This window comes from Azolla caroliniana, unplaced genomic scaffold (assembly GCF_043228905.1).
Source record: "Azolla caroliniana isolate FFs.n. ecotype wild unplaced genomic scaffold, voAzoCaro1.0.p SCAF_11, whole genome shotgun sequence".
NCBI lineage: Eukaryota > Viridiplantae > Streptophyta > Polypodiopsida > Salviniales > Salviniaceae > Azolla > Azolla caroliniana.
The window spans coordinates 17,294,273-17,355,365 of NW_028230446.1; the positions used below are offsets into that span (position 1 = coordinate 17,294,273).

At 39.2% G+C, this 61,093-nt stretch overlaps 5 protein-coding genes across 5 annotated transcripts in view; 3 read left to right on the forward strand and 2 right to left on the reverse strand.

Moving 5' to 3' along the window:
* LOC147858148 (laccase-4-like) overlaps window positions 1–945 on the forward strand; it is a 3,754-nt gene extending 2,809 nt beyond the window's left edge. Inside the window, exons 5-6 of the mRNA XM_087326884.1 lie at window positions 1–106; window positions 660–945. The exon at window positions 1–106 is cut by the window's left edge and continues 839 nt beyond it. Of these exons, the coding sequence (XP_087183010.1) occupies window positions 1–106; window positions 660–790 (237 nt within the window). The 3' untranslated portion in view covers window positions 791–945. The remainder of the gene's footprint in view (window positions 107–659) is intronic.
* A 2,174-nt stretch (window positions 946–3,119) lies between these two features.
* HL (HAL2-like protein) lies at window positions 3,120–6,179 on the reverse strand. Its single transcript, XM_087327340.1, has 3 exons — window positions 5,508–6,179; window positions 4,186–4,873; window positions 3,120–3,993 (listed from the first exon to the last, which is right to left on the reverse strand). Exons 1-3 carry the CDS (start codon window positions 6,133–6,135, stop codon window positions 3,690–3,692), a joined length of 1,620 nt encoding a protein of 539 aa, XP_087183466.1. The 5' UTR covers window positions 6,136–6,179; the 3' UTR covers window positions 3,120–3,689.
* A 23,457-nt stretch (window positions 6,180–29,636) lies between these two features.
* Window positions 29,637–41,860, forward strand: LOC147858150 (ABC transporter G family member 29-like). Its single transcript, XM_087327402.1, has 16 exons — window positions 29,637–30,623; window positions 32,054–32,131; window positions 32,246–32,357; window positions 32,908–33,562; window positions 33,927–34,125; window positions 34,739–35,041; window positions 35,159–35,290; window positions 35,495–35,749; window positions 36,417–36,591; window positions 36,681–37,412; window positions 38,035–38,246; window positions 39,068–39,262; window positions 39,469–39,615; window positions 39,844–40,383; window positions 40,498–40,671; window positions 40,997–41,860. The coding sequence occupies exons 1-16, from the start codon at window positions 29,742–29,744 to the stop codon at window positions 41,417–41,419; spliced, it is 5,214 nt and encodes a 1,737-aa protein (XP_087183528.1). The 5' UTR covers window positions 29,637–29,741; the 3' UTR covers window positions 41,420–41,860.
* Window positions 41,861–46,004: 4,144 nt separating this feature from the next.
* LOC147858151 (5'-3' exoribonuclease 3-like) lies at window positions 46,005–53,844 on the forward strand. The gene is made up of 23 exons (XM_087326734.1): window positions 46,005–46,310; window positions 46,684–46,786; window positions 47,708–47,784; window positions 47,878–48,069; window positions 48,147–48,266; window positions 48,359–48,421; window positions 48,506–48,652; window positions 48,798–48,962; window positions 49,030–49,107; window positions 49,252–49,338; window positions 49,534–49,815; window positions 49,915–50,016; window positions 50,360–50,455; window positions 50,544–50,614; window positions 50,722–50,850; window positions 50,939–51,015; window positions 51,095–51,135; window positions 51,334–51,408; window positions 51,503–51,660; window positions 51,736–51,840; window positions 51,956–52,031; window positions 52,153–52,232; window positions 52,420–53,844. Exons 1-23 carry the CDS (start codon window positions 46,107–46,109, stop codon window positions 53,096–53,098), a joined length of 3,207 nt encoding a protein of 1,068 aa, XP_087182860.1. The 5' UTR covers window positions 46,005–46,106; the 3' UTR covers window positions 53,099–53,844.
* Window positions 53,845–55,506: 1,662 nt separating this feature from the next.
* RFC2 (replication factor C 2) lies at window positions 55,507–59,951 on the reverse strand. Its single transcript, XM_087327982.1, has 7 exons — window positions 59,732–59,951; window positions 59,386–59,492; window positions 58,749–58,850; window positions 58,459–58,654; window positions 56,262–56,390; window positions 55,993–56,187; window positions 55,507–55,874 (listed from the first exon to the last, which is right to left on the reverse strand). The coding sequence occupies exons 1-7, from the start codon at window positions 59,900–59,902 to the stop codon at window positions 55,764–55,766; spliced, it is 1,011 nt and encodes a 336-aa protein (XP_087184108.1). The 5' UTR covers window positions 59,903–59,951; the 3' UTR covers window positions 55,507–55,763.
* Between the last annotated feature and the right edge of the window lie 1,142 nt (window positions 59,952–61,093).

The window sequence follows — 61,093 nt, forward strand, 5'->3', positions numbered from 1 at the left end:
TTAACGGATCCAGCGTCTTTTAACCTAGTCGACCCTCCGTCCGTCAACACTGTCTCTGTTCCTTTCGGTGGTTGGACCGCAATCCGCTTCCAAGCTCTCAACCCAGGTAAGGCCAAAGTCCCTTTTAAGTATATTTCGTAGTAATTTTACTAACACAAGGTATATGGAGTGAAACCTACTCGCAAAACATAGTTTGATGGATAGTATGCTCCAAAAGAAAAGATTGGGACATTGTCCATGAATAGTATTTAAATTCAAACATACAAAATTGTGTGTGACTACTAACTAGTAAAAAACATGAATTCATGAAGGCTTGGTTTATGAATTGTGGGTGTGTCTTCTTCTACACCTGCCAATGCCCCATGTTTGTATGGCCAAACATGGCAGACCATGCTGATTACATGTGCACCCTTCCCAATGACCGACTGACTATATTGGACCCAAGTGTGCTTAACTATTCTGTTGACTTCAAAGGGCCAATTATGGCAACTTTTAAGATTTATATGACATCACATTAATCATCTTATCTAAAACTTCAATCAAAGAGCTTGGCAATTGGCCATGTGCTATTCTAATGATGTTCACTTATAAATTTTCTCCTAAGCATTCATCTTCATGTGCAATTCTGGCTAAACATGGTGTTTGTTTATCATGTACAGGTGCATGGTTTTTCCATTGCCACATAGAAATACATGTGTCCCTTGGCATGTCCATGGCATTCATCACAAAGAATGGGAATCAACCAGGGCAAATCTTGGGCCCTCCTCCTCTGGATCTTCCAGTTTGTTGAGTTCTTCACTAAAAAAAAGCATTGCGCAATGAAAGGATCCAATATATGTTAGCAATAAACATGTAAATGAAGACAATGATCTTATGAGCACTAAGTGACTTCAACATTCATGATATCGATCTATTGTTTGGGAATTGTCAATTTTAGCATTTATAAATGGAAGAAAAGTCTAAATGGCATTTTTTAAAAAGGGTTTGAGCTAGATCATGTATGACTATCATTATCAAGGAGTTAGATCATGTACGACTATCATAACAAGATGTTAACAAATACTTTGTTCATGGAAAATTTGAATAGATTAGATATTAATTTCTACAAATTTTAAAGAATAATAATATCATATAGCAAAATGTGTCAATTATTTCCATCATGCAATAGCCCTATGTGGGATAAATGAAAGCACATAATAAGCTAGGAATTCAAGCATTAGATAATTTTAAACCAATGACATAACTTACTACAAAACAAGCTAGATATTCCATTGGTCACTATTGGGTAAAAATGAAGATTATGTTTCATCCTTGGTTTAATTTATATGAATTATCCATTGTTCTTTCATCAAAACAATACTTTGGTATAGCGTGGTTTCCTATTCTCATTGTCACGTGAAGCCACTATTAAATATCAATATATGCTTGAAAATGTTCATCAAGGAGTACATTTATTGCTTTCCATGTTGAAGACGTTTTTGTGAGTCAGAACATAGAATTATAAAATATGAATGCAAATTAATTTCATAGGGAAATTTGAATTGCTAGAAATAAACCAAATTGTACATTGACTCTCCTAAAGGTTAGCTATTCAAAAATCACATGGCTTGGCCCCATTCACATGGCAACTATTCTAGTTTTACATCTTTGTCATTGCTATATCATTGTCTAGACGAAAGTTTTTAACCATTTGTAACAATATCACATTTCGATGCTATCTTGACCCTTGAATTAGACTTCACGATGAACGAGCCTTCAAAGTGACTACATGTCACACTTTATGGCTATTCTATTCTATATTATGTGATTGAGACAATCTTTCGCCAAATGTAATATCCATAACCTATTGCAAGATTAATTTCTATAGCATGATCTTTATGTATACTAGTACAAATCCGTAATTTTTTTACTTTCTTTTAGTTTTTGTCTGCATACATCACAAGTTAGTGCAAGAAATAAAAACGTAAACTGGAGGTTATAATGAACATCGTGGTTCCTCTGATGTCCCACGCTATAAAACACTAAGAACAAAATGTTTTCAAATAGAAAGCCCACTAAATTAATATTTCTAATAAGAAGTAATTACCTCTAAATGAAGGTTTACCTCTCATTGAAGTGAACTATTCCACTTTGTGCATCAATCCATATAAAACATATGACGATTCTATGTGGATAATGGTATGTATTGGAGTATATAATTGAATGTCATTGATGAATACGCTAAAATAATTATAATACATCAAATTGAGTAATCATCTAATCTCGTGGCTAACATTCACATAGTCAAATCTTAGTAACCAATGGGTTTAAGCCCATGCCTCAAAGCCAATAAGATGTTTATAAGCAAAATATAAAGTGGTAATAAATGGTAGACCTTGCATGACTTGGAGAGAGTGTTTATGGGAAAGTAGAGACCTAAATTTGTTATGGCCATGGTTTAATTGTAATAACAAGATATTCCTTATCAACCGACAATATTTTCTAAATTTAGTGTATTAAACCTTCTCTAAATTTAGTGTACTAAACCTAAATAAAGAAAAACCACAAAAGGGTCATGTGAATACTATGTAGGTTACCTAGAAAATGATCATCCCTGCAAACCTAGGTATGAGAAGATGAAATGATTTACAAAACAATCAATCACTTTGAGGGTGAGTATATGTGGCCAAGTGTTTATCTTCATTGAAATTGATGTACTCATATGGGGTCCATATAAAGTAGTAACAAGTGATGTTACAAATACAAACACCCTAGGTTAAGGCAAAAGGACATCCCCAAGATGACTATCTACTTATAGATTTAAAATTGTTTGTTGGAGAACATTGTGTGTGTGTTCATTGTTGTACATTCCTTTGTATCATGTAGCAATTGTTTGAGTTCTTATGAGCTGCCCATTATTGGGGAGCATCCTTGTAATATATGGTCATTGAAATACAAACACTCATCTTATTGTATTTTGTATTTCTATCATGTTCTTTAGTCGCTTTTCATTGAATAGGTTATGTGGATATTTTTAACATACCCTAGAGAAAATATCGGGGTTCAATATTCCACGCTTATAGAGTCTAATACATACACTAGACAAAATATTGACGAACAATTCACAAATGAGCACATGGTGGGAGCAAGAGCCTCCATAAATAATATTCAAGAACATGCAATCATAAATATATCGCTTCCTCTAACGAGATCAATTTTTTGTTATTAATTTGTTTAGATGGAATTATCTTTTCAAGCATATTTAATTCCTTGCTCAAAAGCCTACATGTGTTATATAAGTATATTTCATGTTATCGTTAACCAAACAATCAAAACCAAATTAATATACAAAATTACATGCTATCCGGACTCTGATATAATAATGCAAAGACAATACTTCCGACATAGAAGGATTGAACTTCAAAAAGTGGTGTGAGCAAAGGACTCTGTTTAGGGCTTTTTTCTGCGGTCGACAATCCTACCAATGGAATTTCTCCAAGACCAAGAAGCTTGGAAATGTTCTCATCTTACTAGTCTGGATCTGTTCTCATTTGAGTAGTCGCTACTACCACCAAGCTCTATACTGAAGATCATTTTACACCCATGCCCTCCTCAACCATTTGATGCTCTATAAGTCGTTGAAGTTAAGATTCTCACTAATAGGTATGCTTTACATTATCATCATATTTGAAAATAGAATCAAACTTAACTTATAATCGGGATGAATTCCAACTTGCATCCACAGCTTCAATCAATATATTGTGTAGAGCCTTTCCCGAGCACACAATTATGCCCCTATCTAAATCCTCTAAAAATCTTCCTTGAGAAAAATCAAGCGGCTTGCCTCCAGCATCAGTCACAACCCCTCCGGCTTCTTCCACTATAATCACTCCTGCAGCATGATCCCAAATCTTTTCTTTATAACCTGACCTTGCAAACTTCATGAAGATCTCTACATCACCACGTGCAATCGCACCATATTTTGCCATGCTATACACCCTTAGGGGTTGTTTTCTAGAAACAAAACAGACAAACATATGATAGAATAAACATAAGTGACAAGAAACATCAACTGCAAATCTATGAAAAAGATACCTTTGGAAAAAACACTACCATGGTTATAACTTATGACAGGTGGACCTTTTGAATGAAAAAACTATTTATGGCCACATAATAGAACAGAACAAACTTTAGTTCTGGACTTACTTTAACCCGATGCTCGATGCAAGCCCTGCAGTGATAGACTGGCTCGAGTTTGCCTTTTCAACAGGTTCACAAAATGTGGCCTCACTTGGATCCTCAATCAACGAAACCGAAACACGTCTCACTAGTTTCATCATTTCAGGGTTTGATACATTCCATATTAAAGGTTGCATCCACGATCCTTTTCCCCTTTGTGCCATGAACACACAACCTTTGTCCCACACATTAGCCCTAAGTGGGGCTGACAGGTTGCTAAGGAATCGATAATATTTGTGGTGATACCTGAGCCACTCTTTTCGCATAGGGAGGTTAGGGCAACCTAGAACGCCAAGGACTACTTCTCCATCTTCTATAAGAGAAAGAGCAACAGCATATTGATCACACCTAACAAACCCCAGTGTTCCATCTACAGGGTCGAGAACCCAGTATCTCCCTTTAGGTCCACCAATCAATGAACCTTTGTTGATCGCCTTAAGGACATCAACTGATGCCAGAGGATGACTAGGTGGATTTAACCCTACAATAGCACATGAATTGAGGCATTCATTAACAGTATCGACAACCCTTTGTAGCATATGGATGCCATCCATCCCTTTGAGTGCATTGCTATCTTCTTCGGCTATTAGGTTCACTTCTTCATTTTTGAAGGATGCTGAGAGAACCCAGCTTATCACTGCTTGGACTCCCCAATCTGATTCATATAACACGCATTGAATTATACATGGTATGGCCTACAGCAACTACAATGTATATATAGATAGCATCATAATTAATCATGAAAATTTATCAAATACATATCTATAAGGTGTTGTATACATCCAATTACTTATTTAAGTACCATCATAATGAATCATGGAAATAATCAAAGACCATAACTAATCGTCAACGGCCACCTGAAGACCTAAATACACTACATATACCTGAACTCGTTACTAATCACCAAAAGAACATGCCATAATACAACTATAAAATCATAAATAGCTACTACAATCACAAAACAGGCTGGCCCATAACTAATCATCAACGGCCTCCTGAAGACCTAAATACACTACATATACCTGAACTCGTTACTAAACATCAAAAGAACATGCCTTAATACAACTATTAAATCATAATAGCTACTCCAATCACAAAACAGGCTAGCCCATAGTAAATTATTACCAACATAATAGCAATATGCATAAAGACAGAACAACAATCATAGCTCTCGTGTTGTTCTAAGGATCATGATTACAAAATGCATAATTGAAAGAAAAGGAAAAAAGGCAATAATTGTGTATCAAGATTCACAATCCAACAAACTTATAACTGCAGAAGAAACTAACCCGCTACAGTGACGAGAGACCTATCCGTTTTTGATCCTGCTTTCTCTTCTTTCCTTAGAATTCTTTCTTGAACTTGTTGAGTTAAGTAACAAGATAGCTGCACAGCTCTGACAGCCACATCAATCTCTCTGGCATATCTTCCTTGCAATGCTTCCTCAGGGAGCGTCATACCACGGTTTAAAACCTCATCTTTTCTATCCACAGAAGAAGAAGAAGAGCCAGAGACAGTTGGAATACCTAATCCTAACTCTTCATGAGTTAATTCCACATTTTTTTCTCCCTCTCCTCTTCTCCTTCTTATTTCTTCTTCTTCTTCTTCTCCCTTTCCTACTTTTTCTTCTTCCTCCTCTTCTTTGGAGGCCACATTTCTCTGCATAACCTCCATATCCATCCATTTAGAGGTACCTATGCTGGCGGAGGGCTCTGGTAATCTCACATATCTCTCGCCGATTCTTGTGTGCAGGAGAAGATACGGCTTGCTCTTGCGGCGATAGTGCTTCGTCCGGCTGGAAAGAAATACAGAATGGAATCGTAACTGTGACCTTAACCCCGACCCCAACCCCAACCCTGAATCCAAGTTAGGGTTGGGGTTAGGGTTTGGGGAGAGGCTGTGCAGTGCCATGGCCATAGCCACGCAGCAACTACTTCCAGCAGCAATCTTCTTCTTCTTTATTCTATTTTTAATTATTGTTCTCTTGTTTTTACATATTTCTTTATTTTTTTGATTAATTTCCTTTTGTTCTTTCGGTTTGCTTTTCTGGCCCCCTTATTCTCTATTAATCTTTTTTTGTGTACTTACTCTCCTTTGAGATTTTTTTTGTTTGTGTTCTTCTTCTTCTTCTTCTTCTTCTTCTTCTTCTTCTTCTTCTTCTTCTTAAGCTTTGTGAGAGATGAGTCTTAAGGTGCTAGAACTACCTAATCAAATTCTCCTTTGAGAGAGCGCGCAGGACCTCTATCAAAACCATCGGACCCAATTGCCCACACAATTGCCCATTGAGTATTGCAGCATGTAACTGACACATTCATCACCAACTAAGTGTGTTACATGTTTGGAATAGCTAGCTATAACGTCAGAGGTCCGACATATCCTTACAATAGTAACATTTACTATAGTTTCAAGTTGTTATGGGAGTAGCTAAGTTAGTCGTTATTATCGATAAGTCATTAAGTCTCATCCATTCCTTAATATACCAGTCACGTTGGTGTTACTCGCTTCTAGGATGTTTCTGTCCACCCCATTTATGGGGTAGGCCCTTGTGGGAACCGTGTCGGATGACCATGATCCAAATGATAAAAACAAAGACGAAGAAGAATATGATAGTGATATCACTGGTTGTGGATGTCCGCAATATGTATTTATGACCATATTGGCCTCCACTACCACTAGCTTTTGCCAAAGTCGAGTCTTGTTCATTTTCATGCACATTGGACCAATTAAAATAGATGGAAGCCATATTCCTTACTATGGTTGAATGCATGTGATTTATTTCAAGATAAGTGTATATACTTTGTAGGTGACTCTATTGAGTCACAAGTGGGTATTCTAACTCAATTGCATCAATTCTGACTCGATGAGTCACAATAATCTTTAACTCAATTGAGTCACTCCTAAGTTGATTCAACCATAGATGAATAGGTGAGTTAATTGAGTCATATTTGGGTTTATTTGAAGGCCCTTTAATGCTCCCAGATTTTGTGATAAAGAGCTCCTTGAGGGTTCTTTCCAACTAAGTGCTTCTTATACACTTATGAGGATTCCTTTACCACAAGATGTAACTATGGGAACTCAATAGTTGGCTTCAAGCACTCCTATAGTCTCTGACAATGGTGCCAATACGGGTATGTTTTGGACTTGCCACATGGTCTTTTAGATAGTCTTCCTAACTAATCTATAACCAATATCTACTATATTGTCAATTAGATGAGTAAAATCAGTGTGACTCAATCCAATCCTAAGCCTACTAACTAATATCGATAAACAGGCAAACAAGCTCTAAAATAAATGCTTGATCACGCACTCAAGAGGTAAAGATTTAACCCAACATGCTTAATCATTAAACTATAGATGTTTATATACTTAACACAATAGACGAGGAAGGCAAAAAAGGAAGTGATACAAACTTTATTGAGAGACAATAGATGCTCTTCAAGAGCTACAACCATTGGCCCAAACATAACACTAAGACTTAAGATTTGGATCTCGACATGAGGTTAAGTTAAATGAAAATTCAAACTACATCTAAGTATAAAATATTAAGTATGTTAAGAGAGGATTAAGATTAACTTAAGGTTCACGAGATATTAATAAGAAGCTTTAAATAAGTATATGAAATTCATTTATAACTTTTACAATACCCATGGACCTTTTCAAATACAGCTAAAGCCTCTTTATGATCTTGTCCTTTTCCTAATTCCTTCATATATTTCCTTAAGAAAGATGCACCTTAGTATATTACTTGAAAACTCTACATAGAAAAAATAGGAGACATTTCATCTCATTTCTTATTGTTAGATACAAAAGCTAGTACATATGATCAAACCAATTATGTCATATATGAAACAAGTAGAACAGTACTATCAACTATCCAACATAAAAGGTGGTATGGCATAATTCCACCTCAAACCAATAGTTGTATCCGAAAATAAGTGAAGTTCTTGCCATCAGTTCTTAAAGGCCACTTGCCGTTGCCACAGACCATCATTTGAACCCTACACATCATCATATTGACCACGTAGTGTGTGAACAAATAACATCCAGAATTCAATAAGCATAGTGTTGAGATGTATGTGGACATTGTTAAAATCATAATCACATCTCGCTTTCCATATTATCCAAAGAGCCAATGACGTAATATACGCCAAATGACCAGATTTTTAATTCTGAACCGTGGAATAGAAGAAGGAAACAAGGTGAGAGAAAGGTGTCCATAAGAAAAACAAAAAGCATGAGAAGCATGCATACTTTCATACCTCACAACCTCTCCATGAAGGACACCCCACAATACTGCACCCCAAGAGAATATTGAACGAGAGTAGTGTTGTCTCAACAATAAAAACAACTTACTCCAAAATTTCTTGATCTTGGGACATAACCAAAGCACATGCAAAATCGATTCAGTAGGTGTGCCACAATGCAATCCACAAGCATATTGTTGATGTTGTCTCAACCAATCACCAAAAGGAAGAGCATAATGAATCAACAACCAACGAAAGCAAATAACCTTTTCCGGCAGCTGCATGCTCCACAACCATTTCCAAAATTTTGCAAGTTGTAATTCTTGCACACTATTCTCAAACTAGTGCTTCATGCAGCAGGGCATTGTTGTATCAAATTGGTTAACAATGGTATCTATGATTATGTATCACAGGTTCTAGGAAAGAGACAATGTGGTGGATCTTGACAAATCTAGATAAGGGATTATGGAAGTATGGAAGTATGAAAATAGAGTGAGAGAGACTTACATTGTAATGGAATATAAATGCAGTATCAACAACCTCTATACCCTCTTAAGTGGCGTAAATAACTTGAGAGTGATTGACACTCAATCCTCAATTACTTCATGGTAGATCCATAGCAGTCCAAACCTTGCGATCAACATTGGGGAGCACACATCTCGTAAATAACCTAACAAATGTCCAAGATGCAAATCGACACCTTTACCTCCCATTGCGAAGTCCATGGGCATAGCACCTTCGCTTTAATAAACATAAGTGTTAGTATCACCTCCTTCTCATTGGTTATGTATGGCTTCACCACCCTTACCAAAATCCATTGATTTACTCACGATAACGCGTGCACATGCTACTTGAGTGGGACCGCGAGGTTCTTGGACTAGGGAGGTCACAAGGGCTGAAAGGGGTGCGAATGACAAAACCTAGACTTAGAGAAGGATCCTCAAACTCAAATGGAGGGCGATGTCATAGACATGACAACAATTATGTCAAAATTTGAACTCTTGACCTCGTGTATTATAATCAAGTGTTATATTGTAACCAACACATCCAAGTACACAATCGTGTTATATACATTTTCATACATTATTTCACGTTCTAGGAGTTTTTTCTAGAACTAGAAGGTTCTAGAGGGTTCTAGAATATTCTCCAAAATATTCTAATGCATGTACTTCAACTCACAATATAAATACTTGTAACCTCCTTGGTCCCTTTCAAGGGATTCAACACCAGTCATTGACACATCAATCTAGTATTCTCGTTTCGCCTCATCTTTGTCTCCTTGATCTTTATTTTTGTCTTCATGCCCTCATGTCGCTCACAACATCTAGAGTTCCTAGCCTCGTCACATCTAGCCCCAAGTTCATCCATTGCTCGTAGCCCCATCATCTGTGCTCCGTCCTAGTTCGCGCTTGGCATGTCCATGACAGTTTGAATTCCATCCAACTGGAAGCACCACGCGTCTTCGTCGTCGCCTTTGCTTCTAGAGTTACCATCATCACCGTCCTTGCTTCCAGAGTTACTGTCATCAACATCCTTATCTTCGACATCATCATTTTCAGCACCTCTTCACCCAACCATCGTCGTCATCAACACTACTTGTCATCATTTTTAGGTATCATTTTGCATCACGGTTTTGGTGAGGACTGCTTTCGATCGCTCACCTTCCCAGTTCCGGTGGGGGTCACAACCACGCACTTTCCTGGTGGGGATCAGATCATTGCTCGCTTGCATTGCATTTTCATTATAGATAAACTCTCGCGCCATGTTCTATTTGTGAGGACCGATTTTGATTGCTCACCTTCTAGTTTTAGTGGGGGTCACAACAACTCACTTTCCTGGTGGGGATTGTGTGGGTTTCTCGCTAGCGCTACCATTTGTGTCGTGCCTTGGGTCAACCTCGACTATTTACCCTCTCATAATAGAAGAAGTCGAGTCAACCTCTTCACTTGCACACCTTCGCCCGTTGTTGTTCCAGTTCTCGGTGAGGGCCGCATGGTCACTCCCGTCCATTCGTGTTCAGTTCTCGGTGAGGGACACATCATGGTCACTCACATCCGTTTGTGTTTTAGTTCTCGGTGAGGGTCACATGGTCGCTCACGCCCGTTCGTGTTCCAGTTCTCGGTGAGGGTTGCATGGTCGCTCACGCCCATTTGTGTTCCAGTCTCCGTTGAGGACCGCACATGGTCGCTCGCTCCAGCTATTGTTCGTGTTCCAAATCCCGACGAGGACCGACATGGTCACTCTACCCGTTGTTCATGTTCCAATTCCCGGTGAGGACCACACATGGTCGCCCATGCTTGTTGGTGTTCGTGTTCCAACTCTCGGTGAGGACCGACATGGTCTCTCATGCCCGTTGGTGTTTGTGCTCCCTGTGAGGACCACACATTGTTGATTATGCCCATTGGTGTTGAATACCTCGTGTTGTGGAAGGGCCACACATGGTTGCTCATGTCCATTGGTGTTCGTGTTTCCAGTGAGGAGGACAACACATGGTTTCTCACACCCACCACTTCCCGTTCAGCCCTACACCATGCTTTCGAAAAGGCGGTCATAAAGGGGAGGATAATGTCATAGACATGACAATAGTTATGTCAAGATTTGAACTCTTGACCTCGTGTATTATAGTCAAGTGTTATATTGTAACCAACACATCCAAGTACACAATCGTGTTATATACATTTTCATACATTATTTCACGTTCTAGGAGTTTTTTCTAGAACTAGAAGGTTCTAGAGGGTTCTAGAATATTCTCCAAAATATTCTAATGCATGTACTTCAACTCACAATATAAATACTTGTAACCTCCTTGGTCCCTTTCAAGGGATTCAACACCAGTCATTGACACATCAATCTAGTATTCTCGTTTCGCCTCATCTTTTTCTCCTTGATCTTTATTTTTGTCTTCATGCCCTCATGTTGCTCACAACATCTAGAGTTCCTAGCCTCGTTACATCTAGCTCCAACTTCATCCATTGCTCGTAGCCCCATCATCTGTGCTCCATCCTAGTCCGCGCTTGGCATGTCTGTGACAGGCGAACTTGAACGAAGCTCAGAGTCGAATGAAGCCTAGACTCAAATAGAGCTTAGTGTCGAACCCCTCAAAGTTGAGGGGAGCCCAGAGTTGAAGGGAGGAGGAGTCAAAGGGTATAAATTGGTCTGAACCTTCACCTTGGAGGTAAACCGCGATTAGTACCCGAGTTTAGAGTGGGGTAGGCAATTAACAAAATGATCAAAATATGGGGCAAACGAATAACACAATAATCACAATATTAAGAACCGAAAACAAGATTACGACCGAAGATCCTTATTTAGGGTTATAAAACATTCAATTAATTAAGAGAAACCCTTTATATCTTAGGGCATACAACAGTGAAGGCAAACAAATACAACGGTAGCGGTAATGGTAACCACTAATTAAGCAACAAAGAAAGAGATGGTGTCGTGGAGAAAACCGCCCCTAGGAGGAATTAGGGAAATATGTGCATGAATTGGCCCTTACGTGTGGGCAAGTTATTTAATAACTTGTACATACTTAGGAGCATTTCGGTTGGTGTGAGGATACTAGGTAGTACGCATTTATTGTTTAGGAAATCGTAGTGTATCTTTGTCTGAAGTGACAAAAATAAAGAGGATGTAACCAGGTATAACGGTCTGTCCTCAGGGCCTATAAAAGGGAGGGAAGAAGGCTAAGAGAGATATCGCGTTTTGGGCAAGGACGAGGTGTTGTCAGACTGGGAACCGAGCTCTCTCCTCCACTATCTATCGATCATCATTCTCTGCAGGTTTCGGAGTCGGTTGCCTATACTTCGAGGAAAACTGATCGCTCCCGGCAAAGACTCCACTGCGTGTGTCCATGGGCGTGTGATTGTTTGGGCTAGGTCTGTCGCCAACTATCCGGTTGTAATATTGCAAGCACTATAATCGTTAATGATTTTGTAATTGAATCTCCCAATTTGTCTATCTATGTTTCTAGGAGTTTCCCCCCTTTCTCGCTTGTTCAAGTCGGTATACGCATTGGTGGTGTCATTCAGCCGACAAGTGTTGTCGGTTGCAAACAGGTCTAGCAAGCCTTACGCGTGCACGCTTCTCGCTTCCTCTTGTTTCTCTTGCTCCTCAGTTCAGGGCCCCTGTGGTCCCGCCTTATTTCCCACGTGAAAGCGAAACAACACGACATATTTGGTGAACCCAACGTGAATAAGGCGGCAAAGGAGTCGAAGATGAGGGGATCGGAACTCACTGAAGCCATGGCGGCAACAGTCGATCGAACAATAAGTGCTCGCTAGGGCACGAGAGCCCTCGATAGGGCCGTTAAAGCAATTGTCGGCACAATAGGCCGGTTCGATGGGAAGGACACCACGAGTTATTTGGTGGCCTATCGAGCCGAAATGGTGATGAGGGACATCCCAGAGGAAAGGCGTCTAGCTGGGTTCCCTTGGGTGGCAACACTGGGCATCCACTCAGAGGTGCTTCAGGTGCAGGGTGGATGCCGGACTTGGGGAGAATTTGAAGCACGGCTCCTCGAAAGGTATGGGCTTGATGACGCACTTCGTTTATCGAAGCGGGACTTCATGGAGTGGGTGGAGACCCCCGGAAAGGGGAGGAACACATCAGCGTTCCTCCGGGAGTTTGAAGAACACTTCGCACGGCTCTCGGTGCTGGACAGAACCATGCTAGACACAAGTTGTGTCCTATTGTTTGTCAAAGCGGTGGACGTGCGGGATCGGGATCAAGTGGGTCTCCTACTGGAGACAGATGATGGGTTGATGACCAACTGGGCCGCGGTCAAAGGAGTCTGCAACCATTTCAACAAGCGGCGTGAGTGGGGCGATGAGGGATCGTTGGCGGCGAGACCCGTATTGGCAAGGAAGTTCGATGAACCTTCGCCGGCACGAAAAGAGGATCCCCGGGATTGGCTCGAGACGGGCTCAGTATCAACTGATGCAGTCAAGGGACCATCCGGAGGAGCGGCTCTTGAGGAGCTGACACAAATGGTGTGCGATCTGCAGATCGGGTAGGCCCGGAGAGATGGTGGAGGGCAGCCACGCGATCAGAGGCCACCAGCTGGACAACGGTGTATGTGGTGCGACGCGGTCGGACACAGCCAACGAGACTGCATGGAGTTTGTCGAAGCCCTCAGGGGTAATGTGGTGTACCTATGGAATGGACAGGTGCACACTGGTGATACCCGGAGAGCTGTGGAAACGAATTTCGGGCGCGGCGGAATGAAGCGGCTAATGGAAGAAGCGGAGGCGCGCCATGTAGAGGCCAGGCCGTCCATTATTCAGCATCGGCCAGAATCCGGGTGGGAGATAACCAAGCCTGGAAAGTGAAAGACTCGAGCTTCTAGCCCTTGGTGCTAGAAGGCCTCTCCAGCGCACGACTGAAGAAGGAAGAAGTGAACCACGCGAAGCAGCGGGTCCGAGAGGTCACTGGATGGGATGATCCGGTTGAGGAGAAGACCGGTTTCGTGGAAGCCGCGTGCCAGAAATACGAGGTTCTGATAGAAGACAAGCGCACGGGAAAGGCCGAAGGTGTCGGTCCCTCATAACGGTACGAGACCCGGTTCGGGCAGAAGCAAAACGATGCCGGTAACCCCAACGCACCAGACAAAGTGAAGCGAGCCTGTTACCGGCTGAACATGGAGATTGAGAGGTCAATGGACCTGCGAAAGGTCCTCGAAGAGCGGATCCTCGATAGCAAGGTGGAGCTGTCACTAAGGGAGGTGCTCGGAATTGCCAAGAAAGAGTTCCACGATTCCATCGTGGACTTGGTGAAGCGTAAACGGCTCTCGACGGAGAAGCCGGTGGAGGTGTGAAGACATGGCCCTAGAATACGAGTTGGCGGAGAGCCTCTATTCGAGGTCGCACTGGGCCAGAGCCACTACGGAGACCCCTGTTCGGATCGAGGACGTCCAGGAGCCAGTGGTGGCATTGATAGACCACGGCTCGGAGATCAACCTAATGTCCATGGACTTCTATAAGAAGGGGAAGTGTGTCGAATACATGTGTATAATGGACGTATTCACACTATCCCGTTTTGGCCATTTATGTAATTAGCATAAAGGGTAGTTGCCCTAAGTCGGTCACTATATATAGTGACCTTGTAACCTTTTTGTAAGGTTGGGTGTTGTATTATTGCTTTATGGAATAAGGAGTCTCTTTGTGCCTCTCTGTCTCTCTCCCTCTCTCTCTCTCTGTGCAACGACCTACAAACTGTCATACGCAGGTATTCAGAACACAATCAAATGCTACTTGATCTTCCGCAAAGACGACTTTGTCTCCAACATCTGGTATCAGAGCCTGCACAGTAGTCGGTCCTTCAATCCGCTGTCGGCCGTCGTCTCAGCATTCGGTTTCCTGCGTCATTCGAAGAAGAGAGAAGAAGAAGAAAAACGAGGCCTGCATCTCATCGCGTTAGATCATCTTTGCTTGGAGTAAGCCAGCAGGTTGTACTCCGTTCCTTGTGATCGTAACCGCTCGAGGTGAAATCCCCTTGTGCAACTTTGACACGATCGTGCTCCATTCGGTTAAACGGCATCCGAAGAGGTCATCAAACGCTGCTCGCCGCTCATTGTAACCACTCGGTGCAGATCGGTCTCAAGACAACAACCCCAATTCGTGCTTCATCCGGCTGATCGACATTCGAGAGGATCAGTTGGATCCATCTCTCTCGTCGCTGCAGTCACCCGAAGCCGAATCGGTCCAGATAATCGGTTTCAATAATCGGTATTCGGCATATATATCCGAAACGAACCGGGCTCACTCCGACTCGGCAACATTCGGGAAGACCAGTCGGTTCTGTCCCTCAAGCTACCGGAGTCAATTCGAGCAAGTTCCGAAGCCGAACCGACTCGGGTTCAAATCCGACTAGAACGATATCGGGTGAGCCAACCGGCTGCACTCCAACAAGGTTCGTAGTCAACTCCGAACCGAGCTTCGTCAACCGAAACCAAATTTGATGGCGTCAACATCCGGCTCGTCAGAAATGAGTCTACGAAAGTTCGATGGATCGAACTTCAACTTCTGGAAGGAACAAATGCAGGACTATCTCATAGTCAAGGGGCAAATCGACCCCATCGAAAATGAAGAACCTCCAGAAGGATACAAACCAATTGAGTGGCAGAAGCTGGACAGAATCGTCCGCGCCACGATTCGGATGCACCTATCGGAATCGGTATACTTTACGGTGCAATCGTGTACGACAGCATTCGAACTGTGGAAAACACTGTCGGACACTTACGAAAAGAAGGTCGCCGCAACGAAGATGTTTCTGATCCGGCGCCTCTACAACTTGCGGATGAAAGAATCCGATTCGGTCCAAGCACACCTCAATGAGTACGAAAGCATAAGCTCCCAAATCTCGTCACAGGGGACGGCAATCGAGGATGAACTCAGAGCAATGATACTCATGAGCAGCCTTCCCTCATCATGGGAAACTTTCGTCACAACCGTGTGCAACGCGTCAACCACGGCTGTTAAATACTCCGAAGTCACGAGCGCAATCCTGACCGAAGCAGCTCGGAGAAAGTCTTTCGCCAAAGACTCAACAGACGACGCTTACGTAGTACAAGGTTCGACAGACCGATCGAACATACGAGGAAGAGATTCCTCACGGCCGCCGAACAATCAGCGAAGACGGAGCCAATCACGGGATAACCGAATCTGCAACTATTGCAAGAAACCCGGACACATCAAAGCCGACTGCCGCGCACTCAAGAACAAGAACAACAAGAAAAGTGGCCGGCATGAGGAGATCAATTACATCAGCTTCTCAGCGGATGTACTACCGGACGACCCGAATATACTATCAATCGAAAATCCAGTCGGATCAGAAGTTCTACTCACGACTGAAGAATCGAGCACATGGCTCTTAGATTCGGGCGCGTCATTTCACGTGACTCCTCATCGATCCCAATTTCGGCAATATACGATCCGTCACTCCGACTCAGTTCGAGTCGGCAACTCACAACACTGTGACATCATCGGAATCGGCACAGTAGAGCTCAACCTTGCAGGTGGCTCTACACTTGTACTCCACAATGTCCGACATGTACCCGAGCTCTCAAGGCCATTGATCTCAGTCGGACAACTAGATGAAGACGGCATTCGTGCCGGTTTTTCTTCGGGAGGGTGGACACTCCACAGGGGGAACCTCCTGCTTGCTAGAGGACCCAAGATACACTCCCTGTATCCGTTACATGTTACGCTCAGAGAGGGTAACCTGTTTTTGGTGGATATTCCTGTGTCATCACTATGGCACCGAAGATTAGGACACCTCAGCAAGGCCGGCATCACGCATCTATCTAGAGCCGGATACATCCCCAAACTCTCCTTCTCGGACCATCAATTCTGCGAGCATTGCCAGTATGGCAAACAAGCAGCCGCATCACACCCGACATCAGCACCAAGAGAAACGAGACCTCTTGATTTGGTCCACTCGGACGTCTGTGGCCCAATGCCGCATCAGTCTCTCGGCGGTGCCTCTTACTTCGTCACTTTTATTGACGATTCAACTCGAAAGGTGTGGGCTTATCCAATTCGCACCAAAGATCGGGTCTTCTCGATCTTCACCGATTGGCTCGCTATGGTAGAAAATCAAACCGACCGAAAGCTGAAATGCTTTCGGACAGACAATGGGGGAGAGTTTAAATCCGAAGAATTCGTCAAATTCTGCCGACAACGCGGCATCCGACGTGAATTTACGGCACCACACAGTCCGGAGCAAAACGGGATTGCCGAACGCATGAATCGGACAATCCAAGAACGGACAGTTTCCATGCTCCAACACTCCGGACTGTCGGATGGCTTCTGGGCAGAGGCTCTACTCACGGCAGTACACATAATCAATATGTCGCCAAGTAGACCTCTAGGACTTCAAATTCCTCAGGAACTATGGATCGGCAGTAAGCCGAATTACGACAAGCTGAGGATCTTCGGATGCGAGGCGTACGCCCTTATTCCGAAAGATGATCGCCGAAAACTTGCACCTCGGTCCAGGAAATGCATTTTCCTTGGATATGGATCCGACGGCGAAATGGGATACCGACTCTGGGACCCCGAACGCAGACAAATCGTTCGAAGTTCGGACGTTGTGTTCAACGAGTCGGCTATGAATCCATCAGTCGAAAAACCGATCGAAGTCCGAAGGGTAACATTTTCCGATGTGCCGACCCTTCAAGAAGGCCCCGCTCTCAACACACGGTCAGCTTCACGGGTAGCCGAACCTTACACTACCGACTCGGACGACCCCGACTCGGCACAGCAGAACAATCCGCTTTCGGACCATCCGACCTCGATACCCGATGCGACCAGTCCAATCATACCTCGACGATCCGAGAGACTGTCGCAACCTCCGGAGAGGTATTCTCCTGGAATTTTCTTCACCGACGCCGGCGAACCGACGTCTTACGAAGAAGCATCGACATCTGTCGATTCAGCCACCTGGCATCTGGCGATGGAGTCGGAAATGCACTCCATTCGGGCAAACAAGACTTGGGATCTGGTCGAATTACCTAGGAACCGACGTGCTCTTCCTTGCAAGTGGGTTTATCGACTAAAAGAGACGTCTGATTCGACCACCCCAAAGTACAAGGCCAGATTAGTTGCGAAGGGCTTCCGACAAGAATATGGCGTCGACTTCGACGAGATTTTTTCACCAGTGGTGAAAATGACAACCCTCCGTTTTCTACTCGGCGTAGTGGCAGCCGACAACTTGGAGCTAATTCAGCTAGATGTCAAAACAGCCTTCCTCCATGGTGATCTTGACGAGGAAATTTATATGGAGCAGCCAAAAGGCTTTGTGGCAACTGGCCAAGAACATCTAGTCTGCCGACTCAGGAAGAGTCTATATGGCCTCAAACAGGCACCGCGACAATGGTACAAGAAGTTCGACGACTTCATCCAATCGATCGGCTTCTCCAAAAGCGATGAGGACCATTGTCTCTTCACCAACACAGCTCAAGATGGATCACCCATCTTCCTCATCATTTACGTGGACGACATGCTAATTTCTGGACGCCACGCGGGCGAACTTGCCGATCTCATTCGGCAACTGCGATTGAAGTTTGCCATGAAGGACCTCGGTCCGGCACGACACATACTCGGCATGAAGATTAGTCGGCATCGCGACAAACGACATCTTTTTTTGTCTCAGACCGACTACATCGGACGTGTCTTGGAACGCTTCAACATGCAATCAGCCAAATCTGCTTCAACCCCGCTCCCAATGAATCTTCGGCTCTCTCAGCGAGACTGCCCGACATTCGGCCCGGAGGGGGAAGATATGAAGTCGGTACCGTATGCACCGGCAGTCGGCTCCCTTATGTACCTGATGGTCGCGACACGGCCTGATATTTCTCATGTCGTAGGAGTCGTTAGCAGATTTATGCACAATCCTGGCCGATCGCATTGGAACGCAGTCAAGCATGTGTTCAGATATCTGGCTGGCACAAAAGACCATGGCATTCTTTTCGGTCCGAACCGAACCTCAGGCGTAGTCGGTTACACCGACTCGGACTTCGCCGGCTGTATAGACAGTCGGAAATCAACAACCGGATACTGCTTCAAATTCGGCAATGGAGCAATCTCGTGGAAGTCGAAACTTCAGGAGTGCACAGCGACCTCAACGACCGAAGCAGAATATGTAGCTGCGTCCGACGCAGCAAAAGAAGCTTTGTGGCTCGGTCGGCTGGCGCACACGTTTCGACAAGTCGATCATGACTCGGCTCCAGTTGTCTACAGCGACAGTCAAGGTGCTGTTGCCTTGTCGAAAAATCCGGTTCACCACAACGCCTCCAAACATATCGACGTTCGATATCACTTCGTTCGGGACTGCGTCATTTCAGGGAAAATCGGTCTAGAGAAAATATCCACAACCGACAATGTCGCAGATGGAATGACCAAGTGTCTTTCGGCAGACCGTTTTCGGTCTCTTCGGCATCAGATGGGCGTAACGACAAACCAGTCCGGTTAGAGCCGGACACAGAGCAGGATGGTTCCCGACAACCGACATCAGTTCCTTAATGATCGGCTTCAACTGTTCCGACCCGACCAGTTCGGTCTTCTGCCTTCGGACCCTGCCGACTCGAACAAAGCTGATATGTCCGAGAACCTAAGTCTATACCTGTAATCTTAGATAACCCATGTATACGCCCATTACGGGGGAGTGTCGAATACATGTGTATAATGGACGTATTCACACTATCCCGTTTTGGCCATTTATGTAATTAGCATAAAGGGTAGTTGCCCTAAGTCGGTCACTATATATAGTGACCTTGTAACCTTTTTGTAAGGTTGGGTGTTGTATTATTGCTTTATGGAATAAGGAGTCTCTTTGTGCCTCTCTGTCTCTCTCCCTCTCTCTCTCTCTGTGCAACGACCTACAAACTGTCATACGCAGGTATTCAGAACACAATCAAATGCTACTTGATCTTCCGCAAAGACGACTTTGTCTCCAACAGTTGGATGGTTTGCACTAGCATCATTTTTGTTTTCTCCACATTCATTGCTAATCCACCACTATGGCATAAATTCTTCTATTACCCCAAGTAGATGTTGCATACTATCAACATTATATTAGAAGAGTACCACATCATTTGCATATAGAAGTAATAAGGTAACATGTTGCATCAATTTGGGGGCATTCAATCTTTCTTCTATTGCAACCTTATTCACCACTTCTTCTAATTTATCAATACATAAGCCAAAGAGTGTGGGTGATAGTGGACATCCTTGCTTGACCCCGATGTTACTTAAAAAGTGCTTTGAGAATCCACTATCCATCTTTAGTTGGCATTTAACTTGTTCATATAGGCGTGCAACAGCAACTCGGTACTCTAATGGCATGTCAATTTCTATCATTCTATTCCAAAGCTCACTTCGTGGTACGGTATCAAAAGCTTTCTTGAAATCAACAAAACAACAATAAAGTGTTTTTCCTTGTAGTCGACTCTCTTCCATGATTACTCTCAATATGACCAAATGATCCACAATGTGGAGTATTCTGCATTAAATCCCACTTGCCCAAGTGCTCTTTTGCTTGTACTTTTAGCCCATGTACTTATCTTTTGCTCCATAATAGTGCTATATAATTTAGCAATAGTTGAGCTCACCATTATTGTACGATAATTTGATACTTGATCTTATCTCCGGCTTTAAATATTGATTTAATCCTATTCATAAGCCAATCATTTGGAAAACCTTGTTTTATAGGTTGCTCTATAATTGTCATTATCCAATGGCGAGTATATGGCATTGTCCATTTTAAAAGCTCACTTGAGATGTAGGATGCATCTCGCCATCTTCTTTATTCCCTTATTGACGTCATCAATATCGATGCATGTAGTGCATGGTGTTTCAATTTTCTCAACCATAGGAGCCACACCTTCATGCATATATAACCTTTGTACATAGTCTAACATCTCTTCATTTGTAAAGAGAGAGAGAGAGAGAGTTGAGGGGAAGTATTAAGGAATGGGACAACAATAATCCCAAAAATTTGTAATAAACTTTCTCAATCTATTAATAAAAAACATATTGTTTTTTTGAAAATGGTTATTGCAAGTTGAGTGGGATTGAATGGAGAGGAAAACAAAAGGTATGACATATAGAAAGAACCCAACAAAATATAAAATACTTGAAAAACATGAAAACATAGTTGGGGTGAATCAAGTTTTCCCAAAGGGATCAATATGACTCATACCTTGTAATGTCTCACTTTGAAGGATCACAATGGGTTAACCAGAGGGATTGGGGGGCATCACTCCCCAATGGCAGAGACCTCAGACCATGTCATACATCTACACATAAAACCACTTACCTTTCCACTTCATGCAACCGCGAAAGTCTCAAAGGCATCTTAACTTAATTTAAATTAAGTCACGCTTAATCAATACAGTAATATGAAATATATTAGTCTCAATTCAATATAGAATTACTAAATAAGAAACATGAGAGGTGTCTCAATTAAATAAAGAATTACTAAATAAGAAACATGTACATCTCAATAAATTTTGTGGAAAAGCTACATTGGTTCTTGGTGGATGTAAAGGGGAGAGAATGAGGACCAAAACATAGCCCCCAAGTTAGGGCACTCATTGACCCTTTTTATGTTAGGCCCATGCTCACCAAGGAGACATTGCTGACAATAGTTGAATCACCATACTGAATCAGGGATCCACTCACTCAACTATTTCTTACCATAATTTCTTTTCACCATATGTATATGATTTCAAATGTATTGTGTAATTTCATTCATTTTGTCAAATGCCTATTGTAATATGTAAAATTTATAAACATTTTCCTCATTTAATCCACCTAAACCACTTTCGATTTGGCTAGCTACCAATTTTAGTCAGTTAAATTTATTTGTAAGTAATTATGCAATAAAACTACGATAGCAATAAGAACAACAAAAGGGAGATAGTGAATTCCCTTGTGACGCCCATAGGGGAAGTTATCCCAACAAAGGCTCTATAATAAAAAAATTATTGGTAGGACTATCCATAAGAGAACACACTCATTTTTCTTGTGGAATTTAAGACACTCTTTCGTGTAGGTAGGAGCATACCATCCACCACTTACTACATTTTTTCTGACAAAAAATTGCTTCACATTAGTTAGATGAATCACATATACATATCAAGCTATGTACACTCTAAGTATGTATAGATACTCTACTATTTACATGTCGTTTTCGTATGTATTTGGCTATCGTTGTGTAACACCTTAGGTAATAAAAAAGGGGGGCAATCATTGTCCACATAACAACAAATTGTTGCACGATAAAACATGTTATTTTTCAACAAGCATCAAAACACATCTAGTAAGCTTGAACACAACTAGACATTGATATCACCGAAAGCAATATGGGTGATGTGCTAGTCAGGGGGGGTAGAACCACTGAGGCGGCTAGTAGCACCATTTCAGATGTCCTGACGTAAAGTCCACCAATGGTGTGGTTTCCTAAAGTGAGATAAATTGTGCTTGTGCCAACTCTTGAGATTCTGAATCACCCTGTTGTTTTTTCGATTTGTGCATGCAAGGATACCATTAGATCAGTCCACATAGTTGTGATGGAATTTGCAATTGTGTGTGTTTCCACTGAATACCATTTGAGACATCTGAATTTCCAAATGTTCCACAAGTCGATTGATGCCACAGTTGACCATGTTGCTTGTAGATCTCATTATCCCCAAATTCGCGTGCATCCAATCATTGTCCATGACAGTGGGTTATGTGCACTATGAGGGCTAAGGAGGAGTAAGGTGCCCCACATATCCATGCATTCTTTTGTAGATAGTAGATACCACCATATAACATAACCAAATGAAATTGAGCCTTCCATGCCACATGCCACTAATTCTTTCCACCACTTACTACTTATATATGGTGAAACTTACTTCCTATTTTCCCTCCCCTCCATGAATTGGGGAAAAAGTGAGCTTGACTTTAATAAAAAGAAAAACCAAGGTTCAAAGCTAAATTTGGCAAGCAATGAAATTCAAACCTACATCTTTGAATCTCACGTGTTCAACCTCTCATGTTTATCAACATTAACCTCACCAAACTCTAATGGCATGCTCCAAACATGAACTCACTCTCTCGTGAAGAGCCTTTTATGGGGAACTTCTAGTGAGTTCAATATGGGACAACCTTACAAGTTCTCTTTGTGGTCAGCTTCATGCAAGAGAACTTCACATGAGAAATTCAAATATTTCCATCCTGACTATGATTTAAAACTCTAAAGATTTCCTTCATGGGTAGCTTAACATAATATAACTCATTGAGTTCTATCATGTGGGGCTCATCATGATAGAACACATCGAGTTTTATTGTGTTGAGCTTTTACACACAAAGGAACTCCTTGTATAGTTGCACATTGTGTAGTGGTACTACACGTCATGTTGAGCTTTCCATTGTGTGATCAAAGCTTTTATGCAATGTGCAAGCTACAATAACATTGTGCACACATCTTTACAATATTACATGCACAGAAGTGCACACACTCTGTGTCGTAACACCAAGTGCTCTCGCACCTCTCAAAGGAAGAGAACCATCAATGGCAAAATAAGTGCACACACTTAAGGTCATAACATTAAGTTCTCTTGCACATCTCAAAGGAAGAAAATGACCAAGGGCACACTCGCGTATTGACTTACACATTTGGTTCTTGCCAGAATATAAGGGAATCGACACCAAACCCCATCTTCCTTAACCCAAGGCACTCGTGGTCTCACTCACATTTCACACACACACACACAAATGCACGCGCGGTTTTTAATAACATCGCTAACAAAGAAAAAAGACAATAGGGGGGGGTAGAAGACAAGATTTGTGAAAATAAGTATATAGTTCCTTGAGAAATAATGAGGATACAAAGAGTTTCCCTAGGAGGATTTTTGTAGATTAGTGCAAGTTAGAGTATAGAAATTTTCTATTCCTTGGTTGGATTGGCATATTGTTTTCTTTATGGCATATAGGAAATCAGAAGAGAATGTGTGGAGTCATGCAAATTGGGCATTTTGATTTTCCTTGATTCTTGTGAATCATTGGATTGTTTCTTATTTGGGCTCATTTGACTAACATACCCTCAAGTTTTCCTCTACGAAAGTTGTTTCGGGGTAACATAGAGATGATAACCTTCAAACTCATGGAAAGGATACTTTTTTAGAGCTCCTATAGTTTGTTTATTGCTCCACGTGATATATTTGGTCAATCATTAATTATTCATCTTTCTCTTACCAAAACTTCACCATAAAACCACAACATCGTTATTTGTCTTATTTTATCAATCAACTATGAGCTTAAAAAAAGGCATATTCTACAAATTGTTCACGTTTATTCCAAGAGATAAAACCAATATTATATCCTTTTTCCACGTTGTTGATAAGTATGATCCTTCTATTAAAGCAAACGTTTAGATTGTGGTTTGTTATTAATGAAGGATCATACGATATGACACATACTACTTTCTCAATAATTCATCTCAAAATAACTTGTAGTCAAGTTTAATCTGGTGAGGCAGGATCTTGTCGTTGTTTTCCAATTCTATTCCATGTAAAGACTTGGGCAATTTTTATTAAATTCTCTCTCATTGTATCCTCCATATCAATTATCCTCATCACAAGTACATTATATCCTTATGAATCCTTAATAGTCAATGAATGTAAATGACATTTTGGGCAATGGTTCTCGGACCTTTTTTAGACTTAAAACCTATTTGTGTGGGTAAACAAACAACAAAGGTGCTTTATAAATGCCTTGTACATGGGCTTATATTATTCTATAATTAGACTAACCAAGCATCAATCTCCCACTATCTATAACACAATCTCACAAAACATCGTAGTTTAAACTTCACCATATAGTTATATTACCTAATCAAAATAATAAAGCACAATCCCTTACTCATGCACATTTTTGTAAAGTGTAGTACTTATGGTTATCGAGTCAATAATGTTTTGTAACTGTTGATGTATCCATTGCTTTCTGGGGATCTATTTTTGTTTATACAGCCATGTTAACAATATAACGACTATATAATCAAATGAATGAACCTACATTGCAACACAAGGTTTGTCAAGATTTCCATGGGTTTGTTTCTTTCAAACAATTCTAAAATTGATTTTACAATTGTTTTAGAAGAACTTCAAATGAATTCTCAAATGAGGTGCCATCACAATTATCGTTTGGGCATATTTGAATGTGTACATCATCAACGATGTGAAAAGCATAATTCTATCATGAATAGGTCCTACAATAAGTTGTAAAGATAATGTAATAAAACGAAAACATTTTCAAATGTATGTAAGCCTCTTTACATGAAAGCAAAAGCCATTCAATGTTATTCTTCTGTATATTATATTGACATTGTAAAATTTCTTTGATAAGTGTTTCTAAAAATTTGTACTAAAGGTTATTGATCTCAATAACATGTGAGTGGATCCTTGTAAGAGTTTCAATTCATTTTGTTGTTGTCTATACAAAAAAAAACTCAATGCCAACCCTATGCACATGAGTATGATGTCACAAGATTCGTTTTAGCACGTCTCACTCTTGTCCGAACGGTACTGTCTTTTAGTGACGGTAAGAAGATTGTTACTTTAATACATATCTATGCCTTTTATGATGCAACACCATCTTTTCACATTATTGGGTTGTAAATTGACGTTTATGAGAAAATAATACTAATAGTGCATTATTAGACTCCTTGATATAGACTTGAATATGTAAGTTTATAACCCATTTTATCTAATTACAAAGCGTAAATTCTATTAGCATGTCTCACACTCATGTGTTGTCCTTTGTGACTATAATGTCTAATGAAGGTAAAGGAAATGCTTTAATATTGTGATTTGGCACACAATGTATGCAATTTAGTTTAGGATACTATACAATGATCTCCGTTGACAAAGAAAAATCCATCTAGAAGTAGTAATTCCCATACAATCTACTCTCTCTCTCTCTCTCTCGATATGATGATGAAGTTAAATGAATTGATTTAATTAAAAAACAAGCAATGGAAAAATATATACATTAATGTACATTGTTATTCTTTGTTTTTGTGCCGTGAAGACAAGATCCTTTACAAAAAGTAAGAAGATGACGCTTTTCATCCTTTTGTTTTTATTCCCATTGTGCAAGCTTGTGACACATACGGATCTCTAAACATATTATGCTGCATGCTCCAAAAGATCCCATGAAACATGCTTGATCACATGTAGGAAGATTAAAACTTTCTGTGTGTAGATAGATGAAGAAAAAAACTTGGTACTATTTGAATTACTTATGAAACTAGAGATAGCATTTGAAAGTACACAAATGAGACGAATTCAATAAATGTGTGCGGTGTTAATGAAGAAACTCCACACATTACAAATAGAGTCGTGGATGACATGAGGTTGACGGTAATGTGAGATCGCATTGACATAACCAATATTGATGGTGGGTTTGCAAAAGGTGACAAAGTATGTGACACGCGAGGAAGCACGCATATGCATATCAAATATCACATGCGTATAAAACAAGCCTTGCATATAAAGGTTGAGGTAAGGTTTCACACGAAACTTTGCATTTGATCACAACATTTCAATTTTGAAAACAAACTCTTCCAGGTAATATGAATTATTTATACATGATGAACATGCGCACATCGTCGCCTTGAGCATTTATTTGAACAATCCATTCCATTTGTGACACTTTACATCGAAGTTCCAAAACAAGTTTTAGATCTACGCGAGAACTGTGATCTGTGGAACTTGTGCATAACGAGAACTTGACTTGATCGATCGTCTGGAACAAGATTAAAATAGCTCAAATCGAGGTATCTAAGGATTGTGTAAACCGAGTTCCAAGCCAAAACGGGTGTGTAGCATTGTTGGCATTTTGACTCGAGTATTTGGAGAACTTCAATTTCATGAAACGGGCACTCTTGGGGCGGAAACAATGTTCAAAAGCGTTGGATTTGGATGTTGGTTGAGAAAAGCTTGCGTCACATGGATTACCGCAAGAATATTAGGAAGCATCAATGTTGGGTAGGAGGAGACTAATCTATGGGAGGTGTGTGTGTGAGGCCATGCCATGCCATGTTGATGAGAGAGAAAGAAAGAAATATTAATCTCTTTTAAGAGGTTAAAATGGCCTGTAAGGCCAAACGAGAGAGAGAGAGAGAGAGAGAGAGATGGGTGATGGAGATCCTTTTCCTAATTTTGAGGTATTAGGGAATGCATCGTAATTGGGATATGGGGAATGCTTTTGTATTTGATGGTGGGCATGGAGTGAAAGCATATCTATGAAAGTTGAAGGGAGTACTCATGTGACGATTTTAATTATTGGAGCAAGTACAAATTCTTTCTTCAATAGTGGAGTGTTTGTTCATGTTGCCTATTGGTGATTCAACATGTTCTACTACCCATCATGTAGTGTAGTTAGTGGGGTGACCATACTCTATTGTGACACACATTGTAAAGGGTGTTTTTCTCACACATTTATTTTAATATAATTGTGAATTTGTGTGTTTTCACCCGAGAGAGAGAGAGAGAGAGAGAGAGAGAGAGAGAGAGAGAGAGATGGGGGTGTGTGAGTGTGAGGCCAGCAGCTCAGTTGGTAAGGTTGCCCAATGAAGACCAGGTGGTCATGGGTTCAACCCCTACATTCCACAGTGGCATCTAGTGGAATTGAGATGAAGTATATAATAGAGAGGTGAGGAAATTAGGTTTCGAACCCAAGACACAGTCACAGTGTTTGTAGTGTTATCGACTTACCACTAGGGTAAGCTAATTACGATAAAAAGAGAAAGAGAGAGAGTATGTGTGTGTGTGTGTGTGTGTGTAACTCATATAATTGTGTGTGCTTTTACCGAGAGAGAGAGTGTAAATCATACGGGGACAAAGTTCTCATACAACATAATTGTGAAAATTGCCAAATCAACTTTCCTCTTATCCTACATATTTGTTGATATACTCCAGAAAGCCCATCAAATAATAAACCATTCCACAAGTTCCAAATATACCACATGCCCAAGTACCTCAAATAATCAAACACAAACTTATACTCTGGGGATGTTAAAACTCTATCACCTTCAATGAAAACCTTAGAAGGTTGCCCTTTGCCACATCACTACTTTTGAAGTAGTTTTGATAGCAAGGTTTTTTTTGTATTGTCATGATTGTTTTAATATAAACACACATTTACGAAAAAGAAAAGAAGAGAGAGAGAGTGTGTGTGTTTTTTACACACTATTGGGGTGTTCGTCTTGCCTATTGGCAATTCAACATGTTTCACTACCCATGTAGTGTAGTTAGTGAGTGACCATACTCCATTGTCACACCCATTGTAAGCAGTGTTTTTTTACACACATTTATTAATATAATTGTGTGTTTTCACCAAAGAGAGAGAGAGAGAGAGAGAAAGAGAGAGAAAGAGAGAGAGAGATGCCCAGATGGATGTAGCTCAGTTGGTAAGGTTGCCCAATGGGGAGACTAGGACCAGGGTCATGGGTTCAACCCTTACATTCCACAGTGGCATCTAGTGAATTAAAAGAGATATGTATGAAATATATATAATAAAGAGGTGAGGTAACTGGGTTTCGAACCCAAGACACAGTGCTTGTAGTGTAACAACTTACCACTGGGGTAAGGTACTTACGAAAAAGAGAGACACAGAGAGATGGATGCGTGCGTGCGTGTGTGTGTGTGTGCGTGTGTGTGTGTGTCCGAGAGGCCATGGCATGCCAAGCCAAAAAGACATAGACATATGTGTGTGTGTGTGAGAGAGAGAGAGATGCCATGCCATTATTTACCACAAAACGGAGAATCATGTGTATATGTGTCTGAGATTGTGCGTGTGTCCGAGAGGCCATGGCATGCCAAGCCAAAAAGACATAGACAAATATGTGTGTGTGTGAGAGAGAGATGCCATGCCATTATCTACCACAAAATGGAGAATCATGCGTATATGTGTCTGAGATTGTGTGTGTGTGTGAGAGGCCATGCCAGCACCACAATCTGCAGTGCTTGGATTGGGGGGGGGGGGGGGGGGGGATATGGAGACCAGTCTTGAAGGTTGAATGGGTCAAAGAAAAGATGAGGCAGGGCTATTTTGTTAAAGGGGCGAGACAGACAGACAGACAGACAGAAGCAATGGAAAAAAAGAGCAGGCAGGGGAGGCGGTTTGGCTCAGTCAACTCTCCTTACTTAAATGGCCCTCCACATCTCACAAAAGCAACAAATCCTTGTATTTGTTTTTACCAAAGTTCCGTCCTTCCTTCCTTCCTTCCTTCTTCTTCTTCTTCTTGTCGATTTTCATTTTTTTAGATAAGACACAGAAATATTGCTCTGTTTCTCCATCTCTTCACCCATTTCTTGTTTCCTTCTTTGCTCTCTGTATCAAATTATTCATTAACCATACACACCATGCATGTATGTATGTATGTATGTAGTCTATTCAATATTGTGCCTAGTTTGTAAACCCTTCCGAAATTTTGTAAGCTTTTGATCATCTCTCTGTCCCTGTCTGAATGTTACGGTTTTGAAACAGAGCTTTTGCCTTTAGTTTCGCCCATTGATTTCTCTCCTTTTTCATGCGATTTTCTCAGAGAGGGAAGAGAAAAACAAAGAAGGTTATTGAAATTTCCTGAAGAGATAGAGAGAAAGGGGTTAATTGAATCAAGCTTAACTCGGCTTTTATCCCAGTCAGTGATTCTCAACACAAATTCGTGGATCTTTGAGAGATAGATAGATAGATAGAAAGAGGGAGTTCATAGTTCTATCTATTCATCATCATGATGGACGGGTTTGGCCGGAAGAGTTATCGAAAACTTGGTAAAGATAAGGAAGGAGGAGAAGGGCAAAAGAAGTCAGCTTCAGTTCAGCTCGGAAATTCTGCATCTGAACGAACTGGCGGCATATCAGTTGGGGGAGCTGAATCTGCACTCACCCGAAGAACACCCCAGTTTGTATCTGCAAGTGTACGTGCTGGATTAGGCTTAGATCGAGTGGATGAAACAGGGTCATTCGCCTTGGGTAGAGGCCAAGGCCAAGGCCAAGGCCAAAGCCTCAGTTATGGTCATGGTCATGGTTACAGTCATGGACAAAATCAAGGTGGCGATGATGAGATGATGGAGGCAGCATCATTGCTGAATGTAGGGTTGAAAGAATGGCGCGAACGGTCCATAAGCATTGCCATGCAGAGGTCGCGAACAGTTGCAAATTCAGGCCCTGGCGCTGGATTGATGCGGAACCCCACACTTACAAGCCGGAGCCGAGCGGCCGATAAACTTCGTCAGGCAGTCATAGATGCCACGTCTTCAGTCAAGAATCGGACGCAACTTGTTCTAGGTCAAAACGGTCCCGATCAAGTTGGATCTGTGCCTACTACTCCGTCCGTCATAGATTTGTCTCCAAAATACTATTCCAACCTTGCACGTGCCCCCCATGCTTCTCTTATCCATGTTGTTATACTTTATCACCAAATCTTGTGTCGGAATGGCCTCACAAAAGAAGCCGATCAGATTGCTTCTCTCCTTGAAGGCCTACAAGATGCTGATAATGCTGATGCTGCTGCAGTGGCAGCTGAACTTCAAGGTATTGATTTGCTTCTCAAAGATGGCCTTCTCAAACTGTACCTGCGCATTCAACCCTACCTTCCTCCTGTCAATAGCCAGGTTTGCTTTTTCTTTGTCTTTTTTATGACTTTTCTTTGGTTCATCTTCCATTTTTTGCTTGTTTGTTTTGGATGCGGAAGTGTCATTGTGATCAAATTAATTTTCATAAGGAAATGGTTCCTTTTGCTTTTCTCACCTAAGATCGAATTAGGTTTCATTCCTTTCCTACTCAAGTCACAGCACCCAAGATATGAAAATTATCAACATTTCCAATTCACAGACCATCTAAGATATGCAATAATTACAACAGCTTTGGAACACAAAATGTCCGGGGGCAAGTTGGTCATTAATGGAATTTGACAAGAATAATAAAGAAACTTAAGCTGGAGTTCCATATTATAGAAATCATTAGGCAATTCGTATTAGATAACTGTTTTTTCTGTATCACAAAAGGAAAGAATGAAATATTAATGACTTTTAAGAGGTCAAAATGGCCTATGAGACACAATGGGAGATTACACGTGAAAATGTTTTTTTGTCTTTGAGAACAACAAACCAAAATAAATATTAACAAATTTGTCGAACTGCATAAGTTATCAGAGAACCTCTCCAGCTAAGCGCTTAAGAAAAAGGCATAGATATAGCACATTGATGTACTCGAAATTGATTGAAGCATCTCAACCTGTTCTACATCAATAATAATGGCATTTCATGCATCTACACTCCCTTAACAAACACAAGGATTATCCATCACCTTGAGAATGACCTAGTTGGTTTGAACCTGGTCTAAAATATCATCACTTCCTCAATTTAGTCCTTGTGTAGTAAGTATAGATGTTTGTAATTCTATAGCATTCAGTGTCTATTTTGACACTAAATTAAGCTTTTGATAACTTCTATTTTGCAAACTTTGCTAGATATATGTTCTCCTACATATTTAAAATGACTAGGTATAGCACCTGGGCTGTTTCCATTCATTTCATTCTCTAAATTATCTTAAGAAATGATCATGGCCAAAACATCAAATTGATTGTGAAAAGACTCAAGAGATTTTATTTTTCAAGGCACTTTTAAGCCTTTCAAGTATCTGAAGCACATCCAACCTGCAGGAATCTTGAATACCTGACATACTTTAATATGTTGCACCAAGAGAAAATATTGTTCATAAGGTCATACTTTTGGAAGCGGAGCATTGTTAGAAGAATATGGGATCTTTTGTAGTCTCTCTGTAGGTTGTACATCCCAATATATGTGTTCGGAATATTCTCATACATCCGAGAGTCTAATGAAGATGAAATTACGGCCCTTGAAAATTTTATGATGATGATGATCCATGGATTTGATGCTGCAATAGTAGATTTTAATTTGAACTAATAGATGAACATATTTTTAGGTAAAAGGAAATGCTCTTGAATAGAACAAATCAAGCTACCATTATTCCACTGTCTTTTCCTTTTCTACTAATTGTGCTAGTCTTTTTGAGATTACAGATTGTGAAGTTCAAGTCTTTGACATACTCAGCAAATGTTTTTGTATCAGATGATGCCTATGAAACCATATTAACTAAAGTAAGTAATGCTACTTAATGTATGAGTATTTTTAAAGCTTGTGATTATTCCTCTTTCACTTCACTAGTGGAGATTTTGTAATATCAGACTTGAACAAAGACTATTTATTTGCAGTTATTTCACTGTTTAGGGGGGCCTTTCGGGAGAAGGAAAGCACCTCAAAGGATGAAGGTTTTGAAGGATATATCCGGTTATCTAATGCCTGGGACATTGACCTTGGTTTTAGGTGAGTTACAATATTTCTATATGATCATAAATACGAGTGAAGTGTGTACATGGCATATCCAGCAAGCTGTACACCAATATCATATACTAGAATGGGTTTACATGATTTCCTTACAACCAAGAAAATTTGCGTTCTAGTGAAAATGGTCCTCTGAACCTCAAGTTCGTGTACTATTTAATTTAGGAAGCTACAATCCTAATGAAGGAAGTATCTATTGAAATGTATCTATTAAGAAGGATTCAATAGCTTTGACTCTGGAACAACATCATATGGAGCAACAGTTGGAAAACTCCATGCCAAATGTTTTCTAATATCTAATCTTGTAATGAAAATGGAGGCTTGAAATATGATGACCTAAGTGGTGGCTTTAGTTGAAAACGTTTATAGATTGAGGGGACAGTTATAGGAGGCGTGCTTCAAAACTATTAGGTGGAATAAAGTTCTTCATTGGATATAGGCTTCTATTTTAGTTATGTGTATATGGGGTGCGTATATTCCAAAATTTTCAAATGAATGTCATTCCTAAAACTGCATTTTGTTGTGTTTGCAGGTCCACCAGAGTGTGGAAAAAGTAGTCTCCACCATGTTCTTTCTGGAAAATTACATGCTGGAGGATCTTATGAAGGCATGATTACATACAACGATGTTCACATGCGCGATACCTCTGTCCATCGCTTGGCAGCAATGGTGGACAATATAAATGTCCACTTCCCTCTCCTCACAGTGAGGGAAACACTTGAGTTTGCAAGAGAATGTCTTGTAACCTTCAAACCGAAGGATTATGGACCTGAATTACAAGAGATACTGGGAGGAGTATTGAAGACAGGACAAGACCCCGAGGTTGAATTAACTTTGAGCATGATGGGTTTGAAGCAAGTTGCAAATCGCATTGCCGGCAATGCAGTAATCCCTAGCATTTCGGATGATGAAAGGCACAGGCTAACTGCAGCTGAGATGTTCTCAGGTTCACATGCTGTATACTTCTTTGATGAGCTCAACACTGTTGGAGAGGACTTGATCACTTATGATCTTCTCACTTCTATCAGAATTTTAACACGTGTTCGGCAGATAACTTTCATGGCTTCACTTTCGCAGCCATCCTCTGAAGTTTATGATTTGTTTGATCGATTAATTCTCCTCAACCAGGGACGCATAGTTTACCAAGGTCCTTGCCGAGATGCTTTGCCTTATTTTGAAGGCCTTGGGTGAGTTACAATATTACTTAAAACAGAAGCATAATGCTCACTTGTAGATGAAGTTTTGTTGGTGGAGTGAGAACCTTTGCACATCTCTTAAATGTCATCCAATGTGGACTATGAGATTAGATTGGGTCATTTGATTGACTTGGAACTCTCTTGAACTGGATGAATTCCAGAGGCTAATTGAGTGAATTCTTAAAGTTTGATGCAATAAATCCCATGTTATCTAGTGGTATTGTGATTAGCATGTTCTTTTTGAAAGAGGCTACTTGAGGATTATCAATTTTTGTTTTTTGTGATTAAATTTTTTTTATGGCTCGGTCATTCAATGTATATCTTACTGAGATTCTTTAGTTGATTGCACTGGCAGATACAAAAAACCAAGGCATTTAAGTATTGGTGAGTTCTTGCAAGAAGTTACGACAGAAGATGGGGCTGTATATTTACAGCCAGGTTTTAGAAAGCTGAATTTGGATGAATTTATACTGCTCTATAAAAATTCGGACATGCACCAGGATATTTGCCGAGTTATTGATAGTCAAGGACTACTTCAACAACTGTGGGTACAAGTATGTACAAGGCATTCATTCTATATTGGTTCTTTCTTCATTTAGTTAATGATGTGTTGAGGAAGTGGATTGAGTGTTATGTATGCCTTTTTTGGGGGTGGAAGGGAGGTAGAGAGGGACAAAATAAGTAAATCCCGACTTTTCTATAAATAAGCCTATTTGCGACAAGGGCTAAGATGGATCAGGAGTGCCTATAGGTGGGTAGGGCATTGTCTGCTAGCAGTAAGTTCAGGATGGAATACTGATACAATGGAGAGGTTTTGGTTATTCATGATCTTCCAATTCTATAAAAAATGTAAGTCATAGGTCTCATTGTTCTGAATGTTGTTTTTGGATGTTTACTTGTACCATTCTGTATTCAACAACATCAAACACCACTCCGTTTCAGTGCAAAACTGGAACATTGGAAAAGAAACAAGTAGGAAAATGAAAATTGGAAATTGTGAATTTGTCATGGAATCATATATGATAACATTTGTGGTATAGAGAATTTGAGAGGGGAAAAATCACAAAGTAAAGATCTTGAATGTAGTTTCTATGAAACATTCGTTCAACTTCTACACAAGGTATGTGTGCACTCATTTATTGGAAGCTGGAAATACTATGTCTTCAGGGAGAGCAACCACTAGGTGTGGATTTTGTTGAAATTGGTCGCAAGAATGATAGTGGACAGCAATCAAGTTCATATCTCTTATCAAGGTCAGCTGATAAAGATGGAAGTTTAGTAAATCCTTCCATGGAGCATACTACTACTCCACAAGCTGAGGACAGAGTAATTGCTTATGGTGGCGCAGAGGGGATGCTTCAATACATTGCTCTTCCTGATTCATCAACACCATTAAAAGAAAACTTATCAAATGCTGTTGCCAATGTTTCCGAACCAGTTCGCTTACAGCTAGAGAGACGGTTCACGAAAGTAAGAAACTATTATTGAATTAAATTCGCTCACTGTTATAGTGCTGAAATTGTTTTGCTTTTCATACCTGATGCTTGACAAAAACAATATCGTGACATGTCTTTACTTCTTGTACAGCCAAATGCAGATTTCATGAATAAGCATGGAGATTATGTTCTTGGATTGAAATCAGAAACTTTTCTTCTGATGAAGCGTGAATTCAATGTCACATGGAGAAACAAATTCGGTCTATATATTAGACTTTCGCAAGTATGTGTATTTTTCTCCTATCATCAGCGTCCTCAAATTCACTGAATGGGTGGTAGATAAGGCATTAGCATGGTTTATAGTGTCTATAAAAAGATTATATAATTTTTCTCTCCTGGAAAATAGTAATGCCTTTTTTTTTACTTCCTTGTTTATTTTAGATTTATATACTAAATGTTTCCTCTTTATTGTTTTGGAAATATGCAGGTAATGATCCTTGCTCTCTTTCTTGGGTTTTTACTGTTTAGGGTGAAGCATGATGCTGACCAGCGGAACATGAATCTCTACCGGACTGCCTTCTTTCTTTCTGTCTTGAATATGACCTTATTCAATTTGGGCCATCTTCCTGCACTTATGGATGAAAGAAACATATATTACAAGCAACGAGGAGCTCGCTTCTACCGTCCCACATCGTATCTTCTTGGAAAGATTGCTGGGAGTTCTTTATTTTCTATCTGTGAGGTGACAGCTTTTACATTAGCTTTTTGCATTTTTTGTGCAAGCATATTTTTACAAGAGCCATATCTGGGGAAGTGAAAGAGGCATTGATTTGCATTAATTTGTGGATTGATATCTCTTTTCAAAATGAATATGCAAAATTGATAAGTTTAGTGAGGACCATCAAGGTTCTATATTGTGATCTGTGTTGAAACATCTTAGCTAAGGGCCTCAGTGCATCTAAAAGAAGTCAGTATTGTATTCTATATCATCCTCCAGTATTCTCTACTACAATGTGCCTATTCTAAGGTAACATTTGGGTTATTACTTTTTGCTAACAGAATCATAATAAAGATTAAGATGGAGAGTTTCATCTGGTGTCATTATTCATTTCCTTAATTTGTCTTTTTGATTATTGTAATAATAGTTTAGGTCTCATAGGTCAGTAGGACTTCTTAGAGACATTAGTTTTCCTTCTTAACTCAGTGTTAAGACACTGCCATCTTATGAGTGGGTACTTATGGTGCGGGGTTGTACAATTTTGGGCATGCTCAATGCGTTGGTTTCCAATGCATTTTGGCCTCTTAAAAGACGTTAATATATTTCTTTCTTTCTTTCTTTCTTTCTATCCATAGCTAAGTTTTGAGGTACATTTAACTTATTTTATTGCTTGTTTGCTTATTCCTGACAGGGCACAATCTGGACTTTTCTAGTTTACTTTCTAACTGGCATGAGTCTTGGAAATGGAGGACGCCACTTCTTTATATACTATGTGATTGTTATTCTGACTGTCTTAAATGGTGCATCAATGATACGGTTCTTGAGTTTTGCCTTTCCAGATAAAGATAAGGCTGGCTTAGTCATAGGTTAGTGGGATTGATATAAATTTTTCCCCTTCTTTTAGTTGAGATTATGTAAATGTAAGGATATACTGAAAGTTTCTCTTTCATTTCAGGTGTCTTTGTGACTCTCTTTATTTTATTTAATGGGTTTCTTCTGCCTCGTTATCAAGTTCCGAGCTACTGGATTTGGGTTTATTACTTAAACCCATTGCAGTGGGCTGTTACTGCACTGGTGGTTAATGAATTTACCTCTCCTGACTACGGCCTACCATGTCAAAATGTTTCCAATAAAACATTTATCCCTCAATGTCTGAGGTTTCCAAATGAATCCATTGGCCATGCATGGCTGCTGAATGCTCAGATACGCACAGACACTAGGTGGATTGGCCTTTCTGTTATTGTATTGTTTGCGTGGTTAGTGGTTTGGAACATTCTTGCATATTTTTCTATTAGCAAGATCCAGCATGCCAAGATATTAAAAACGCTCAAAACTTTTCACACTGAGGCAACTACACTCACCTTGTCCCTTGTTTGTAAAGAAAAAGGTTATCAAGGTTTGATGTCTAATTGTTGTTGTGTCACTTTCATTACTATTTTTCAGAAAGAAAGTAGCAAGCACTCAGCAAAAGAAGAAGATGTCGAGAATGGAGTGATGCAGCTGTTTCTTATGCCCATTCCTGTCACTCTATCATGGCATGAATTAAGTTACGATGTGATATTACCTGTCATTAAAAGACCACGCACAATTCTTAACTGTGTTTCTGGATGGGGTGAACCAAATGATATGGTAGCCATCATCGGAGGCCAAGCAGCTGGAAAAACAACACTACTTAATTGTTTGGCAGGTATAATTTATAGAAATCTACCTGATGATGAAATATGTTGAATCAGTACCAATGAAACAAACCAGTGAGCTATATCATATGTTTTGCCTGAAATGTGTGACTGAGCTAGGAGGAGAGGGCTTTTATTTCTTCCTAGTATGATGCGTGAGTTAATCTTCAAGGCTAGAAGTACAAAATACATGCTAGTAGCATCGTAGAAAAGTTGAAAGTGCATTTTCCATGAGTGTTTGTAAGTAGGAAGTATTTTATTTTAAACAGATGCTAGGGTAGGCCTCATGCTGGACTTTGTTGCTTCAAAATGCCATAGATCATTGCCCTTGTTCATGTTGTCTGGCTAATATCTTTCTTGTTGCCACAATACTTGTAAGAATACTTTGAAGGTATATTAAAATACCTTATTGCTTGTTTGAGATATCATGCATCCTGAATCTTGTTGCATGTTTCACGTATCATACTTTGACTGTTGTTCTAGCTGCAAATATCTTGAACTTTTTTTGTTGCTGGCACAACACATTAGAATACTGGAATTTGACTTTTCTCACTGTTGACTACTGAAATGTGGCAAATGCAAGCTAAAAATCTTGGCTCTCTAGCTTCTAACAATTTGTGTTCATGTCTGCAGGACGCAAAGTGTTAACTGAAAGGATAGGGGGCCAAATATTAATAAATGGTGTTCCAAAGTCACAGTCAACTTTTGGCCGTATCATGGGATATGTTGATAAGATAGAGGCATATACGCCTTATATGACTGTGAAAGAGACGGTAGCCTACAGTGCAGCCATGCGGCTTGGGAAATCTTGTTATAAACAAAGAAGAGATCAATATGTTGAAGAGGTAATTGTGAGCATATATTGTGAGTTCCACGTTGTTGTTTCTTTTTTGTATCTTACCACTCTGTTTTGAATGCCATAAAATGACATGCTTCACGTTTATCTTTTTGCTCATCAAACTGTTTCAGAAGTTTTAATTTGCCTTTGCTGTTCTTTATATATTGTAAAATGGTGAGGAAACTTTGATGAGGTTTTCACATTTTGGTCCTTCCAGGATTTTATGTGATATTGCCATGGTTGAATGTCTGTCTTGTCAAGAGAGCATTAGATGTGTAATCTTTTCTCTATTTTTACAAATGGTAGTAGTCTTTCTATCTGATGGTAATGCAGCTTTTACATATGATTCTGATTGTTGAATATTTTACTGGTCCTTCTCTTGTTAGGTTTATGTATATTATATTATTCACACATAATTGAGAATTACCTCAACAAATAGTCAATGTGGTTAAAATGCACAAAATACAGGTTTATCCATTGGTATCAGTAGGGTTGAGACTACACTTAGCCTAAAATTATAGTATCTTACGTCTTAAACTGTGGGTCTTGTAAATTTATCGTACTTCTGAGGGAACGAAAAACCTCTAGTTTACATTCTCCTACAAATCTTCAGGGAGACATAATCATAGTTGATACCTTAACAAAATGCTATAGGACAACAGGCACTGTACATCACATTATGCTTTTCATCTAGTGACTACTTCAAATAGTAGGTCTAACTCAAGTATTTGATCAGGTTTTGGAAGATTTCAGTTATTGTGTGATTCTTTATTCTTGGCTTTTTTTTATATTTGCACATATTTCTTTATTAAATCTTCATTCTTGCAGGTTTTGGAATTGACGGAACTCAAACCATTAGCCAATGCGCTTGTTGTTTCTTTAATAAATGATGTAACATTTGATCAAGAGAAGAGACTTGCTATAGCAGCAGAATTAGCTGCAAATCCTAGTGTGCTCTTCTTGGATGATCCAATCAAGGGTCTTGATAGTCTGAGTGCTCTTCGGATCATTAAATGCCTTCAAGTAAGTGTAGATTTATTATTAACTAACCCACTGTGACGTTTCCGTCCATCTCTTAGCTAATCATGAGTATATTTTATCCTAACTATTTTCTTTTTAAAGACATTTTTTTTCTGTTACTTGCATTTGAGGAGTTAATATAAGCCATTTGTGTAACCTTTTGTCAGATAATACTGTTCTTTTATCTGATTTTATCTGTGCTTATGCAGCAAATAGCAAATACAGGGAGAGTCGTCTTAGTAACACTAAAATATCCTACACAAAGGATATTGTCAGTTTTCACGAAGGTGCAGATATTGAAAGGTGGGGAGACTGTATACTTTGGAGAAGCGGGAAAGGACTGTGAGATGATCAAGGTAACTTATATATATGAACTATTACTAACTACTTTATGAGACTCCAAAAACTTTGGAGAAAAGACCAGAATGCCCCCAAAAATCGTAAAAACCTATCAGAATGTAAAAATTTAAGGACTTTGAAGGTTTTCTTTTAAACGTCGAAGTATTTTGAAGGTTTTCATTTTCCCCCTTAAATATAGTTTAACAATCTACACAATATTTTTAAAACATTCTGTTTTGGTACAGAACTACTTTGAGGCCATCCCAGGAACACCTCCATGCCCCCCAAATAAGAGTGTCCCAACTTATGCCATTGACGTGATTGGTTCACGCAGTGCATTTAGATCTCCGAAAGATTTTGCATTCGAGTATCGTATCAGTGAACTCGCCCTTCACAATCATGTACAACTTCAGCGTCATTTGCGTGCAAAAGGTGGAATACAAGTCTTCGATCGTAGTGTTAATATTGTTTCGACTTTTTGGCAAACCTTTATCTCCATCCAAAGGCAATACTGGAGGAATATTAACTATAGCTGGGGTAGAATGATTGGCTTTTTGCTTCAGAGCATCATACTAGGATCAGTATTTTACAATATTGATATTCGTACGACCACTGGAATGAACTCTCGTTCTGGTGCTATCTTTATAAGCTGTGTTTTGGTGGGAATGACAAATGCACAAAATGTGATTCCACAAATGATCCAAGTGAATGCGGCTCAAAAACGAGAACGTGCAGTGAAACAGGCTCGTGTCTCTTTATACAACATTTCCTATACCCTTGCGGAGGTAGGCCATGCCAAATCCCTCCCCCTTAACTTAATGATGATGGGTACTTAATATATATGACAAGTCCTTGCTTGCTTACTAATAGCTAGGTGTGCATTTTCCTTTTTAACGCAGATACCCTATGTGATGGTTGCAAATTTGCTGTTCTGTAGTATATTTTTACCAATGACAAAAATCTCAGTTGAATCTTCAGGCCAGGTTTTCAAGTACTGGTTCCTCTCGTCGGAGTATTATGTTGTGGTCACTTTTGTTGGGATGTTTCTGACTGCTATTTGCAAGATACCTCAGGTAACTAAGAAGCATTTATTATTTGAAATACATGTGTATACATGTACAGATTCATGTACCACATTAGCCAAGACCATATTGCATCTACCTATACACATACTTATAAGCTATACCATATACCTCATCCATATCTCTATGGCTTTTGCATATACCATATTCTGATACTGCATACATATGGAACAATACATCATACATATATACCAATACCATTTACCCCATATGTCAAACCTATGGCCAAATACTTAAAACTGATGCATATGTGTGTGTTGTAATGCGTTCCCTTGAAGTGTAAGATGACATTATATGATTGTGGCATTCCATACAGATTGCATCTGTGCTGGTACCAATAGTGGTGGGAATATGGGTAGCAACCGGGGGGCTAGTTGTCCCAAGGAACAGGATTCTGTCCCAATTCCTTGGAATTTACTATACAAATCCATTACAATATGCTCTAGATGGTCTTACCTCAATAGCTTTCTACTGCGATGTCAACAAGGCTGCGTGCATGAATAATGGGATGAATGCGGACTGCAAGCTTAACCAAAATGCATGTCCTAGTTGTGATTGCCCACGGCTCAATGACTCGACGCCAGTCAACACATTTGTGTGGACACAAATCTCTACTAACCGGAGCCTAGACTACAACTGGGTTGGTTACGATATGCTCGCGCTTGCAGTTGCTGCTGTTATCATACGTTTTCTCACCTTCTTGGCTGCTAAATATCTCAAACACAACAAACGGACTTAAGTATAGAAAAGCTTGAGCTATATATAGTTATAGCCAGGCGTATCTGAGAACCACCCCCTTTGAGGTACTGGTCTTGCACATTTGACCATAATCCCAACCACCCCTAAAAAGAAGAGAGAGAGAAATCAATTATGTGATATATAGTATGCAACAAAAACAAAATCATTGCCGATCTGATGAGTTTTGTGGGAGGAGAGCAAATGCGCAAAATTTTGTTTTAACATTCATGAAGACCCAAATCCTCACATTTGTAATATATATCTTTATAAAGGAGTGATTTAAAGGGGAACTATGATGACATATGAGGTCTTAGTTCCTTCATACAGCACCCCCTTCCTACCCCATGGATGACATCACATTCATTTACAAGCTCTAATAATTTTTTCTTGTATTCTATATAGAACGATGAAAATCCCCTTAAAAAGATGAGTTTGTACTGTATTCTTTTGTATATTTTGCACTTCAATGTCGTGCTTGTCCTTGAAGATGTGTTAATTCTCTTTGAGTATGTTGAAAATGACTTGAATGCATCAAAACTTTGAAGCTCCTTAACAAAAATTAGGAGCACCCTAACTCTTTGCTTATATTGTTTATGAGAACTTGATTATGGTTCTAGTGATTTGTTTATCAAACGTGGATTTCTTGTAATTATCATATTGGGTATCAATAACTATTTGGCTAATAGATCACATACCAATCGTGTGTTTGATTATAATGTTTCACATTTTAGTTATTGGAATGCTTGTATTAATACTGAGGTATGTGCACTCTTTTCCATGTGGCAATTAAATTTTCACATGTCTTGAGAAGATTTGTTGGCAGTTTTGAGGATTTAACATTAGATGCACCAAGGTTTCATCCAACCTTAATGCAAGGCAACTTTGAATCTATCTTGAACCAAATGTTCTTCATCCATATGCATTGGCTCATCATAATCATTCGAGAGTGGGGAAAACATTTAATGTAGAAGTTAGATAATTGTTGCATAGACCAACAAGGAAAGAAGATATGTGGATTGATGTAGCAAGAAAAACCGATAAAAGCAATAGTTTGTATGTATCTCATGAGACATATTCAATTGTTGTTTTGATATTGGCCTACATTTGATGAGTCACGTCCAAGTATCATTGCTATAACCATCGATGGTTAATCTCTCTCTTCTTTCTTACAACTGAAGCTTAATTTTTGTAACCCTAGCTCTACGACGACGAGATGCATTCTCTTTTACTTGTCTATTCATTAGTAATTATGCCAAGAGGCATAAGAGCTATTGATGATGTAAATGAAACCCCAAGAAGGATGTTTATAAACTATCCATTGAGAAACTAGTGGCCATACATATATCTATGCAAGAAATAGTTATGAAATTTTAAAGATTGAATTAAATATTTAGCATGTAATTGAGATTCAAAATATAGAGATGAAAAGTTCGAAAGAGGAACTATATGAAATGAAAAATCGGATCTTAGAACTCGAAAAGAAAATGTTAAATCTAGAAGTAGAAAAAGAGATGCTAATGAAGGAAAATGTGGAAATGAAATCTACACTTGACGAAAAGGAAGATGTGATCATGACAAAGAGGAAAGATGTGCTCCGAAGAGAAGCACCAAAGACCTTAGTACACGAAAATCTTGCAATGAATTCTAACACTACAAATGGCCAAGATGCAAAAGAGCAAAACGAAATTGAAAGAAGAAAGAATAATGTTGTTATTAGAGGCATGCTAGAGGATGAATCAAAGAATGCACTTTTTCTTGTAGAGAACATTACAAAATTCTTTGAAGATTGTTTTGTGATGCGAGATGTTACCGTATATGTTGGACATAATGTTGGTAATAAAAAGGTTAGAAGGAACATTTTGCCAAGCTATTGTTTGTACAATCTTAGATGAACACAAAAGAGGTATCGTCGTAGATAGTAGTAGGGTGTATCTCAAGGGTAAAAGTTTCTTTATAACGGAGGACTTCAATGAATCTTTTCATCATTGATGAAAATGACAACCCTTCGATTCATGCTCGGCGTTGTGGCAGCTGAGGATTTGGAGCTTATCCAACTAGATGTCAAAACGGCATTCCTCCATGGTGACCTAGAGGAGGAGATTTATATGGAGCAACTGAAAGGCTTCGTGGTATCTGGCTAGGAACATCTAGTCTACATACTTAAGAAGAGCCTATACGGCCTAAAACAGACACCCAAAGTGGTACAAGAAGTTCGACAACGTCATTCAATTGGTCGGTTTCTCAAAGAGCGATGAGGACCACTGCCTCTTCACCAAAATAGCTTGAGATGGATCTCCCTTCTTCCTCATTATCTACGTGGACAACATGCTCCTCTCCGATCGGCATGCCAGAGAGCTTGTCGATCTTGTTTGGCAATTGTGGTTGACGTTCACCATGAAGGACCTCGGTCCGACGAGACACATTCTAGGGATGAAGGTTAGTCAGCTTCAGAATCAACTATAAGTGTTTCTGTTGCAAGCCGACTACGTCGCTCGTGTCCTTGAATGCTTCAACATGCAATCAGCCAAATATGCTTCAATTCCGCTCCAAATCAGTCTTCGGTAGTCTAAGTGAGACTACATGATAGCTAGTCCAGAGGGGGAAGATATGAAGTCGGTACCGTATGCACCGACAATCATTTATGGCTCAGTCGACTGGCGCACACGTTTCAACAAGTCGACTCCGACTTGGCCCCAATTGTCTATAGTGACAGTTAGGATGTTGTCGCTTTGTCGAGAAATCCGGTCCATCACAACGCCTCGAAGCACATCGATGTGAGATATCACTTTGTTCGAGACTGCATCATTTCAGGGAAAATCGGCCCCAAGAAGATATCTACAACTAATAATGTTGCAGATGGGATGGCCAAGTGTCTTCCGACAGACCGATTCCGGTCTCTTAGGCACTAGATGGGCGATTGAGTCAGACACCCAAGTCATGCTTCAGACATTTGATGACTCAACTTCAGTCTTTCAGACCCTAGCCAACCTGGATATTTCCAATTCGGACAAGGCCGATCTTTTGACAACCTCTGTATAAATATGTATTCCTTTGTTTACTCCTTTTTCGTTACAATTTTTTTTGTTGTATACACCCATTACAGGGGAGTGTTGAATATGGGTGTATAATGGTCATATTCACATTGTCCCTTTGGATAGACTAGGTTTAGGAAAATAATATAAATATGTCAAAGGGCAGTTGCCCTAGCCCAATTATTATATAACAGACTTTGTAACCTAGTTCATGATGATGTTGATAGTGCCAATCTTGTATAATTGTAACTTTTGTAATAAGATTGTTACATTATGAGCCTCTTTGTCTCTCTCTCTTTCACCCTGTCTTCTTGATATTGCTTTAACATCTTAACTTGGTGATCTTCTTAACATAGATGTTGTTCTTATTTCTGCATTGACGGTCTCAGACTCCAATAACAAGTTCTTCTATCCAATCTATTTACCTTGTTTTTACTTTATTTTGGTCTATTGATTAGTAGTAGACTCTCAACACTAAAGAAAGTTGTTATTGTTCTTTGTTCATGAACTTGTGTGGTTGTATTGTTGTCCTTCACAACAACTTCTCCCTATGTCTCTTGAGTTTCAACACAAACAACCTCAAGCATTGTTGGTCCTCATATTTTTGGCTTTGTGAACTGGGCCTTGAAGCCTTTCTTAAAGATGCAATTATATCTCCATCTTACGTCATAAAAAGTCGTACAATGACAAACGTAGTGTTATTCGAAATCTACTCCTTGATGACACAATTGACAATTTCTTTCCAGAGGATATTCATGCATATCTGCCGACCTCAATCTCTAACAGATATGAAGAAGTTTGTAGTTTCCATGTCACAACATGTCGTGCATATGACAATTGTATATCCATATAAGAGGGCTCGATGAGGAATCCATCCTTTGATATGTGTAAGAAGTGTCTTACAATAGGCCATGCTTCTACCAAGAGATGTTGTGGGGCTGATCCATGTTATTTTGGTCTCCAAGTTGATAATATCAATTCAGAGCACTCTAATCCTTTCCACTTTGGTCATGTTTTGACGGGGACAATCCAAGCTATATAGGAAGGGGAGTTGTGTGTTTATGAATATGCCACGCGACTCGCACATTTCCACATAACAACAATGAATATCTTGATTGTTCAACGAGGTCTTTTGATGACACGAGTGCCAACCTTGAGTACCTTCGTTTAGAGAAAGAAAGAAATATTAACGTCTTCTAAGGCCAAAATTGGCCTGAGAATGTTATTATTATTATCCTTGGAGGAGCTCAAACACGAGTAATGGGACCAAAGGTGAAGCATTTTTCATGAAGTATGTGATAAAGTAACGTGTTTCGAAAGAATATGCAAAATTCCGAGAATCGGAAAGGAGGAGCCTGGGAAGCAGCCTCTTGGAGATATGAGATTGGGAGGGGTATGTTTGGAGTTTAATGGAAACGTAGGGGCATAATAGCTTGAAATAATAAAAGCTGGAAATTCCTCAGATATTTGATGTAGTTATATTTTCAACAAGTCTTATTTTAGGGGTTATAAAGAAGACGGAGAACATCAAAACAACAGAGACAGAAGAGAACAGGGGGAACGCATGAGACAGGCTCTATTATTCCACTCCTCGCAGTCGTTTTTGCCATCGATCTGAAGACAAACAACACTAGTCGCATTCCGTGAAGATCTGAGATGGGTGTCCCTGCCTTCTATCGATGGCTAGCAGACAAATATCCTCTCATTGTTGTCGATGTCATCGAAGAAGAAGAGCAGTCCATCGATGGAGTCACTATTCCTGTTGATACCAGTAAACCTAACCCTAATGGCCTTGAATTCGATAACTTGTACCTTGATATGAATGGAATCATCCATCCTTGCTTTCATCCAGAAGATAGGGTAAGTATTTCCTTCCTTTATTATTTAGGGAACTTGTTTGTCTGTTCGTTTGCGTGCTTGTTTAAAGCTGTTTTTTTCTCTCTCTCTATTATAAGCTTAGACTATGCGAAGCTTTGCTTTTTGCTTAATTCTCATTGTCATCCTATTCGCGCTTTTGCAATATTTAGGACTTTGGGTATGTTAAGGTAAGTCAATTTTTTTGGATATTGCTCGATTGCTGAATTTTATCCTGTTTGCAGCTCAATGAAAATTATGTTTTTTTATTATTATGGTTAAGTTTTCCATGTGTTTTTTTATTATGTTGACTCTCTGTCAGAAGACGCCTTCAAAAGTTTCAGCTATTATTGACCTTTGAACTGTATTGTGTTTGCAGCCCTCACCTACAACTTTCAGTGAAGTGTTCCAGAACATGTTTGATTACATCGACCGGATTTTCTCTATGGTTAGGCCGAGAAAGCTTCTCTATATGGCTATTGGTAAGTGATTTTTCTATACAATAACATTTTTCTGATGTTGAACTCTAGCAATAAAGTAGACCTTGAAGGATATGTGCCTGTTACCCTACATACACAATTGGTTTTTATCTTTCTTATTGATTTTTCAGTCAAAGTAACAGTTTATTTACATTGTAATCTTTAAAATGTTTGATTAAATTAGGTCTTGACAAGACATCAGGGTGTAACATGTGTGTTAGAAGAAATGAAATTTAGAAGAGCGAGATTTATTGTAATTTTGGTTTCATTTGAGCCATTACTAATTTGATAAATGAATCATTTCTTAGTTTGATTCATGTCAACTTGAAGAAATATTGAGTTTTCTAACTGTTTGGAGTTGTAATTTTACGGGGTACTACTGTGGTTAAAGAGAAGGCAATGCTACAGTTTTCACCCAGACTGTAGTGACTAAACTATAAAGTTTATTGATATCTTTTTTGTTAAAATGGCGAAATTAAAGGTCATGCTAAATTTGAACAAGAGAAATCCAATTTGAATGATTAACCTTGAAAGGCAAAATATGTAATGGTAAAAACCAAACTTGTACTAGAAACTGTAAGAGCAAACATAGGAATATGGTTTTAGAAAGTTGCAAATTATTCCTATTTACTAGCTTCATATAATTTTGAGGCAGAAGAGAAAGTCATGAAGTATCCCAGGTATTGTTTTCATTGATATACATCATGTTTTCTCATTTGAACACTGCCACCACCTTACATGCAGCTCTACTCATTCAATAATTTACGTTTTTGCTGCTACAAAGAAAAATCCAATTTTCGTTTATCCTGGAGGAGAAGTCTTTTTAATATGTGGTTCTCTTTCCATAGACCATATATTTACCTTTCATAGCATCAATTTGTTATGCTTTTCCATTGGTTAATTCTTTTGCTCCATGTTTTCTAGATGGTGTGGCTCCAAGGGCAAAGATGAATCAACAAAGATCTCGCCGTTTTAGAGCAGCAAAAGATGCTGCAGATGCTGTACATAAATTATACTCGATTCCCTTTTGTGTTGATGCATTGAATGCAATTTAAAATTATAACATATTAAGGTGTAGTTTGGTTATTGAACAGGCTGCTGAGGAAGAAAGACTACGGAAAGAATTTGAAGCAGAAGGTCAAATTATTCCTCCAAAAGAAAAGTCAGAAGCTTGTGACTCAAATGTTATTACTCCTGGGACACCTTTCATGGAAACTCTGGCAATTGCACTACAGTACTACATTCATCTGCGGTTGAACAATGATGAAGGATGGAAGAACATTAAAGTGGGTGCCTCAAGTCTTATGTTCCTATAGCTGCATTGCTATTTAACTGCGAAAGTATATTAAAATTTTCAATATAGGTTATTCTTTCTGATTCAAATGCACCTGGTGAAGGAGAACATAAGATTATGTCTTATATTCGTCTGCAAAGAAATCTTCCGGGATTTGATCCCAATACTCGGCATTGCTTATATGGATTGGTATGTGATCTTAAGCTTGTTAGCAATATTGAAAGGTTCTAGGTCATCATTTGACATTTATATATGACGACTTTTCTTCTCTTGTTTTCCAGGATGCAGATTTAATCATGCTTGCACTTGCTACTCATGAGGTGCATTTTTCCATTTTACGTGAGGTGAGGCGTTATCTTTTAGAATGGGGATTTTGTCAATTGTTTCTTCACCATCCCAGACTTCAATGTTTTATTACAAATTGGCAGGTTGTCTTTACACCTGGACAGCAAGACAAATGCTTTATTTGTGGTCAAGTTGGTCATTTAGCAGCTGCCTGTGAGGGAAAGGTGAAGAGGAAGTCTGGAGAATTTGATGAAAAGGAAGAAGATCCAACACTCAAGAAGCCCTTTCAAGTGAGAACTGCGTCATTTGGCCTTTTAGTTTTACTATCAAATATTATAAACTTCTGTGAACATAATGGAGTTTTAAATAACGAGCCAAACACCACCATCATTTATTGTAACTAGTTCTAACATACTCACAATTCAATATGTGCAGTTTGTGCAAATTTGGACTTTGAGAGAATATCTAGAGTATGACATGAAGATACCAAATCCCCCACGGGAAATTGATTTTGAACGGATTGTAGACGATTTTGTTTTTATGTGCTTCTTTGTTGGAAATGACTTTCTTCCACATATGCCGACTTTGGAGATCCGAGAGGTTGGTGTTTTCATTCTTGTTATTTTATGTGGTAATTTGAAATTTATAAGAATCTTGTTTCATGTAGGGTGGTATAAGCTTGCTGATGACCATTTACAAAAATGAATTTCATAAAATGGGTGGTTATTTGACAAAGGGTGGTCAGGTATGTGCATCTTATGATGGCTTACAGCTGCATTTTGTTTGACAACACTTGCTTGTTATGGTATCCTTTTGATGTTCATAAAATCCATCTTGATTCCCATAACTTGCTGCTTGGCTCCCATTACATGTCTCTTGCTCCATGCAGGTGATATTGAAGCGTGTTCAACATTTTATCCAGACAGTGGGTTCATTTGAAGAGAAAATTTTCCAGAAACGAGCCCGTTTACACCAGGTATGCATTCTTTGGTCGACAGGAATACAAACCTTCAATGTTCTATTTTGGCTGGTAATTGTTTGTTGAACTGGAGTGTGTCTACATATATAGGAATGTTTATTGGATTCTATAATATGCATATATTTATAACTATAATTAGGCTGCTATGATGATTTCTATATCTTTAATGCTTTGTTTATTTATTTCCTCCAGCGTCAAATGGAAAGGCGACTTCGTGAAAAGGGCAGACAAACAAGAGATGGAAATTTTGCTCCAACTGTAAATCCAGCTGATATAGTTCCAGTAGCTCGGAATTCTGGATCCCGTCTAGCAACCATACCCCAGCCATCTCCATTTTCTGGAAATGGAAGAAACACAGACAAAATTCAATCCAATGGGTCAAATAAAGGCATGAATTCTCAACCCATATTATCACCTCCACTGAAGTCAATGCGTTTGGAAGGTGATGATTCTGTGAGAACCATCCAGTCGGAGGTAATACATTATGGGTTCATGATAACAAGCATATGTGTTTAATATCTGAGTCACTTGCCAATCAAATAAGTTTACTCTTGCACCTGTTCTATGTTGCAGGAAGAGAAGAAAGAGATTGCGGAGGAATTCAAAGAAAAGCTGAAGTCTGTTTTGAAAGAAAAGTCAGACCTGTTTAATACAGATGCACCTCCTGAAGACAAGGTTTGAGTTTTCTCTTGAAGTATTTTAGGAAATGATTTGTGGGGAACTTTGTAGCTTTGTAATCATATTTTGTGCACAATCTCCTTTATTTGAGCTGGGGAAAAGTGACAATTATAATGCAAATGTACTATGTAATTGTTTTCTTTCTTTTCACATTTCCTACTAATTTCTATTTCCATTATTTCACGATGTGAATTTGTCTGAGTTGGGAATCTGTATTTGAATATGGTGTTTTAAATTTAATCATATTTTATGCATAAATTTTCAGTTAGGGTTTTTTGTTTTGCATTATTATTGATTATAAGGTGGAACTGAAGATTGAATGTATGTATCATTATGACAGGTGAAACTGGGAGAGGAGGGATGGAAGGAACGTTACTATTTTGACAAGTTTAACGCACAAACCATTGAGGAAGCCAATGAAATTCGAAAGGATGTGGTAAGGCTTCAGTATTTGGCATCAGTTCCATGTAATTTCTGGACAGTGATCAATGTGTGTGTGTGTGTGTGTGTGTTACGGCACCCAGGCAGCAAAGTACACAGAAGGCCTTTGTTGGGTGATGCGATACTACTATGATGGTGTTTGCTCGTGGCAATGGTAGTGTCCTGTGGTTTTCTATTATCTTTGTGGGCGTACAATATTACTTCTCCATCCTTTGACAAAGCAAACTTCTATTAATAACCAATATGTAAACTTCTTTTTAGGTTTTACCCTTATCACTATGCTCCATTTGCATCCGATTTGAAGGATATGGACGAGCTTAATATCGACTTTGCATTGGGAAAGCCATTCAAGCCCTTTGATCAGCTTATGGGTGTTCTGCCAGCTGCAAGGTAAGCCTTGAAACTGCAGTCACAATCTATCCAGTTTTGTCTCAATTGTCTAAGCTCCAGTACTAATCCTTCTTTGTTAATTGTGTAGCTCTGCTGCCCTGCCCTTGCAGTATAGACGATTGATGTCAGATCCAGACTCACCCATCATTGATTTCTATCCGGAAGGTAAGTTGTTTGTCTAAGTCATTGCATTTAGCTATTTTTGAAATACATCTCAATCTGATTACTTATACTGCTTATGCAGATTTTGATGTCGATATGAATGGAAAGCGATATGCTTGGCAGGTATATATATGAAGAGCTAATGCTATTATAGTTTTGAGATTCATGATGCAATTAAAGTTAAAGATAAGAGGTAACCATTACAAATGATTCTGAAATATTTCAACAGAGAAGACATGTGCCACCAGTAACAGAATCATTGTAGGATCATATGCCAATTCTATGTTCCATCTCAATGTTTTGTTCATATTTTTTATCCAGGGGATTGCTAAGCTGCCATTCATTGATGAGGAACGTCTACTCCATGAAATTAAGAAAGTCGAGATCACATTAACTGTAAGTTCAGGAGGAGGTTGCATATGAGTTTTCTGTCATGGCAATAAAGAGGTTGATAACTAGATTTTATGATGGATGGCGTGCTGTTTTGTAGCCTCAAGAAACACAAAGAAACAGTGTTATGGAAGAGATGCTTTTTATTACTTGCAGTCACTCTCTAGCACCTTATGTCTTCTCTCTGTATGATTCTCATGGTCATCTTAATGGTTTAGAAAGAGCGAACATAACAGAAAAATTAGATCCTATCGCCAGGTATGTGTTCATGTCTCCCCTGTAAAAGCTTCTGTATAGTTTCCTACTTACGTGTATGAAACTGTTGCTCTGCAGTGGTGGAATGAATGGTTTTATTGGACTATGTAATGGTGAGGCCTGCCCACCTATATTTACTTCTCCTGTTGAAGGGATGCCAAACATCACAAACAACCAAGTATTGTAAGTGTGCTGGTGACTTGTATGGGTTTTTTGTACATATAATGTAAAGCACTGCTCTTAAAAGCAAACGAGTTGTATACTTTTTTCAACAAAATTATAATTTGGGGTCTAACAGGTCTGTTATCTACAAATTACCACCGTCACATCTTCACATCCCAATCCTCCCTGAGGGGGTAGAGGTACCAAAGAAGGTAATGTATTCGTCATTCTTGTCACATGTTTACACATTACATTTGATGCTGTGCTTGTGGACTCATTAATGAATATGAGTCTGGTTTTCTTTCTTATGGTTTACTCTGATCTAACCTGCAGGTTGTTTTGGAGCAAGATGTAAAGTTGCAACCTTTATGGCATGAAGATGACCCTAGACAACGCTTTCCCATGCAAGATAGGTATGTTGCTAATATTAATCTTTAAACATGTGTTTATAGATGATTTTGTATGTTCCCATAAGGTAAATTGATTTCGTTCTATACACATGGAGAGGTATGTTGCTAATATTAATCTTTAATAAATGTGGTGTTGAATGATTTCACATGTTTCTGTAAGGTATATTTATTTTTTTATATACATGTGCAGGCGGCCTCACAATGGTGGTGCAAATTATAGTGGGAGATTGAGTGAAGGAGGGCACCGGATGATACGTAACAGTGTTCAAGTTGGCAACAATAGGAATAAAGATTATAGTACTAATGCAGCTCGTTATAGGTCTGATAGTACTGTAGGAGGAGGTCGATCCAATTATGAACCACCAGGTTTATACGGAGATTATCCAACAAACAGTGGACAAACTTACTCTAGATATCATGGACTGCAACCACCTATTCTCCCTTATCAAGATGTACATCCACCAGGCCCTCCTGTGAATCAATCATATAATTATGGCTTCCCTGCACGAGATCGACAAGCTTCTGATCGTAACCTTGGATCATACAATCCATCGGAAGGCCCATCTTTACATCAGTCTCGCCACCACCCACAACATGCGTCTACAAATATGGCTGACCAAGGTGGTGAGTACTATAATCGGAACTATAATCCAACTCATCAAGCTGCTAGAGTCAATGCAAGGCCATGGGGGCCACCAAATGCACCTTTGTTGCCTCCACCGTATCTTCCTCAAGAGGTTCATGTGCCAGGTGTTGGCCGTAGTCATCCCCAGTATCCTAATCATCTCACACCTAACAGCTTCTCAGCCCTTAGCAGAAAGCCTCCTGCACAGAGTAGATGGACCTCGAGGCCACATGATCGCCATTGATATAGGTGATATCAGTTTTAAAGGATGTGTATTGCTGCTATCAAGCATCATTCAAAGCTATATGCGTGATGCATTCAACGTGGAAGTGTACTGCTGATACTTCAGAAGCTACGTGAGACCTACTTTTTATATGGAAGCTTTCTGAGGCTCTCTTTTTACATGGAAGGTATCTGATCCTGCTTTCTACATGAAAGCTATTGAGACCTGTGTTCTACATGGAAGGTTTGTGAGGCATGCTTTCTTTTTCATGGAAGCTTTGTGAGATTTGCTTTCTACTAGATGAAAGCCATTTGGGACAGCATGAAATATTATGGAGTTTGAGGGTGGCATTGCCCTTCGCATACGCATGGTGCATTGCAGCACTGACTGCATTATTGTATTGGAGCAATTTCCCATACGTAAGAGATGAATCCAAGCAGATCCTATGAAACATTGTACCCTTGCTTGTGGTTATTTCCATAGCTACCTGGACGGAGTACTCAACAATTGGCGATTATAAAGGTTTATGAGCTACCTTATCGTTTTTATTTGTCTGGGTAAGTGGGTATTTAAAGGCTCTGTGACAGTTTTTGTAATTTATGAATTTATTTATTCTTTTGTCATGTAATTGTAATTCTGTAAGGGGAATCGTGCTTACTCCAACGAGGGCCATGGTTTCATATGAATGGAAATTTATGAGATGGACAACACAATGGAAAGACACTGTAATGAAGCTCATATTTGGAGTATATGAAATTGTACCATTCCATCAGGCTTCTGGAACTGTTCTCTATAAATTAGGTGTATATACAATCACCAAGCTCAGCTAAGAGTACTGGAATTGCAGGTGGCAATGCAACATAAGTGGCCAATTAAATAGGATATTATGTGTGAGGTGGAGTTGCAGGTGGAATTGCTGGATTTGCAGGTGGCAATGCAACGAGTGGTTCGCTGTATAGGATATGATGTGTATTTGGTAAAATAACCAGACATAAATGTCAATGACTAATTGAAAATAACCATATGTTTTTAATGTATTAACAGCACTACAGAAGACAAGTATATGGTATGTATATTTGATGGAACTGCAGGTAGCAAAATGCAACGAGGGTGGCTGGCTAGATAGGATATGCTGTGTATTTGATAACATAACCAAACATTAATGTCAATGAGTACTTGGAAATAATCATGCTTTCAATGTATTAACAGCAGTACATAAGGCAAGTTAAAACTTGATGTGTCAGTTATTCTGGATTAAAACATTTTTTTACATTCTGTCTAAATCAAAATCACCATAGTAATGAATTTGTTGGGGGAACTTTCCAAACCAATAAAAAAATGAGGTCAAGAAAGTGCCAATGAGTATCTAAAACTTATGAACCAAAGTAAAAGGAACTTTTGTATTGAGATATAAGGACAGCTTAAATGAAATGCAACATCTAAATTTTGAGACTAAAGTAGAGGGGTTTATTTGGACTTTACTGTAAAATACAGTCCTTGACATGCCCAAGTCATAGCATGCATGTATTAGCAGTTTCTTTTTTGTTACAAATTGATGGCACATTGATCATCACATTGGCTTTTAATGCTGCAATTGCCAGGTTGAAGAAAAATGGTGGGGATACATCATAAAGGTTATGGGCAAGTTTAACAGGTTATGGGTAGGGTGATTGGGTGGGGATACATCATAAGAACCTATGATACATTGGTTTATAATAGGAGCCTTGGATGAGCTATATCATGGGAACTAGTTAAATTTCAATCCTTCCTTTAAGGCTAAGCTCCTTTCTCCATCTCTGTTATTCAACTACCTTGGTTTAACACAAAACAATATTTGATGGTATTTGACACCAATGAAATAATAGTTGATGGTCTACGTGGTTAGTTCAACTCATGATATCTCGCTTACAACTACAAAGGAATGGTACATAAATCATTGTTTTTTTATGTTTCACATCTATGATATGTGTTGTAGAGCATTCGCACTCATGTCACATGGATTTACATTTTTTTGTTTGATGGCTGCATTGTAAGATTGGGTTGCCTAAATGTAATGGTTGGATGCTTAAACCCTAAACCCTTTTATGTTTCACATCTATGATAGGTGTTTTAGAGCATTTGCACTCATGTCACATGGATTTACATTTTTTTGTTTGATGGCTGAATTGTAAGATTGAGTTGCCTAAATGTAATGGTTGGATGCTTAACAAGAACATGTTAGATACATTATCTAAATATACTATCATGCAAATTATTAGCACTTGTTTTTAATTCACAATCTAAATAGATGATGGCCAACGTAAAGCACCACAAATTTGTTTTGATTGCAGAAGTCAATACTACCTCATTACTCAAAGATGACATGGAATTCCATGGAATTGTAAAATAGATTTTCTAACGAATATGATCAGAATAGTAAACAGATATCCCACACGGGCAGGAGAAATATATATCTTTGAACCCACCAGAAATAATTTTGCAAATATTGTAACTCTTTTCATGCATATCAGTACATTCAACCTAGGGGTCCTGAACTGCTATAGAAGATCAGCCCATTAATACAGTTTAACCTACATGTTGAATCTCTTCTCATACAATGATCTTCCTTTCCTCCCTCAAAATGTACAACTTAAATTCATTCAAATGAAGTTGCATTACATGATAGTTATGCATTGTGTGAGGAAAGTTATGCAGCTTTTGCTTTGTCTCGAACATTACACAACTTAGCCAAAAGTCCTGATAGCTGTAAAAGTGTCCCCACACCATCAGCGATTCTCATATGAGCAAAACCAACCTCCTGCGAGAAAAATAAAGACCACGCAGACTGTTTCACGTATTATGCAGTTAAAAGTTCCAGTGCAATTTCATTTTGCAAAGCATATTATATTTTAGCATTCATTATCAAAATGGTGTACCTTTAGATACTCCAGTTTGAGATACTCAGGCATGTCATAGTTCTTTACAACTCGGAATAAGGTAGTTATGATATCTGATGCTGAATAGCCCAGATCATAGAGTTGCTTTAATCCGGTATAAGCTTCATCAATATCACCTCCAGTAGTGTGACGAATTATATTTATAACATGAAGAGGGTGTGGTTGATCACAAACCTGCACGACACAATTCAACTGATTAATTAACCATCAAAACAAACTACCTGGACGTAAGCTTCACAGCCACTCACTTTGAAAACATTCTCTTGATTAACAAAGTGAAAGCCACTAAATGTTGCTTGAAGGTTATTTAAAGCTTGACGCATGTCCCCATCAGCTGTAAATACTACTGCTTCCAGACCTTCGGGCACATATGGTACCTACAAGATTATTAGAATTCCCTTTCGTAAGTCTCCTCCAGAGTTCACTCTAGTTGAACTAACAGCACAAAAAAAGGAAAGATAAATAGCACAATGTAGTACATGACCATAGAATATTCAGGCCTGAATCTGTTTAATGAACCAAATAGCTTAGATAGGAAGATCTTTCTATGTTTTCAAAATCACGTGTATCATTTGTGCATTCCTTGATTATTGCCACATTACTGACTCCATACTTCATTAGATTAGGTTGCTAGATTAATGTTTCACGACGAAAACAAAATGAATGCAATAGGAACCACGCTATGTTCATTCACCTACATTTGCCATAATTGCAATTAGTTTCATTAAGTCGATATCCTCAATGGAGAATGACAAGAACCCTAAAAACCTAGGATTACAGGTAGCTCCACGTGACAAGTGGATAGAGATGAGTTATTAGTTTGCACTTTATGAGGAGGATAGCATTTTAAGAAATGACCTATCAGTTTACACAGTGATATACTATCAGTGTGACCAACGCAGAAACCTAGATTCCTTACAATATATCCAACACAACAAAGTGAGGGAAACAATATATTAATGTCTTCAGAAGGACAAGACCTATAACATCAAACAAATACATCCAGGTGACATCTGATAACAATGGAAAAACAAAAGGAGACAAACTCTGTCAATAGTAAATAGAGAAGAAACAGAATAGATAATACAGGGCAGTATGAGTTAGGTACGAAGCCTGTAGTGTTTGGGTGTGCTCATTGCCTACCATGATCGTCTAGATCTCTCTGTGAAGAGTTATTCAATAAGAGCTCGTCAGAATAATCATGCCGAATGACTAGGTCAACTAAGTAATCCCCAAGAGGGATGTTGCAGAGGTGCAAGCTGGTGTATGTGTTGTTGATCACATGTCTTCATGGTTGTTTATCTGAAGAAACCAGTGATGTGTGGTTGGGTAGTACATGCATGAGTAGGCCAACCTCACGAAGACAATCGCTATGTTTAGCAACCTTCTCTAGCTAGAATCCAAAGCACTTGAATCTCATAGTAGGCTTTGCACATGCAAAAATAAGGCTCTCCATCTGTCTTACCAATCTAACACATCCTATCTTTTAAGTGCTTATGTCTGCACAGCTCTCAGTCTCAACCTCAAGCTTAGGTGAGGCAGTATGCATCTGACCAATGGCATATCTGAGCCCCTCACACATGCTACCTTTAGGGGATACATCTCCATAGGTCCCAGTCTCAATCTCTAGGTTATGCAAGATGAAGACTTTTGCAGAGTTTAGGAGAAAGCTCAGTATGGAGCTTGTTGCTCAGTAAACTAGTCTGAGGCCTTGCACAGTTTTTTTAGCTTGACGAAGTGGTTCTTGGATATGATCCTTGTAGTATCAGATTGTAATATTTCATTTTCTTGATAGAGTTGTCTTTATTTCATCTTTTTGTTAAATCTTCATGGTATTAGAGAGGATCACATGAGATTAATCCACCATACATGCTTGATGGATTAATCTTCATGAAGGCAATCATACAGGATATCATCTAGCATTTCTAAATCCATAAAAAATGTGGAATGAGACGGGAAGCAGCAAACAGAATGTTAACGAAAAATATGTATCGGACTTTCTGCATGCTGCCTTCCTCACTGTGGTACTACAGTCTAAACATGTTTAGGAAATCTTTTGGAGAAAAATGAACTTTCACTTTTATATTTCCTCCTGGTCTATTTTAAGTTTTCCTATAATATATGTCTTCACTTATATACATATGCATAAGCACATACACGCATATAGACACACATATATGTATGCCTGCATAGATATACACATACATATATATGGTCATACATACAAAATTATATACACATAAATATGCGTGAGTGTGCACATACACTCATATATCTATTCATACAAATATACATATATGCCACCATATATTTACATATTCACAAATATACATACATATATATACATTATTAAAATATACACACAAATAAAAATCTTCAAAATATACATAGTCATTCAAATTTTAATAATCTAAAATCTGAGATAAATAAAGCTGAACCACATACATTTTCTGCTTGCACAACACGAAGTAGCCGTTCTAGGATCTCTCTATCTGAAAGCCTTGAAAATCTCACGATTGCACATCTACTTTGTATTGGTTCAATTATCTTTGATGAAGTATTGCAGGCTAGAGCAAATCTTGTAGTATTAGAGTAAATTTCCATAGTTCGCCGTAGTGCCTGTTGTGCTCCACTTGTCATGCTGAGGGAAATATTGGACGAATCTTTAAAATGTGAAACTGACCAAAGCCTAAAAGGCATGTCCTTTAAAAGTTGGAGTAAAAAGAAGAGAGAACCTGTCAGCTTCATCTAAGAGAATGATTTTATGCCTTCCTGGAGGCAATGTAACCTTCTTCTGTGCAAACATCTTTATCTTGTTGCGAACAACATCTATACCCCTATCACATAAATTGCCAATAAAACAAACATTATGATATAGATAAGTCTTAGAAAGTACAAAAATATGGTACATATTTCTAACCAGAAACCACAGAGACCAGTAGCATAGAAATTATTACCAAACCAAAAGTATGAAATTTTGGGGTTCCAAAATTGTTGACTTCATCTAAACAGGTTGAAATACTACTACTTCCCTATTAATGTACTATTTCATGGAATTTATATGCATAAAGACTGATTCCAATATATTTATACATGCATCTGAGCATGGATGTTCAGTTTTAACTTTCTCCTAATTATATGCTCTTTTTTACGAGGTGGTTATCTCGAAGATTTTGCTATCACTTTTATTGTACTTGCATAGCTCAAAAGGGTGGTGATTACTCTTCCTTGTATGCCTTCTTTTTTCTTTTTCTTACTTATGTTTGTAAATGGCAAATCCCATCACGAGATATAGATGCAAATACCTTTGCAGCAAGCATTTTGATTGGTTGAAAAACAAAATACTGAAACCATGAAAATTTAATGTGTAACCTGTCATCTGAAGCATTGAGCTCCAATACAGCTTCTTTGAAGTTTGCACCTAAGAGTTCATGAGCAAGCGCATGAATACTTGTTGTTTTCCCTGTACCTGGAGGGCCCTTCGAAGTTGTCAAGGAAAATAGACCATTCCCTCTTTCTTCACAATACAACGTAACATATGGTATCATGTCAACTCTACAGCTCATGGAAACCATAGTTATATAGTATTTTTCCTAGCTGAGAAAACAAAATATGAAGAAGCAGCATTCCGAAATCTTTCAGCTTGTTAAACAGTATTAAAAAAGAAATCTTAATGATCATATGCTCCAAATCAAATCAAGAGAGAGAAAGAGGATACAGAAAATATGAGATTAGGCATGTTCCCATCTCTGGCGATGACCTGCAACCTCGCCACTGCATCTTCGTTCCCGACGATGTCTGCGATCTTGTGAGGTCTGTATTTCTCCACCCATGGCAGGTCGTAATCTTTAGCGGAGAATGTAGCAGGGTTGTTATTGTTGCTGCCCATCCGAATCTGTCTCTCTCTCTCTCTCTCTCTGAGACAGGGACCAGTGCAGGAGACTTCGAGACTCTGTTTCTCCCCGCCAAAAGGACAGCAGCTTGGAGGTGAGGAGAAAGATTTCCCGCCAAAAAATGGGCCCTAATTCCTCTAAATTACAAGACTGTCCTTTTCTATTGTTACCAATAACCATGATTAATTATCTTGGCCTAATTAGGGCTTCATTAGGTCTTCTATGATCACTCCTTAACCACTTGTTTTCGAATAGATTGTAACTAATCGAAGCATAATGTTCCGAGCCGTCTTGATTCCTCTACGTTTTTTTAGTCTCTTAATTAAGCATGACATTGCATCGATTCGGTAGCTTCAGTTTCATTCTCAATTAAATACTTCAACAAGAGGTTTAGAATTGGATCGAGTTCGTCGATCGTAATTAACACCCCTATTGGTGGCTAATGAACGGTTGACACCCATCCCTTCCTACATCTTTCGGCAATATATGGTTGATGCTAGCCCGAACTCCCCAAAGGATGATCTTAGTGTGCGAGGAAGGATTCCACCAAGTAAGAAACGTGTCAAAAGAATCTTACATGCATCTATTAACATCCAATGATCACTCACTCTTGCTTCATCCACCATAAACAAGTGACCCATTCTTGCCCACACAACTAGTGTGTATACGATATGGGTCACAACTACCTGATCAAAGAATATATCAACATCCCTTATGTTAAAATCCAAGCCATCGTTGCCATCTCTACGCTACTTGGGCTTCCCTTGATGGACCCCTTTTTGTAATACAATGTTACCACAAATACAACTAACCTCGATGAAGATCCCACCTAGAGACAATTGCTTAGTATTTGTATATAACATATGATCTTGGCATTCAAACAATACTTCAAGATAATGGCTAATGCAAGGTTCATTGATAATTTCATCATCGTTCAATTGGACATTGCATATGAAGTTCCTAAAAAATGCCATGCATGAATGGTTCTCTAATGATCTAAAAGAGTCATTCGAGACTACCATGCTAGTGCAAGCAGTACCTTAGCTACCCCTTGACATTCCACATCACCAATAAACAATGCCTCCACCTCCCATCGAGATGCTTGCCAAAACTACATTGAGTTGGTTCCTTCTAAAGTAAAGTTCATATTGACCATGCATAAAAAGAAAGGGCATCCCTTTATATCT

Bases quoted from the DNA above. Each gene is read 5' to 3' on its own strand.
- HL (XM_087327340.1), bottom strand. From the start codon at position 6,135: ATGGCCATGGCACTGCACAGCCTCTCCCCAAACCCTAACCCCAACCCT. The intron at 4,874-5,507 runs GTTAGTTTCTTC...TATATGAATCAG, and splicing joins GTCTCTCGTCACTGTAGCGG to ATTGGGGAGTCCAAGCAGTG. The intron at 3,994-4,185 runs GTAAGTCCAGAA...TTTTGTTTCTAG, and splicing joins GCATCGAGCATCGGGTTAAA to AAAACAACCCCTAAGGGTGT.
- LOC147858150 (XM_087327402.1), top strand. From the start codon at position 29,742: ATGATGGACGGGTTTGGCCGGAAGAGTTATCGAAAACTTGGTAAAGAT. The intron at 32,358-32,907 runs GTGAGTTACAAT...TTGTGTTTGCAG, and splicing joins GACATTGACCTTGGTTTTAG to GTCCACCAGAGTGTGGAAAA. The intron at 36,592-36,680 runs GTTAGTGGGATT...CTTTCATTTCAG, and splicing joins TAAGGCTGGCTTAGTCATAG to GTGTCTTTGTGACTCTCTTT.
- LOC147858151 (XM_087326734.1), top strand. From the start codon at position 46,107: ATGGGTGTCCCTGCCTTCTATCGATGGCTAGCAGACAAATATCCTCTC. The intron at 49,339-49,533 runs GTATGCATTCTT...TATTTCCTCCAG, and splicing joins AACGAGCCCGTTTACACCAG to CGTCAAATGGAAAGGCGACT. The intron at 50,615-50,721 runs GTAGTGTCCTGT...ACTTCTTTTTAG, and splicing joins GGTGTTTGCTCGTGGCAATG to GTTTTACCCTTATCACTATG.
- RFC2 (XM_087327982.1), bottom strand. From the start codon at position 59,902: ATGGGCAGCAACAATAACAACCCTGCTACATTCTCCGCTAAAGATTAC. The intron at 58,851-59,385 runs GTTACACATTAA...TTTATGTGATAG, and splicing joins CTCAATGCTTCAGATGACAG to GGGTATAGATGTTGTTCGCA. The intron at 58,655-58,748 runs GTTCTCTCTTCT...TATTTCCCTCAG, and splicing joins CTCTTAGATGAAGCTGACAG to CATGACAAGTGGAGCACAAC.